A 72,089-nucleotide genomic window follows, 5' to 3' on the forward strand; every position below is an offset into this window, starting at 1 on the left:
TGAGCCATCATATATACTTTTCAGGATTGTCACTTTTTGCTCCTCCCTTTACACAAAGCCTGCAGCTTGAATGGTGCTAGAGATAAAATGCCAAGTGTTTTATGCTGCAATTTATCAACCTTCATGGGCACAACCACTGTAAGAAAAAACAACCTTTCAGGCTGACAGCCTGAAAACCAGCAATGTTTTTTTGATTGGGCAGAGTCTCATAAAGAGAAACAGTTTTACTATGATCAATAGACTGATCCCATTAGTATTTTAGGAGGAAGAAGGATCTTTAAAAATGCATTTACACAAAAATACAAAGAAAAAAGATAAAGAAGTTGTAAGATAAAGGAAAACTACAGTAATCTTCCTGTAAAACACAAAAGCTTCCTTTAATAGCGTAAGCTAGGACATTAACATATTGTTTTCCATCTACAGAAAATACAATCTATTTGCAAGGCTGGTTGAAAGTATCAAAAAACAGAACTGGGAAAGCAACTTTTCTGGCTCAAGATAAACAAATAGTAACCAAGACCACCTGGAGTAGGGCAAAAGAGGCAGTTTGCACCCGCCCCCCAAAATGACAAAGGGATCTCTAGGCTAAATTTGAGCCAGAGGCATTGCGACCTGGCGCACAGGGTCACAGATTGCAGCGCCATTCACGTTTGGCCCAGATCCCACCATTGCAACCACTGGCTTCATCACACCAGGTCCCGAGGCAATCTGCCAGGCCAAGAGCCTGGATGTGGAAGTAGAGTCAGCGATACTACTCCCACCAGCAGTGGAGCTGGAGCTCAAGGAAAGACAGGACCAAGAGCAGCCTCTGGCCACATACAAGGCAGAGACCCACCATTCCAGCAGGATGGGCAGCATCCCCACAGGCCTGGGTCCTCTCTGACCCGCCCTTACTCTCCTTGGCCCCCCATCCCAGCAGGGAGGGAAGCAACCCCACAGACCTGGGCCCACTCTGTGCCCCTCATTCTCCTCCCCTCTTCTTAAACTCTTTCATCTCCATGGTAACTTTTTTTTTTGAAGGGTGAGGGGCCCTCAGTTTCACATTTTGTCCCAGGTTCCCAAAACCTCTGTGTGGCTCTGATGATGACTCCAGTTAAGATCCATCATATTTTTTGCTATAAGAGACATGCTTGACTGGAGGGGTTGCGGGGAAATGTGCTTGTATATGTGACGGTTATGTCCAGGAATTAAATGCTCTGGGAAGGAAATTATTAGTGAGATTCATTTTATGACAAAATGCCAATTTTCTAGAGATCATAGGTGCCGACTCCATGGGTGCTCTGGGGCTGGAGCACCCACGGGGAAAAATTGGTGGGTGCTCTGTACCCACTGGCAGCTCCCCACCCTGCCCTAGCTCACCTCCGCCTCCGTTCTTCCTCCTCCCCTGAGCACCCCACAGCTCTGCTTCTCCCCCTAGCTCCCAGCACTTGCCGCCGCAAAACAGCTGTTTTGCGGCAGCAAGCACTGGGAGGGAGGTGGGAGGAGGGAGAACGTGGCATTCTCGGGGAAGAGGCGGGGCCAGAGTGGGGATTTGGGAAAGGAGTCCAATGGGGCTTGGAGGGGGCAGAGTTGGGGTGGGGACTTTGGGGGAAGGGTTGGACTGGGGGTGGGGCAGGGGCAAGAGGGGGCAGGGCAGAGATGGAGTTGGGGCTGGGGGTTGAGCACCCACCAGCGCTAGGAAAAGTTGGCGCCTATGCTAGAGATTCTCTGACCTGCTTATTTAATGCGCCAATAAAAACAATCTGCATTTTAAAGAGAACATTTTATTAATTATTTTTATTAGCAGCTGCTAAACTCTATTGCACATTATTGGATATGTGTGACCCACCCCCTCCTCCTAACATACCACAGTAAAATATGGACTGTCCTTGTAACAGAAAAGTTTTCACACCACTTACATACTCAAGAGATGCACCAAGGAGAGTATAGGTTTTGACAAACTCGGTCTCCCTTTCCATCATACTCAGAGGAAGAGGGTTCCTCAGTCAGCAAACCAAAATCTTTAGCCAGGTTCTTGGAACATTAACCTGAGCCTTCATAAGTAATGTTAACTTTTTATTGTAACTTTGCCCCAAGTTAAAAATAAATAAATAAATGGTCATGGCATACTGATAAAATTTACTTTTTGACCAGCCTCAGATAGATGCAAATTATACTGAAAAACTCACTAACGACACCAGTCAAAATGTGAGGGAAAGTGTAAAAAAGTAATATGACGCAAATGTTATCCACTTTCTTCTATATAGTCGGTGTTACTGACAGAATGTCTCCTCATTACCATACCACAAAATGCAATTCCCCCAAAATTTATCCTTGGAATACCAAAAACTTTACATTTATAAAATAAAATTATTAATACTTTACAATTAAAGAATGCATGAGTAAGTTCAAACCAAGGTGTTCAGTTTTGGACACCTAACTATGGAAAGCATTTATTTGGTCTTAATTCCCATTTTATATCAAGTTAAGGTGGAGATCCTTAAATATCACAAACACTCAGTAGTGATGTACTATGACTCTAAGCCTCACTGATCGATGCTTGCACTGTATAAGTATTTGTACATTTAATGAACTTTAAGACTAGAAGTCCAGCCTCCACTAGCCATAGAATTTTACCCCACAATTCCTGCATCCAGACCAACAATCCACTTTCGAAGTACAGCATGTTTTTTAGAAAGACACTCAGCCTTGATTTAAGGACTCAGAATGATGGAGAATTTACACGCCTCTAAGAAATCTGTTCTACTGGTTAATTACACTCACCCTTAAAAAAATATTATTTCCAGTTTTCAATTGCTGAATTCAAACAGTGAATTGACAAAGGCAGTTGTTGAAGCAGACTGAAGCAGGCGGAGCACATGATACAAAGAAGAGGGACAGCTGTAGGGGTATGCTGCTTGCTCCCAAGCTTTCAGCAGAGGGATGGCTACCCTAATTCCCCCCCTCTGCACACACCACACTGACTAACTCGCACATCTCAATCCCAGTCTGCACCAGGCTCACTTTTAAAATCTAGGCTCAATTCTCTGATCAGGGTCTTCAGTAGCTAGCCTAAAGTCCTTGTCCAGAGCACACAGGCACCACCCTGGGCCATCACTTGCACAGTGCCATGGTGAAGAGAGGACAAGGACCACAGTCCAGCAACCACCTTTTCACTCATGGCCACCACCAGGGCTAAGCGGGCTCAGCCAGATCAGGGAAGGGCACAAAGCCATTCCTGGAGTGTGGCACAGCCAACACCTACCTCCACAGCCTCCTCTGCCTGATCAGCACCACGGTCAAGGCCACTGAATGCGTCCCCAACCCAAGCGCAGTGCCTCACCCCATGCCCATAGCTCTGACCCTGCACTGGCCTACTCCCACCCTGTGCCAGCCCTGACCCCCTCCCCAGCCCCACTCTGAGCCCAGCCCAACCCCACCCCTGCCCTACTCCAGTCCCAGCCCCCTTCCCCAGCCAACCATCTCCCCTGCCCCATGCCATCCCCGCTCTAGCCATGGCCCATGGCCCTATCCCTGGCTAACCTTCTCATGACAGCCCCGCTTCAAACCAAACAACCCCTTTCCCCCAAGCCAGCACCACTCTGGCTTCCTCCCTGGCCAACATCCCCCGTGACAGCACCGCTCTAGCCCCCTCCACCCCCCTCACCAGCCCCACGACAGCCACGCTCCCACCCCCGCCAATGGCGCTGGAATAATTTGTACGGTGGTGATGCTTGAGCGCCATTGAACCAAACATTACACCTGCCACCTGAGCAACGTGTTCAAGCAGGGGCGCGGGAGCCGCACCCCCGCCCCTTAGTCCCAGCTCCGACCCGCGCGCCCTGCCCCCCCGCCCGTCCGACCCGGCGGCGGCACGCCCCCGCCAGCTCCGACCGCGCCCCGGACATCACGTGGACCACCAGGTGGCAGCACAGGTGCGGCGGAAGCAGCGCCGTGGCTGTGGGTGGCGCCAGAGCGAAGCGCCCGGCGCAGGGCGGAAGTTCTGGGTCTTCCCGCGCAGCTGCGGGCCAGCGCCTGAGCCTCGTCCCGCTTCTCGCTCTTCCCGGCCGCGCCCCGTCATGGCGCGCCGAGCCGGGGCTGAGCCGAGCCACCAACCGGGAGCGGTCCTCCCGCCACAGGGTAGCGAGCGCCGCGGCAGAGCCCGGCAGCCCGCCCGGCTCCGCCCGCGTCGCCCGCCGCGCAGGGCCCGGCCAGCAGGGCGCCTCCGCCCGCGCATGCGGGGTTGCGGCGGGCTGTTTTCGGCGCTCCGGAGCCCGTCCAGGGGCCGCAGGCGGCGGGACCGCGACCCTATCCGGGGGGCTCCAGCGCCCCCCGACCCCGATCGCAGCTGAGGAGCCTCTGATTCCCCGCCAAAGCGACCCTGCCTCCCACAACACGGCAGTTCCCCCACAGCTCTGCCTCCCCCGCGCCCCAGCATCTCCGCTGTCCCGCCCCACAGCTGGGCAGACTCTGCCTCCCCCCGCCACAGCGGCTTTGCCTCCCATGTACGCAGATGGGAGGGAGCCACTGCCCCCCCACACCTCCTATCAAGTCACTAATGTGTGTTAAGCTGAGAGCCGGGCGGCCAGGATGTACCCTGTGCGGGACTTGGATGATCCGGATCCCTTTGTCCCTCTGACAAGGATGCTCCATTGCTGAGTCAGGGGCGGTTTGCTATGTAACCTGCTGTTGAGTGGCCTATCCCTGGCCCCACGCACCCCCTGCCCCCCCACGCCTCCTTGTACAGCTGAACAGCATCCCCCGCCGCACACACTTCTGTGCCCCTCCCCACTGCAGAGACACTGCTCCTTCTGCACCCTAGCAGCCCCCTTTCCTCCTCCAGCAAATTCATAATCAGAATAATCTGCTGGGATGACAAGACATAGCAGTGCTGGCAACGTGTAGAAAAACCCAGGCAACTGAGGTCTCTGGCAGAGGTAATTCAGCATCTTCCCAGGGTAGATCATCACAGCAATCTTTGGGTTTTATTCCCTTGTAGCCATTTACCAGTAATATGTCTAATTTGATGGCAAATTATATGACACTATTTCTCCTCTCATCTTATTTCCCCTAGTATGAGAGCTTTTTTTCATTTGCTTCAGTGCCAAGTGTTATTTATTATTTTTATGTATTTATTTCTGGTAACTCAAGAAAATATCATTGGTATATTACTTCATATTGTGGACATTGGAGTAGAAAATATCTTTCCATTTCAGTTTCTTCTCTCATGGTGGTTGCACAGTCATTCCTCTTTGTGTTTGCATTGTGCTTTGTTGTTCCCAGTTTGTTGTCACTGATTCTGTATTTGGGAACAGTCCACCTCGTTTTCCTGATCTCACTGCAGTGAGTTGCTCGAGAGTTGTATGTAGAGATCTATTAAAAGGCCGTCCTGTTTCTCATCTGTTCGCCCCTTCCACGATTTGTATAGAGGTTTTGGGTTTTGTCTGATGTTTTCAATATTCAGTCTGGAGTGAGCTTGTTTCCCTACACCCCACTTCTCAGCGCTGTAGTGATGCTGATGCTTGGATATAGAAGCAGCATGTCTTCCCTTAGTTGTCATTTCTGGTTGTGAAGCACTTTTTTTACTAAAAACCCACAGATGACTCATGTCAGCTGAGTCTGGCTCATGGGGACCCTCCTTCTCCAACCCCCACTGTCCCAGAGCTCAGGCTGTAGCCCAAGGCCAAAGATCTACACTGCAATTAAACAGTCTCTTAGCCCACCAGTTCTCAACTGGGGGTCTGCAGCCCCCTGGGGGTCCATGAGCCCTTTCAGGAGGGCCGCAGAGCCTCTTGGCTGAAACCTGGTGCCCCAAGCACCAGCCCAAGCCAGCACCCCTCCTCCAAATTGGGAGCAGCATGGGGCTGAAGCCGGCGGTACCCTCCCAAGCTGGAAGTGGCTCAGGGCTGCAGCTGGCAAACCTTCCCCCCTCCACCCAAGGCAGGGGCAGCAGGGCACTGAAGCTGGGAGCCCCCGTGTTCCTTCCTGCTGAAGCTGAGAATCCCCCAACCCATACACAGCCCCTAACTACCCCATCTGCACTCTGAGCTACTCCCCTGCCCACACACAGCCCCTAGCTTCCCCCTGCCTCCACCCCTCTGTCCGCTCACAGCCCCAGCTACCCTCTGCCTGCACCCTGAGCTACCCCCTTCATTTCATTCAGCCCCTAGTTACTCTCTCCCTGCACCCTGAGTGGTTTTCAAACTTTTTGAACTGAGTATCCCTTTAAGTTATATTTTTTGGTTGCATCCCCCCACAGCCAGACAGGCTGAATGGCCTCCTGAGTGAGTCAGGGGATGGAGCTGGCGCTCCCTCCCTGGACTCTGCTATGCAGAGCTGGCTTGAGCCCCACCAGCCCTTACCCCCCCCCAAAATAGAAGTAAATCTATGCCTATGCCCAAGGCCCACCCCCACCCCCGGCCAGGCCCTGGCATTTTTATAGCATGCTGAGGGGGGGCGTCAGCAAGAAAAAGGTTGAGAACCCCTGCCTTAGCCCAAGCCCCATGAGCCCGGGTCAGCTGACATGGTCCAGCTGAGGGTATATATTGCAGTCTAGATGTATTATGGAAAGAGTATATTCTGCTTTAGTTCATATGGTACTGGAAATTGAATATGTGGTGCTGTTAATTAGGAAGGGGAATTGTCCTAGTTCTGCTCTTAACAGCCATTGCTGGGTGAGTTCTAGTTTGTAAACACATTTGTTTGCAGAGTGGTAGAGTTAGGGTTTCCATTGCCATTTTCTTCTGTTAAGCGCAAGTAGCTGTTAAGATCTGGCCCCAGACTTTGTACCTGAGTGGCAGAATTAGACTAGTGAATACTTTTATTTGTCTAGATTTTATTTTAAAATAGTTTAAGACCTCCTTGCCTTTCCTCTTCTAATGTTTTCATAGCTAGCTTGAAATTCTTTGTGATATTTATTATCAGGCTATGTAACACTTCAGCATGTATTCAGCATCTCTGCTTCCAAAATAACATTTTAATTTGGCCTGGGGTTTTCTTGTTTTGTTTTTCTAATTATGATTTCATTCTTTTGTAGGATGACCTCTAGAGCCTATGTCTTGCAGTGTGCTTCTGGTGGGAATAAACTCCTTTATAGACAGTGTTGCATTGGCAAGAGTATAGTCAAGTCATCAGCATATTTTTTAGTTGTTAGTCAGAATCCTGGGTCTGAGGACTGCTCTAGTAAAATGGACTATTGATAGAACTGATCAAACAGTTTATTTGGTCAATTTAGCCTTTTATTCTGTCCATGACTTCTCTGCAAACATAATTTTTATCAGATGTTCAAAATCATTTGATGAATAGCTTTCACTAATATATTTGAGTTTATAGATTGTTCAGATTGTCCCCAGCGAATATTCAGTTGATTATTAAATACCTAGACAAAAACTATTTTAACTCTATCTTAAGGCGAGAATACATATCAGTAACTTAAGGGCAGACATGTTACTGGGATACAGTAGTTTATCTCCGAATGAAGTATTGTAGACCCAGGAAACATAGAATTATGGTTACACTTAAAAGAAATACAAACATGTTAAGATCTGGGAATTGCACAGTTTGTGGCTCTTTCCTGTACCCTTTTCAATTTTTCAACATACTTTTTAAAATATGGACCCCAGAACTGGATGCAGTGTTCCCACATCAGTCTCACCAATGCTGTACACAGAGGTAAAATCACCTCCCTACTCCTACTCTTCTCTTTCATGGACTCCATTAGCACTTTTTGTCACAGCATTGCACTAGAAACTCAAATTGTTTAACCATTGTGACCTCTAGATCAGGGTTTCTCAAACATGGGTCACCACTTGTGTAGGGAAAGCCCCTGGTGGGCCGGGCTGGTATGTCCACAGGTCTGGTTGATCGCGGCTCCTACTGGCTGCAGATCGCTGCTCTGGGCCAATGGGAGCTGCTGGAAGTGGCGGCCAGTAAGTCCCTCGGCCCGCGCTGCTTCCTGCAGCTCCCATTGGCCCAGAGCAGCAATCTGCTTGTCGGTGGCAAGCGGCGTCATCCAGAGGCGTTGCTGCCGAAATGCCACTGAATTTTGGCAGATGCTCAACCGCCAGCCAGGACACAGACACATTTAGATACCCCCGTGGGTGCACCGTGTTGGGGACCCCTGGATTAAGACAAAGAGCAACCTAGCACACTACTTTCAACAGTTCCCCAAAAAGAAACTACCCCACAAAACTAACAACAATGCAGCCTGTCTTCAAAGACTGAACAAGGCTCCCATTCTAAGAGAAAAACTTGTAACCATCTGGTGACTAAAACTCAGTGGTGGATGGAGCCTCCCATTTCAATGGGTGCATTCCTGCTCTATGGGCACCATCTCCTCCTCTTCACCACTAAATGACCACAGCAGCACCTTCTGCCCCCACCCTAATCCTGACCTGCTGAGGATGGGAGGCCCTGTGGGGGAGGCTGGAAAGTGAGCTCACCCTGCAGCAGCGGCTCCAACCCCTGTGCCAGGTTGCATCACTCAGAGCAGGGACTGGGCCCAACCCTGTGAGACAGGAGCCCCTGCTGCAGGGTTTCTGTGGCTATAGCTACACCCATGAATTCCTGCTAAAGCTGCCCTTGCTCCCACCATACCATATTAACTGACATCACCACAAACTCACCCTAGCTGGTCAGATTTCTGTCAATATCTGGAAGAAAATATAAAATTATTGCAGATAAAGTTTTCAAGTGACATAAAAATTGGTAGCAAGTGATAAATAACAATCAAAACAGGTGAGAGTGATCTGGATTGCTTGGTAGTCTGTGCTCAACTAAACAACTTGCATTTTAAAAGGCAGGTCAGAATGTTGTGTATACTTATAGGATGAGGAATTGTATCCTGGAAAGCAGAGACTTTGTGGGAAAGTCTTAGGGGTTATTGTAGATTACTAACCAAACAAACTACCAAGAGATCTCAGATGTGGTGGATTCTCCATTAATGGAGTATTTAAATCAAAACTGGATGTCTCTCTAAAAGATACACTTGACAAGTACAAGGCTCCTTTTGGTGGGCTCAGTGCAAGAATTTTTCATGGCCTTGTTATGTAGAAGGTCAGACTAGAGGGTTAAATGGTCCTTTTGGGTCTGAACTGTCTCTCGTGCATCTGTACACACACGCTGAAATTGAGGGTGTGTGGATGGGGAAAAGGGGAGGGAAAGTGCAGAACCAGGAATGTGCCGGACACCTCTGCTCCTCGGGCACAATGGAGCTCTCTCTAGCAAGGCTAGAAATCTTCAGGAGAAGATTGCAGGGTATCTCCATGAATGTTTCATTGATAACTCTCAGGAGGATTCAAGGGACATCCCTGTGTACATAACACACTGCTCTGCATGGCCCTCTCTGCTTAACTCCAGAGGGGAATGAGAAGCAGATAGCAACTCTACTTCTCTTGATTGTACCACTACCTCTTCTAGCACAAGTAAATTAATGAAAAGTTGAAAGCTGTGTTCTGCTAATTTGGTGGTGCCATCCCTGTAATGGAAAATTTATTTACACACTTATCTGAGGATCCTTCTCCTACAGCAGGCTCACCTGTGCTCGACTACCAGCACTGACTGGACTGTGCTGGAGTCAAAAACAGGTCCTGGCTCACTGTCACCTGCCCCCCATACTCCTCCTCCTCACTGTTCAGAACAGCAGCTTGTGACTCAGACTCCTGGGAGATATCTACAGTGGTGTGCGGGCTGCTGGTGGTGTCTCCTCCAAGTCTGGCATGAAGCTCTTTGTAAAAGAGGCAGGTCTGCAGCTCTGCACTGGATTGACTGTTGGTCTTCCTGCTGCAGGTCCTTGGTGTAACCCTTCCGCTGTGTCCTCCAAGCAATCTGCTTGTAGATGTTAACATTTCTACAGCTGGTTCTAAGCTGTTCCTGGAGAGCCTCTTCTCCCCCAGGCTCAGGATATCCAGTTTCTCCTGTCTGCTCCAAGCAGGAGCGTGTCTGGAGCATGTAGCCAGCACTGTCAGCTGCGCACAACAATGGAGAGCAGATAGAAGTGTGCTCACCAAGCTGGACAACCAGGAAAAGGCATTTAAAAAATTAGTGGGGGTTTTAAATGTGGGGGGAGATGGGCTTTGGTCTATGTAACTCCTGGGCAGTAGCACTCACAGTTGTGACCAGAGCAGTCAGTATAAGGTATTGAGGGACAGCTGCTGGAGGACCGTTAGTGCAGAGATAATTAATGCAATATCTACACTTGTGCTACATCAACCTCTGTACATCAACCATGGCTCAACGCCACATGGAGAGGTGGTGTTACTATGGCTGCATAATGGGGCATTTACATTGGTGGAAGATAAATTTAAATGTAGACACATGCACAATTAGGTCAATACAAGGCGGCTTACATTGACCTAATTTTGTAATGTAGACCAGTCTTAAGAAACTCCACAAACCTCAGCACTTTCCATTTCAGGTGCAAGACACTCATCTTCAGCCTGCCTTTTGCTAGTACACAGGGCACACAAAGTAATTAAATTTAAAAAATCCTTACAGTCTTTCATCTGAGGACAAGAAAAAAGAACCACACATATGGCAGATGCTAGTTATGTCTCCCAATGCACTGCTGGTAGTGTTCAGACCAGAGGTCGGCAACCTTTGAGAAGTGGTACGCTAACTCTTCATTAATTTAAGGTTGCGTGTGCCAGTAAAAGGTTTCGTGTGCCAGACCAGCAGTGCAGGCAGCAGATGGAACTCCAGACCGGCAGCATGCTGAGCCACTCATCCCGCTGCCGATCTGGCACTCTGTCTGCTGGCCCCTGGCGGCCAGGGTTCCGGCCACTGCCCTCGATCAGTCTGGGTTCCATCCATCCAGGCTGGCAGCAGGCTGAGCAGGGCCAGTGGCTGGGACCCCAGCTAGCAAGAGGCCGGTAGCCAGAACCCAAGACTAGCAGCGGACTGAGCGGCTCATTCTTCTGCTGTTCTGAGGTTCCGTAATTCAGACTGGCAGTGGGCTGAGTGAGCCGGTGGCCAGGACCCTGGCTGGTAGCAGCGTTCCACTAAAAATCAGCCTGCATGCCCCCTTTGGCATATGTGCCACAGATTGCCGACCCCTGGTTCAGACCATGGAGATGTTTGTGGCATATAAACCCGAATAGAACAAAATGGGAGCTGCTGAGTACTCAGGACTTTTGAAAATGTCTTAGGAGTCATACCTTTACACTCCGATTTTGAAAATCTTGACTGTAGTTTCTTGACCAGGGCCAATGCTTGGGCTCTTCAGAAAAGGTTTGTACATTGGTACTATTGTGCTTGATTAGCCAAAACTAGAAGGTTGCACATTTGGTAGCTTGCGTAGGCTGAGCACGTTGCACGCACCAGGCACTTATTGCATCTCTCCATTCCTCCCACAAACTCTCTCCTATTTGTGCCAGCCCCTCCTATTTCAGGAACTCCCAGCAGCCTATTTCCTCATGCTAGGGGCTCTGTCACCCATTCCCACTTCCACTATGTGCTAGAGGTGCTGTTTCCTTTCCAGTCTCCCTCTCTTGCCAGGAGATCTGTATGTCCCCTATTTCTCCCCCCATTTTTTTTTCTTTCTTTGTAGGACAGGGGTTATCAAACCAGGGGTTGGGACCCCTCAGGGGGTCGCAAGCTGTCAACCTCCACCCCAAACCCTGCTTTGCCTCCAGCATTTATTATGGCGTTAAATATATAAAAAGTGTTCTTAATTTATAAGGGGGGGTCGCACTCAGAAGCTTGCTATGTGAAAGGGGTCACCAGTAAAGAAGTTTGAGAGCCACTGTGGTAGGAGATGTGTCATTCAGGATGTCAGTGTTTTAAAACTCTCTGCCCTCCCTCCCAATGGCTGACATGGGGTGCATTGTTATGCTGGAAGGTGTTGATGGCTACCATCAACTGGTTCTTTTATCTATAGACAATCACAGATGGCTGAAGCTGTTGGGTCTGCTAACCTGATGCCGGGGGCTCTGTGGGTGTCTACCCCTGGGAAACTGACCTGCAAGACCCTGATATCTGCTACCACTGGGCAAAAAAGTGACCAGTGTACACGTGGGGGAACAATGCAGCAACGCCTGATAATACAATGTAGGTGATGACAGAAAATGAAAATCAGCTTTATTAAAAATTAATGAAACAAAGCAGAGTCTGATTTCAGATATGGCTTTTGAAAAGCTGCTTTTTCTAAGAAGAGAATGTGTGTGTTCTGGAGCCCCCAGGCTCAACCGCCAGCGACTGGGAGCTGTGCTCTTTGCACAAGAGCAAGAGGAGTCCTTACCCCTCAGGGCCAAGTTCAGAAAAGCAAATATTTCTCTTCCTGTTTTATCTGCTGGAGTCTTCCCTCCCTGCCTGCAGCACCACTCCTATCTGCAGAGCTCTTGAGCCCATTTACTTTCCATGGTGCCCTTTGTACACCTGAAACACTGAAGTGCCACAAAAAGGCTTTTCTCCTGTCACTTATAGCGCACAAAGCCCTTCATGCCTTCTGCGCGGAGCAGCTGCCAGCAGTCAGGCTAGAAAAGCAGGTGAGGAGTTCTGGAAACACACACACACTCCGTCTTGGAGAGGAGGAACTTTTGTCTGGAGGAAGAGGTTGGACGGCAGGAAGGAGGGGAAAAGGATGTGGTCTTCCAGCCACTAGCTAATAAGCAGGTCATAGTCTTCTGTGACTGTGCTGTGTTTATTAGTGTTATTTTGGGGGTGGAGGTAGGTGCTGAGTGCTATCCCTTGATGCTAGCCCTGGATGCTCTGTTCACTGCATCACAATTTATTTCCAAAATGCACGGTTCCATTTTGTACCATTCTCCTCTCCCTCCAGCCAATCCAAAACCCCACAAACGTGCACTCCATGAAGAGACCATTACCTGGGACAGTCTAATCCGTTCCCTTTGGGAGGGGAAGGTCCATCGTGTAAATGAATCCTTAGTAAACTGGATGGTTCCCAGGTGGCTCTCCCACAGGGACTAGTTCCTACAGTTTGCCTTTGGTCACTAGAGGGTTCTGTGGCAGGAACAAGAGGAGATCTGTAGCTGCTGTGAGGCAGAGCTAGGTGAGGATACCTGTCTGCAGTGAATCTTCACTGGCTCTGTCTCCCTGAGCCAGGACCCCCGGCCTACCCTCTCACTTTCAACTGTCTCAAGAGCTGCCAGGAGTTGCTCCCTCCCTCACCAAGGGAATGATGAGAGGCAGGCAGTTAAGAACACCAGCTGTTAGGATCCAGCAGTCAGGTGAGTGCAGCTTGTCAGGAAACAGTCAGCCAGAAGGGGTCTCCTATCTGCAGCTTGAGGGCGTGTGTGGTGCACTAGTGAGACGGGAGGGATGGGTGCATTGTGAGCAGGGAAAGGAAAGGGACAGCAACTACCATTAGAGGGAGTAGTTACTCTGCTCAGCTGAGCCAGACATTATTCTTCAACCTGCTGTGCTTTGGGTTTGATTGGAACAGACATCACTGATTATGGCAGTGAGAGATACTTTTCACCGCTAGGCAAGTGGCTGAACGAGTAGAGCAGGCTGCAGGGACATCACAGCTTACTGCTCTGGTGTCCTGCATGGGACATCCACTCCTTCAAGGGTGGGTTTCCCAAGAACACCAATTTCTTCAGAAAAGCACTGGGTTGCATTCTGGGAATGTCAGGATGGGCCTCAGAATATTTCTGCAGTTTAGCCAGAATGCGAGGTAACCCGATGGTGGAAGCATAAAACATGGGGCCACCTCTGTGCTTTGGCCACCCATAGCCATAGATGTAGATTACATCAATATCTTCTGGGTCAGAAGCTATTCCATCATCTAAGATCTGGAAGCCCTCATTGATGAGGGTATACAGACAGCGCTCCAGGATTTCCTCCTCGTCTATGAAGCGTGCCTTAATATGATGGGCATCTCTATACCTAATCAGGAAATTGTGAAGCCATGGATCTGGATTAGCTATTCTAGCCCCAGGTTTCTCATATTGGTACCAGCCCCTGCCAGTCTTCTGGCCATACCTTCCATTCTCACACAGAAGATCAGGCAGTGGGCTGTATCTCCTCCTGCCACGCAGGCGAGCAGGAGTTCCTGGAGCCAGTTTGGGTCCAGTCAGGCCCTGCCCTTTCCGAGATCTCCAGCCCACATCAAGCCCAGCAAGATCTAACATTCGGAAGGGCCCCAAATTGAAACCAAATCCCTCTAGAGCTTGATCTACTTCTTTTGGTTTACATCCTTCTTCTAGCAGAAAAACTGCCTGTTCAGCATAAGGAGCCATCATTCTGTTCCCAACAAATCCAAAGCAATTCCCTACTACAACCCCTATTTTGCCTATAGTTTTGGCTAAACCCATGGCAGTGGCAATGGTGATGGGCGATGTGTGACGACCATGGATTATTTCTACCAGTTTCATTACATGGGCAGGTGAGAAGAAGTGAGTACCAATGACCTGGTGAGGGCGACTGGTGGCTGAAGCAATCTCATCAATATCCAGGGCGGAGGTGTTAGTGCACAAGAAGGACCCTGGCTTGCAGATTGCTGACAACTTATGGAAGATCTCCTTCTTCAGTGCCATGTCCTCAAACACAGCCTCAATAACTAGATCTGCATCCTGTAACACACTGAAGTCCAGAGTGAACTGGAGAAGGGCGGGATCACAGGCATCTGGGCGTTGGCCAATCCACGGCATTTTTGAAGCCTCACGTTCTAGAAGGGATGTCACAGCTCTTGCTCCTACCTCCAGCTGCTTCTGATCCTGCTCTAGAGCTACTACGGACATCTTGGCCTTCACCAGAGAAGTCACAATGCCTCGGCCCATTGTTCCCAGTCCTAGTGATAAAAGCAAGAGAGAAACAGAGACTGTAAATACCAGGAATTGTTAAGTACACCTCTGCAAATGGGCTCCTTTGGTACTTCCAGCATGTAAAGTAGGTCTCTGTGCAAATAAACAGGGGAGTGTAGATGGGAAAAAAGTAAATAGAAAATTGGGGGGAAAACATTTTAATTCTGTCTTTGAGTGCACTTAGAGTGCTAATTGGAGCACTGTTTGAAAAGTGAAGATGTAACAGCAAGCTAATGTCTATTCAAGGATGTAGAACCATTTTGCGGTGGTATCCAGAGCACATATATCCCTGTGTAATTTAAGTCGTTTCTCCAATTCATACATTATCATATGGGAGGTAGCTGGAGCAGGGCAGTAGAAATCAGGGAATCTGAATTCTATTTGCAGCTCTGCCACTGACTTCTAGTGTGACCCTTTGAAAGGCACTTTTGAGTACCCAAGTTCTCCAGCTGTAAATTAGGGCTATAGAACTTTCATCTATTTTTGGAACATGCATGCAGAAAACTGTCATAGGTAAGCAAGAGGAAACAAACTAGAGTTTAACCCTAGTGAAGTACAGAACTTGATCTTCCAGACCCTGTGCCACGTGGAATTTCAAACTCTAGAAATGGAATTTGGCATTTGATTTAAAATTAGAATATCAGCCAGGAAAATCATTAATTGTTACTGATACTCTTTTTAGAGTTTATGATATAACCAATGTAAGTGAAGGGGAAGATGTGGCACATGTAGATGTATTTAAAAATTGTTTCCTATATCCGAAAGAGTATGAGAAGAAATTGTACAAGCAACTAGACAGACTGAGAATTTACAAAAGATTATTACAGCTATTGAAAAATGATATAATAAAGTGATACTGAAGCCATATAATCAACTTATTAAAGACTTTTCAGTTATTCAAGGAATTCTGTTTAAAGGCAATAGGGTAGTAATTCCTTTACTGTTAACAGCAGAGATATTGAAACACATACATGAGGGACATTTAGCCATAGAAAAAAGTAAAGGTAGAGAAAGAGAGGTTCTGAATTGACCACAAATGAACCAAAACACAGAGGTTTACATAAAAGAGAGTGACATACATCAAAAGTGTAGAAATGCTCAGTCTAAACAGCCTATTACATTTATTCTAGAAAACAAGACTTTGGTCTAAAATAGGTTTCAATCTATTTGAATATAAAAGACATGCTTATGCTATAGTTCTTGATTATTTTTTGCATTTTCCTGAAATTGCTATACTAGAAAACACTTGTGCCAAACAATTCATTAATAAAATTAAATCAGTTTTTGCATGGCATTCTCAGTGTGGTAATGATTGATAATGGACTTCAATTTCACAGTCAAGGGATTAAGTTTTGCCATAGCATATGATTTCAAACATATTACATCAAGTTCAGGTTACCTACAATCTACTGGGCTAATTGAAAATGCTGTTAAAATAATACAAATATTACAGCAAAAGTTAAATTTGGGTAAGGGGAGGGATAGCTCAGTGGTTTGAGCATTGGCCTGCTAAACCCAGGGTTGTGAGTTCAATCCTTGAGGGGGCCATTTAGGGATTGGTCCTGCTTTGAGCAGGGGGTTGGGCTAGATGATCTCCTGAGGTCCCTTCTAGCCCTAATAATCTATGATCCTCCAAAGGACAAACTGAAGAAGCAACTAGATGGGTAGGAGGAGAACCAGGTGAAGACAGAGCCCTGAGAGCTAAGGAAGGATAAAATTTCAAGAAGAGCATGGTTGATTGTGTTGAAGGAGTCTGACACATCAAGGAGGAGAAGGATGGGGGTACTGGTTCTGGGCTTTGGCTAGGAAGAAGTCATTACAGACTTTGGTGACAGCAGTTTCAGTGGAGTCCAAGGGATGGAAGCCAGAGTGGAGAGGGTCTAGGACGGGGTGGGCAAACTATGCCCTATGGGATTGCTGTCAAGGCTTTGGATCCGGCCTGTGGGGATTGCCCGCAGCAGGGCTAAGACAGGCTCCCTACTTCCCTGGCCCTGCACCACTCCGGGAAGTGGGTAGCACCATGTCCCTGTAGCCCCTGGGGGAGGGGACTCTGTGTGCTGACCTTGCCTATGGCCAATGGGAGCTTTGGGGGAGGTACCCGCAGGGCAGTGCACAGAGCCCTCTGCTTCCCACTCCCTCAGAGGCTGCAGGGACATGGTGCCAGACACTTCTGGGAGTGGCGCAGGGCCAGGGCAGACAGGGAGCCTGCCTTAGCTGTGCTGCTGCCACCCCGGAGTTGCTCAAGGTAAGCAGGGCCAGCTCAAGGCACCAGCCGACCAAGCATGTGCTTGGGGCGGGATGGTGCTCGGGTTTTTTGTTTTTTGGTTTGGCGGGGCAGCACTGGAGGAGATTTTTTGTTTGTTTTTGTTTCCACTGGGCGGCGCTTGGAGGGGGGAGGCGTGTTTTGGCGGCGTGGCACTCTGGGGGGGCGGGGGCTTGGGCAGAGCAGCATTTGGGGGGGCTTTGGGCGGCGTGGTGTTCGGGGGGTGGGGCTTCAGGCAGTGCAGCACTCGGGGGGCAGGGGCTTCGGGCAGCACAACGCTTGGGGGGGCTTGGGTGGTGCTCGGGGAGCGGGGCTTGCGTGGCACTTGGGGGGTGGGGGTTTCAGCAGTGCTCACGGGAAGGGGGTGTTACGGCAGGGCGGCGCTCTATTTTTTGCTTGGGATGGCAAGAAAGTTAGAGCCGGCCGTGGGTGCCAAGCCGGAGCCCACACCCCAACCCTCTGCTGCACCCCTCCTGCACCCCAACCCCTTGCCTTGAGCCCCTTCCTGCAAACTGCACCCCCTCCCACACCCCGCACTCTCTCCCATACCCCAACCCCCTGCCCCAGCCCTACGTTCATGGCCCTGTATGCAATTTCCCCACCCCGTTGTAGCCCTTGGGCCAAAAAGTTTGCCCACCCCGGGTTTAGGACATAACTCCAGGAGAGGAAGTCCAAACAGTGACTGTGAACAGCACAATCCATGAGCCTAGAGATGAAAAAGAGCCAGGGGAAATAGGAGGAAAAAACCAAAAAGTGCCATAAACATGCTTTAGTCTCTCCTATCTTAAAAATCCTACCCTGGACCCCACTTGTTTATCCAACTACTGCCCCATCCCTCAACTCCTTTAGCTTGTCCTTTGGAGGATTCTCCTCATCCCCTCTCCAACTTTTTCTGGGGGTTCCACAGAGCTCTGTCTGCGGACCTCTCCTCTTCTCCCTCTGTACCTTATCTCATCCATAAACATAAATTAAACTATGCAGATGATTGCCAGGTCTCCTCTCCACTCCTGTCCAAACTAAAATCTTGGCCTGTCTCTTTGACATCTCCTTATGGATGTTTAGCCATGAGGTCAAAGAGAACGTGGCTAAAACAGAGTTCTTAAGTCTCCCTTCCAACCCTCTTTCTCAACCACTGTGGACAATACCACCATCCTGCCTGACCCTCAGGCCTGTAATCTGGCTGTCATCTTCAACTCATACTGTTCTCTACATCCTCACACCCAGGCTACATTTAAATCTTGCAGACTCTTTCTACATAACATTGTTCAGAAATGGTCTTTCCTATCCATCCTCAATTCTAAAACTCGGGTTCAGACTCTCATCTTGCACCTTGATAACTGCAACATCCTTTTCCCTGTTCTTGCCAAGTGCCATCTTGGCCTACTCACATCCATTCAGAACTCTGCTGGAAAGATAAGTTCCCTACCTTATTTCTTTGACTATGTCGCCCCCCCTTTTTGCATCCCTCCACTGGCTCCTGCTTCTCTAGCACATCAGACATACGTTACATGTCTTCATTTTCGAGACTGTTTATGGCCTAGCCCCACCCTACCATTCTCTTGTTTGCTTTTGAAACGTTGATTCTTGCCTTCAACTGGTCCATGATGCCAGCCTCCATTGCTCATTTGTCAAATTTTCAAACAAACACCCTTGTGCTTTTTCCCATGCTGCCCCTCATGCTTGGGAGGAGCTCCCTGTAAATATCTACAAAACTAACTCAATATCCTCCTTCAAATACTTCATCAAAACTCTTCTTTGCTGCGATGCCTACAAAAAACTTGACAATGATTGGGTTACTGGCCCACTGCCTATCACTCATATTGTCTCATTGTACTCCCCTGTCTTTGTCCATGTTTTGTCTCTTATATTTAGATTGTAAGCTCCTTGGGGAAGAGACAGTCTTGTTCTGGGTTTGTGCAGCACCTAGCACAATGACTAGGGCTTCTGCATGCTACAGTAATATAAATAAATCAAAAATAGTCTGAAAACCACATAAAAAGTAAAACGCCAGTGGAGTTTAAAGGTTTTTTTCATGTGCCATGCACTCCTATACAGCAAAGGGGAACTCTGAATGTGAGCACTGTTAACATCCAGAATAAAGCCACAACTAGACAAGGTCTGCAGTAATTCTATCAAAATGATTTTTTTAAATCCAAAATCCAGCTGACTGGGTTTTCCAATGAAAGTCTATCAGCCAAACAAAGAAACACAAACCAAGGGGATTAAAAAATTAATCTAAAGCTGCTTTATGAAGAATGAGCTTGTTTTACTGATGACATAATTTCAGCTAAGTCTCCATAATGCAGGTCAAACAAGGTGGAGTATTTTTTCCACAAGCAGCTGTCATCACTGATGTAGCTCTACCACGTGTTATACATACAAACATGTGCTACACAAAACATTTCTTATCTTGACAACAAGAACGAAGATTTTGAAAATGTGTTTTCAAAGACAGCCATTTTACTTCTGATGGGAAATATCAGCAGAACTCTTATTTATGCCTGTGTTGGGTCCAATGATGGAAAAATAAGATCTGTAACATCATAATCAAAGTTAACATACCACTAAAATTTCATTTACATAACCAACAAAGGTAAAGAAATTTAAAATGATTGTACATGTCCTTCTGTCCATTCCCATAAACTGAATGCATACAGAAAACAGATGTTAACACCAAAAACATGCTGCCAGCCTGCTGCCCCTCCTCCCACCTCCACCAGATCTTTCGTCAACACTGGGGGTTTGAAAGTGGATTCGGCATCAGGACCTCAGATCTTCCAACGGTGAGCCACAAAGAACTATTTTTTGTCCTAGGCAGTGAGACATCCTTGTGGTACTTCATCCTCTAGGACACAGACCTGAGCCCATGGACAAGACCTGAGCTTGCCAAGTTCATTTTTGGCCCAGAATAGTCAGTTACCAAGTTACTATCTGACTCTTCAATGGCCTGTATGAAAGGAGGTTTTCAGTAGCATGGTGGTAAGAGCAGTGGAAACATCTGGAGCCTTGTTACACTAGAATACCCAGGAGGGATAACACTTGTGGGTTTTTTTCTAAAATTGAGTGGTCAAGACAAGGGAAGACTTGGACATTCAGCAGGTTAAGAGGCACATCTGCTGATGACCCCATTAGATCCTCTTTGGTTGTAAGACTGGTGATCTTGAGGAAGAATGTACACCTCTGCTCCAATATAACGTGACCCAATATAACATGAATTCGGATATAATGCGGTAAAGCAGTGCTCCGGGGTGGGATGGGAGGGGTCTGCATGCTCCGGCAGGTCAAAGCAAGTTCGATATAATGCAGTTTCACCTGTAAAGCGGTAAGATTTTTTGGCTCCTGAGGACAGCATTCTGTCAGGATAGAGGTGTATATGTGATGGGGTGTACTCCCCACACTTGCCCTGAGAGGGTAAATTAGGCCAATTAATCTACTGTATAGGCAGCACCTGGAGGAAACCCAGGGAGTGCTAGCGCCTAATTGGTTGTTGAAGTCCAGCTGGGGGAGGAGCTGAGCTGGATTTATAAAACCAGGAAGCTGGCGAAAGGGCTGTAGGGAAGTAGGCTGCAGTCACTCCTTGAGAGAAGGGAGGTGTGTTAGCGGCTAGATAGTAGTGCATAGTTACTTCCTGGGAGAAGGGAATTGGAAGGCTGGTGAACCCAGAGAAGGGAGACATGGCACACACCAGGTAGAGGACAGTGGACTGCCTGAGACAGTTTGTCCTGGAAAGACTTGATTACACACACTCAGACACACACCAGGACGGGGAAACCACGTAATGACAGTCCTCCAGAGGAGGAGGCTGCAATTCCTGGAGCAAGAGGGGTCTGCAGGGTGAGAGGAAGACAGAAAAGACACCATCAAAAGAGGGTGCAAAGTCTGGCTGGAGCTAATCCTCAGAATGACCACGAGGAAGTGCCACCAGCAGTGAATGCACTCCGTCATGACAGTATGACAGAACAGAAAAATGGTAGAGAATCGTCAGGACTCTCTGGGGTGTGGAGGGACCCGGGGGAAAGAAGAAAAAAAGAAAGTAACTTCTGCTGAGATGGTCTAAAATGAGTGAATCGCACCTTGAACTATGCAGTCTCCAGCATCAGAAACCCAGGGATGTGACCAGGAAACACTCCACAAGTTGTATGGATTGGGGTGCTTCCTCAGAAGTGTGTGCTCAGGGATTCAGGGCTGTCTTCTCTCATTTCCTCTTAGCTATCTCAATAATAATAAACCCAGCTCTTATCAGAACTGTCCTAGCATATTTCACAGCCATTGCAATGCCAACAGCAGCAGGCTCATGTCTTCCTCAAAAATACAACCACCACATCAGATCTTCCCCCTTTCAGTTCTTTGCCATACAGCCAAAAACTACTCTTCTACCCACTTCACTATATAATAAATATGTACGTGACAAATCCACTTGTTGGGCAGATTGACCAAACCATGGTTTTCAGTTATTGATCAGTCATATAAGAAACAACTAATATAGAGTGACTCCATATATTACAGAAATAGGGACTAGATTCAAACTATATTAAATTGTAATCTGACTTTAAAAGTACAATTACATTAAAAATGCTACGTCAGGGAAATGCTTTGTGGCATGTTCAGAATATGCAAGTATTGTTCCAGCATTATGTTTAAAATCATGCAAAACAAATGCTGGCAGACTGATGTAAATTAAGGCTGCTCCATTTCAATGATTATTTGGGGTTATTATTTCTGGTTGAAATTATTAATGTGACATAGCAGGTGAACAGTAGTGGCAAACAGGGGACTTCTGTATAGAGTTCACAGGAAGGTGCATGAAAGGGTTCTCTTTCTAGGTACAGTTCTATGCTCAGTAGTGTGATGGCCAGCAACAGATCAGTGATTGCAACCTGCAACAGATGTGGAATGTTTTTTTTCCTGCCTGAAGCCAGAAGGGACTTTCTCGGTACAAAGTGTGAGCTGGTGATTGTGCTGGAAGGAAAGATTTCTTGTTTGGAATTACAAAGACTGACACTGCAGAGCATCAGAGAGGATGTAGAGTACTGGAACAACCAGATTCAGGAAGCATCGTCACCCCAGAATTAAGGAAGAAATTAACTGGTGGCCAAAGAATGAGAGAGTGTGGAAATCAGAGAGTTTGTAACCACCAGAGCAAGAGGTCGAGTTGGCATTCTACTCTGTCGGAGGCAATGAGGACAGGCAGGCTGTAACTACCAGAGAGGACCGGGAGGAATTCCACACAGCTAAAGGTATCCAATCAGCTTCTCAGCATGGAAACTGCAGAAAATGTCTCTGAAGAGACAGCTAGTCGAATGGAACAGGTGTATTGGACATTCCTGAGAATGGCTGCTCAGCTCAAGCTGGAAGACTATCAAGTGTACCTGTGAAGAGATCTCCAGCCATCCACAGAAGACAGATAGTGCCTAGATGGGGATGCTATGCAAAGGAGAATGGAAAGAACATTCTGTAAAGAACAGGCAGATAGCAGGATGGTGTGCTGCCTTACTGGAGCCAAGACATGAGACATCACTCTAAGATTGACTAGGCTTCTGAACTCAGCAGGCAAGGATCCATTGGCCTCAATGACACTGTTTCACAGGATACCTTGCAGACTATAGACAACTTTACAGAACTTAGCATGGGGCTGAAGAAAAATATTCAAGTGATCTCTGAGACCCTTCCTGTCTCATGAGCAAAGAAAGATGGAAGTCAGACATTCCAGAGCTGAACTGCTGCCAGGGAAGTAATGTAAGATAGAGAGTTTTGGTTTTGTGGAACATTAGTCTACCTTCTATGAGGAGAGAGAGCTGCATAGTCTGGATGGCCTCCATCTCAGCTGAAGGGGAACCAATCTCCTCAGGGACAAGCTCAATAATCAGAAGGGCATTAAACTAACATGGAGGGTGAAAAGGGGGAACAAATGAGCACTCATTTAGTACAAAATCAAGACGTCAAAGCAACAAGGGACAGGAAAAGAATACATTCTTTAGTTGCCTATACACCAAAGCTAGGAGCCTGAGCAATGAACAAGAAGAATTGGAATTGTTCATTTATTAACATAAATTTGATGTAGACAGTTGTCAGGGTTCCCTCCCCACTCTTAACTTTAAGGTACAGGTGTGGGGACCCACATGAAAGACCCGCTAAGCTTATTTCTACCAGCTTAGGTTAAAACTTCCCCAGGACACAAATTCTCCCTTGCACCTTGGATTAGGTAATGTTGCCACCACCAAGTGATTCAAACAAAGAATCAGGGAAAGGACTACTTGGAGTCCTATTTCCCCAAAATATCCCCCCAAACCCTACACCCCTTTTCCTGGGGGAGCTTGAGAATAAACAAGATGAGCAGAGACGAGCCTTGGGTTTTTAGGATACTAAAAAAACTGATCAGATTCTTAAAAAAAACAGAACTTTATCGGAAAGAAAAAAGGTGAAAAGAGTACCTCTGTAAGATTAGAATGGAAGATCATCTCACAGACAATCAGATTCAAAATACAGAGGGTTTCCCTCTAGACAAAACCTTAAAGTTACAAAAAGAAAAAACAGGGATACACATTCCCCCCAGCACAGAGAAATTCACAAGTCAAAACAAAAGATAATCTAATGCATTTCCTTGCTAAATACTTACTAACTCTATAGGAGTTGGATTGCTTGCTTCTTTGATCTGTCTCCGGCAAAAGCCACATGGAACAGACAGACAAAGAACAGACAAAACAAAGCCTCCTCCTCCCCTAAATTTGAAAGTATCTTGTCCCCTTATTGGTCCTTTTCGTCAGGTGTCAGCCATGTTACCTGAGCTTCTTAACCCTTTACAGGTAAAAGGATTTTTGTGCTTCTGTCTAGGAGAGATTTTATAGTACTGTATACAGGAAGGTTGTTACCCTTCCGTTTATATTTATGACAACAGTATTACTGAAACCAGGTGGGAAGATTTGCATGATTGGAATCCACCATTGATTAAACCATTAAAATCAATGGTTATAATTGGTTTAGGAAGGGTCTAGTGGGCAAAAGTGGAGAGGGAGAGTCACTCAGTCAAAAATAGTATTGCCTGTTTCCGAGTCTCTGACAACTAGGAAGTAAATTATCTTGAATGCTTGTTATAATATGTATCTATGGCTAAAACACAAGAGAGGTGTCTGTTACGGACACGAAATCACACTTGGAGATAGGATGACCAAAAAATAAGACCGATTGCCTACTGGGTCAGACCAATGGTCCATCTAGCCCAGTGACCTATCTTCCAACAGTGGCCAGTGCCAGATGCTTCAGAGGGAATGAACAGAACAGGGTAATTTATCAAGTGACAATCCCTGAGCACTAATCTATAACGTGCAGGGGGGAAAACCTGGGCTGTAATGAGGGTCTTCAATCTAAATGACACATACTGGAGGTTTCCTGCTGCCAATACTAAAAATGTCACTAGAATTTCTACGAGTTATAGATGACAATTTTCTAACTCAAATAGTATTGCATCCAATCCAGGGGGATTCTATATCAGACTTCACCTTGATAGATCTTGAGGAATTGATCATAGAACTAAAAGTTAGTGGTTGCTTACGTGCAAGTAATCAATAAACTTGGTGATTTTGAAAGGCCAGTTTCTAATGGAAACAATTATGAGCCGAATCAACTGCGAGAAAGAAGATATGTATATAAAAAGGAAAAAGGGGAAATTGTTAGCAATGAATATAAACTAGAAGCTAGAAACTATAGAAAATGGATAAGGGATGCAAAAAAACACTGTAACAGGGTGCACTCACCACTCTGGTGCCTCCTTGTGGGTAGCAATCAGCTCTTGTCTGGCCTACCACCCCTGCCACTGGTCATTTCATTGGTTGCCCGCCATAGCTGAGCTTCATCATCAATTAGCCTTATCAGTCAAGCCTAACTCTCTCCCCCAGTGTTAAGATTAACTGGCTTTTTCTGAGCCACCTTAACCCCTTCAGGGTTGGTATAAAGTGCATTTCCCATCACAAACAAAAAGAGAACTCTATAGCCAAAAGAGTTAAGGACAATAAGAAGAGTATTTTTTTAAAAGTTTATCAGGAGCAAAAGCAACCTTAACAATGTTATTGAAGATGGAAATGGTAGAACTGTCGATAATAATAATGCAGAAAAGGCAGAAGTGTTCAATAAATATTTCTGTTCTGTATTTGGGAAAAAAACCAGATGATATATTCATATCATATGATGATAGTGACTATCTTTCCATTCCACTGATATTTCAGGATGATGTTAAGCAGCAGCTACTAAAGTCAGACATTTTTAAATCAGCAGGTCCAGAAAACTTACATGCAAGAGTTTTAAGATCCCTAGCCATGGAGCTCTTGGGACCATTAATATTGGTTTTAATAAGTCTTGGAACACCAGGGAACTTCTAAGTGGACGGGAAGTAAGCTAATGTTATGCCAATATTTAAAAAGATAAAGGGGATGACCTGAGTAATTATAGGCCTGTCAGTATGACATTGAACTTGGGCAAAATTATGCTATGATATGATGATACAGCATTCAGTTAATAATGAATTAAAAAACAGAATAAATGACAATGAACAGGGACTTAGGGAAAACAGATCTTGTCAGACCACCTCGATATCATTATTTTATGCGACAAAAAGTTCGTTGATAAAGGTAACAGTGTTGATATTGTCACAGTTCAAGACAACTGCACGTGTATTCCACCGTTGTGATTCCTTGAGGGCATCCACTTTTAGACTCCTGACTCCTCAGCCATGGTTTCTCTTGAGCAGAGACCTATGCCTCACTCCCTCCCTGACCAGGCATTTTCCAGGCTGTACAGTTCTCTCCCTGCATTCTAATATTCCCAGCAAGCCAGAGTGCCTAAACAGATCAATGTGTGTGCTTTGCTTTCTAGCCGAAAGGTATGAAAAGCTGTAATTGCCAGCAATTACAACTTACCACACAACTCTTTCTAAGCACACACATTTATTCCTAAAGCATTACAGTGAAAACAGAGGTCACCTCAACTTCAGCCTTAGGCTCTAGCAGGTGTCAGTTCTTCCAATCCTTCCACAGGGACCGTTCCTTCCCCTTTGAACAGAAGATCCTGTCCATTTGCTAGATGAAAAATAAGGTCCTGAATGAGTTTAAACTCGAGCTATTTATCCAAAATTCCTTTCTTTGTTGGTCTCTGGAGAATCCAGTTTGAACTAGTATATGTGAGCCTCTCCAGGTGGTGGTACTTCTTTGGAGATGTCGCAATCTGAGTGAATTTGCCTAATGACCCTCATTTGTTCTTAGATCTTGGAGCTGTGATTACTGTCCCTCATGGAATTACATACAATCCCTCTGCCACAAAGATACATCAACTGAATTCAGTAAGATCTCCCAAAGATGTTGTAGGACATTGCCATTTCTGTCACAGTTGTAATATACTTAGACTCCTGTAAGGCATTTGATTTGGTACCTCACACATTTAGATTAAGAAACTACAATGATACAAAATCAATATTGCACATTTCAAATGAATTAGACTGGCTAACTGGCAGGTCTCAAAGTGTAATTGTAAATGAGGAAAGATCATCGAGCCAGTGAGTTTCTAGTGAGGACTTGCAGGTATCCAGTTTTGACCCTATACTGTGTAACATTTTTATCAATGACCTGGAAGAAAACATAAAATCATCACTGATAAAGTTTGAAGATGAAGATTTGAAGATTTGGGGAGTGATAAATAATGAACAGGACAAATCACTGATACAGATTGATTGGGATTGCTTGGTAAACTGGGTGCAAGCAAACAGTATGTATTTCAATACAGCCAAATGTGAGCACAAACATCTAGGACAGTGGTTCTCAAACTGCTGATCTGGACCCCAAAGTGGATCATGACTCCACTTTAATGGGGTCGCCAGGGCCATCATTAGACTTGCTGGGGCCCGGGGCTGAAGCTGAAGCTGCAGTCCCACCATCTATGGCCAAACCCCAAACCCAGGGCCAAAGCCTGGGTTTCTGGCCTGGGCAGTGGGGAGGTTACAAGCTCCTACACACGGGGCTGAAGCCCTTTGCTTTGCCCTCCTTCCCCCTCCCACCCACCCACCTGGGGCAGTGGGACTCAGGCTTTGTCCCCATTTCGGGGCAGTGAGACTTGGGTGGGCTCAGGCTTCAGTCCTCCCTCCTGGGGTTGTGTAGTAATTTTTGTTGTCAGAAGGGGGTCGCAATGCCATGAAGTTTGAGAACCCGTGATCTAAGAACAAAGAATATAGGCCATCATTCAGGATGGAGGACTCTGTCTTGGGAAGCAGTGACTCCGAAAAAGATTTTGGGGTCATGGTGGATAATCAGCTGAGCATGAGCTCCCAGCATGACACTGTGGCCAAAAGGCCTAATGTGATCCTTGGATGCATAAACCAGAATCTTGACCAGGAGTACAGAGGTTATTTTACCTCTGAATTTGGCACTGTGGTGACTGCTGCTGGAATAGTGCATGCAGTTCTGATGTCCACAATTTAAGAAGGATGTTAATAAATTAGAGAGGGGTCATGAGAATGATTAAAGGATTAGAAAACATGGCTTATAGTGAAAGACTCAAGGAGCTCAATCTGTTTAACAAAGATAAAGTTAAGCAGTGGCCCGATCACAGTCTGTAAGTACCTACATGAGGAACAGAAATTTGATAATGGGCTCTTCAATTGAGCAGACAAAGATCTAACATGATCCAGTGGCAGGAAGCTGAACCTCAACGAGTTCTGACTAGAACTAATGTGCAATTTTTAAAGTGAGGGTAATTAGGCATTGAACAATTTACCAAGGGATGTAGTGGATTCTCCATCACTGGAACTTTTAAATGGAAACTGGATGACTTTTTACTAGATGTGCTCTAGGTCAACCACAGTATTTAGACTTGAAGAAGGAGCCACAGTTCAGGGCAATCGCATCAGTATTTCCCCTCCGGAGTCCAGCATAGGTACCCAATCTCAGGCTTCTAGCTCCTCCGCTGTTGCCTTTCCTGGGTGGAGACAGATGTCCCCCTCTCTTCTGACTGGGGTATTCCCAGACTGTACAGTTGCCTGCCTTCACTGTATCATCTCCAGCACAGTCTGCCCAAACAGACTTGCTTGGTTTCTCTTCAGAGACAGTTGTTAGGTATCACATACCACTTCCCATGCAAGCCTGCTATGGTCGTAAGGTAACACGCCTTACAGAGAAAATATATTAAAAACAATAAAAAGAACCTATATGCATGCTAAAAAGCTTATCAGAGTTAACCTCACTCCTAAGACAGGCTCTGGCAAGAGAAGACCTTCAGTATCCCATCCAAGGGGGATTCCTTGTGGTTACAAGTTAATCACAGCTTCAGCTCAGAACAATCATCCAGCCCTTCCAACCCTACCCTAAGGATTGGGGCCCTGCATGGTCCTGGAGTCCTGTCCATTTGCTGGATCAGGGAGAAGCCCCTGAGCCACTTAAAAACCAGACTATGCATCCAACCCTTTCTTTGTCAGTTGGTCCCTGGAGAAACCAGTTTGAACTAGTATATGTATATCTCTACAGAGGGTAGCTTCAAATGGTTGCTAATGGAGGAAGTACATTAGCATCCCCTTCCCAACTGGAGAAGGTATATACAATGCCACAAGAACACATACACTATTATATTTTTGATATAATCTACCCTAAAGGCATTAACCCTCATTCAATAAGGTTGAATTTAACTCAGTAAAGTTTATCTTAATTCCTGAAGGTTTGTTCAGCATATTTCAGGACACCGTCAGTCTGTCACAGCAGGAATTAACTCAGAGAAGTCCAATGGCCTGTGCTATGCAGGGGGTCAGACTCCATTGATCACAGTGGCCCCTTCTGGCCATAAAAATCTATGAACCGATGAATTTCCATGAAGGAGTGAGGTTTTGCAAATGACTCTTATCTAAGTGGGATTTATCCCCCAAACAGCAGAGAATCTCAAGTCTAAGCTCTGCTTCTGTCATCTATTCCTTCTTACAAAAATGCAAAATGGGATAGGACAAATAATATTTACATGAATTCAATCATTTTGCTCAGCAATGAATAACAAGATAGACCCAGTAGTACTCCATGCTGCTTGCATAAATGCCATCCCACCAGTGAAGGACCTCATGACAATTTAATGAGAGCTTGTTGAGAGATTAATGTTTGCCAGATTTAAGTACAGTACTTAAAGTCCAAAGATTCATGTAGTAAATGACCATTCAATATATGACATTAATTAACTCAGCAAAACAAATGAGGAAAAGGGACAGTTCAAGAAACACCATCTGTAGCTTCTTCTGGCAGAGATGAGCTTCAAGAGGGCTCTGAGTGCACTGCAGAAAATGAAGATCCTGTATATGATAACCAGACCAGGAAAAGCAGTGGCAACCTGACTGGATATCTCTAAAATTGAAATGGACACTTTCCCGGTTTTCTATTCTTGTCTAGCCATTTTACACAGAGTGTAGCAATCAACATGCAGAGCAGAAAGGTTGGTGGGTTTTTTTTTATTTTAGATCTGTGCAGTGCATCAAAGGGTTTTATTTAAATTGCACTTATAAAAATTTAATGAAAGCATTATCTTCCCGGGGGTAGGGTGCAAAATGGCAAGGGTGGATCATGATGAGATGAAAGCTTCTTAAAATGCAGCTGTCAACAAAACATTTTTGTATTAATATATCTCTGACAAACACACACTCACTCTCTCTATACACACACACTCACAGATGACAAAACTGGACTAGAAGAAGAAGAATTTCATACAGATCTCTGTTGATAATATGGAATTAAGTAAGCTCTCAGGACAACACTATTTCAAAATGAAATCATCTATATATGAACTGAGTATGAATCTGTAGCTGAAGTGATATCAGGATAAATGGAGGTAGGAGCACACAGAAATGATCTGATACTATGGGATTAAGCCATTTAACCTCATCTCAGTCCTCACTAGCACAGGTTTATACTGTTCTAAGCAGTTAGTACTAACAGGTTTCCTTCCTAGAATATACCAATCTTGTGTGTTTTAACTTGGGAGGCTGGAGGAGCTCTACCTCCATGACAGCAGGTACCCCTGGAGGGTATATGCAGAGGCACTGATGCCTCCAGAGGACTCTTCTCAGGTCTTCCATCAAAGATAAGGTCTTACTGCAATGAGGCCTTTGGAAAGAATGGAGGGGAAGCTGGGCAGCTTCAGGACTCCAAAGCAGCTCCCAGAACCCCGCTGTAGGAAGTCATTCAAGTTTCCTGGGGCTGCCGTGGTCCTACAAGGTACCCAACATTATTCCATTGTTTCCTTTCCCAGCACTCCTGGGAAATGCCACACCTCTCCAGTTCATTTAGACTGGCATTTGCCATGCTGGCAAGCAGGGCCAGCTCTAGGCACCAGCAAAACAAGCAGGTGCTTGGGGCAGCACATTTGCAGGGGGCGGCATTCAGGCCATCTTCTTTTTTTTTTTCCAACTCACTTCCTCCCCTTTCACAACCCTCCAGAAGCGGAGCCACAGAGCAGCTGGGGATCCAGCATGAGAGCTGAGAACCCATGGGACCCTGGGAGCTATAGTTCCTTGCCTAGCTCCCTGACTATAGAGCCAGCCCTGGAGCGGGAAAAGAACTACATTTCCCAGCAATCCCTTGGCAGCTATCAACAGGCAAGGGAGGGGCAGGGAGTGAGGTAGCTGAGCCATGCTGCAGCTTGCTGTGAGTAGAAAGGGGTGGCACTGTGAATGGGGAACAAGTGTGCCCACGGAGTAGAAGGCTTCGCCCCAGGTATCTCCTTCAGAAGACTTTCCCAGACTGGATTAGGGATACTGGTGTGACCTCACCTTGCAGCCCCTAAAGAAGGAATTGGGTGGACTAAATGGACAGTGCCCATCTCTATCTGAAGCCTAGCAAGGGAGGTATATGGATCCCACTAGAATTTAAAATGAAAAGTAAGGGAGGGGAGGCTCTGGACCTGGGCAGCTTTAGATACAGTACCAGGCACGTAGGAGAATTTCCACTTCTGAGACATGGAAGCAGAAACTGACTTTTCCTTTCCAGACTTAGCTAATATTCAGAAAGGGAATCTAGCACCTGCCTTCCAGATTTGAACAACCTCAGAATTCAGGAATGCTTGAGCTCAATTCGGGCAGTTGTTACTTCATTTCTCCCAAATCAAATATACTGATCCATTGTAACTTGCTGTAGAAAAAGTAGGATAAAATTGAGCAAGAAATGCTCAATGGTTTTTAGAACTGGAATTGCTATTTTCAACAGCCATTCCCTTTTTTTGTTGTTTTTTTTAGTTTTATTTGTTTAAAAGGAAGACAGTGATATTGCATTGGCAAATTCCCCATAGAAAGAAAGAGTGAAACAAAAGAATTATAAAGGCACCTCGACTTTGCCTCATTTATGTAGGACAGTCTTATAATATGCATCCAGATGTCCTCCAATCACACAAGCTGAAAATTGTTCCACTTTACTGCAGTTCTGTAACCATATGGGAACCAGTCCTGTCTGTATTCTGTGCACATCCAAAATTCCTGCTGAATGACCCGCCCTGGGAGTAAGTTACCAGTGACCCAGGCCTGGGACAGCAGGATGGTGTAGGTTGGGGAGGAGAGCCCAGGACTGGGGCAGCAGGGAGGTGCGGGGAGGGCACTAGTGGGAGGAAAGGGGGAAGCTCAGCACTAGGGTGGTAAGGCGGGGGGGGGAGGAGAACCCAGGGCTGGGGCAGCAGGAGTGCAGGAGGGAGCTCAGGGCTGGGGTGGGGGGCAGCCAAAAATTTTTTTGCTTGGGGCAGCTAGAAACCTAGAGCTGGCCCTGCTGGCAAGCATATTGGATCTCACCAACTTACCTATCACAGCTACTTTTCGGATGGGCTGAGCTGAAGCAGTTTTCCAGGAAGCTCCAGAGGATGTTGTCCACTTCTGTGCTGCTCTCTGTGCGAAGAACACATACTGCAGTGCTTTGGCCTGGCCTGAGGACAACAGGAGGTTAAACAGCTCTCTCTCCTTCCGAATACCTTCTGTGAAGGGTAGCTGCACAGAGGCCTTGACTGCTTGGACACACATCTCTGGAGACAGACACCCCCGGGCCTGCTTTTTCACTTTCACAAGAGCCTCGCTGAGAATGGCATCCATGTTGGGCAGACTTTGAACCTGCTTCAGACTGAGTCTGCGAGAATTTAATGGCTGACCTGAGTGGGAGAGTTGAGAAATATAGTTACAGAACTGGCAAGCTTACTGTTTTCCTGGTAGACTACAGATTTTTTTCTCCTTTCTACATGGAAGTCAATGCCTTCTGCTGGTTCGGTTGATGCTTGGTGTGTAAAAATTTCATATGACACTGGAGAGTAATTTGTAAAACGTCTAAAACTCTTCTTCCATTTCCTGACTTCTCTCACAATTGTGATTCTCCAAATGCACAATCTCCAGATGTTCCAGCAAGGCAAAACTCCAAGCAAGCACTTCTTCTCAATTTCTGATGCTCACCGATTCAGGAGCATAAACCACCAAGCATGCTGTATTCTCTGTCTCCATCTCTCCATTTCCCATACCCCTTTGCTAACATCCATTTCCAGTGTTGTATTAGTAATTAGTTCACAATTTACTTTACTACTCAGACACATCCCAGTCAGGGGTCTGGTCCACAGGGTGTTCATGTGAAAGATTTGGGAATGTCATTTGTTTCTGTATTAATTCTGACCTAACAGCATGAATTTCCCATGACACTTTTGGGAACATTCAACAGGATTACAGCCTACCAGAGGGCAATAAATGAATAGCCAAGGGCAGTTTGTTTCTACACACCAGCAAGGGGCCAATCAGAGTCACACCAGTGCATAAGTTATTAAAAGACACTGGTTGCTATGGTGATGGCACAAAGGGATTTTAATTGACCAAAATAAGTTACATTTCAGGCACCCCCTCCAAAAATACAAACTCTTCAGGTCTTTATTTTATTTTCACTCACACAAACTCCCTGTGTTCTCAGGGGAAGTTTGCCTGATTAAAGATGGAGAGAAAAATAAAATAAGAACCTCAGGATCCATTCCATTCATGCTACTAAGGATTCACATGGTGCTTTACAGCATCACAGCATTGTACAGACCATTACGTAATTAGCACTTCCAGTACCCTGAGACGTAATGCTGGACATTGCCACACCAAACACAACAGAGCAGTTCACAGTGGGCTACCACTTATGATATCAGCTCAAAGACAGGAGCAGTTACAGACCCCGACACCTGGCAGTGATCTCCTTGCCTGGTGCCCAGAGAAGCATAATAGTTCTGTGGTCTTCCACTGGAGTTTCTTGGCCCCTGCAGCATCAGCCCAACCAGAGGAGAGTATTTGCTTCAACGATGGCAGATTACTAGAATCTGCCCACCCAGCTGTTCCACTCTCATGGCATCATCTTAGCTATGACAGAGCTTGTGCAGCTGCCTTTCTGGCCTGTCAGCCTGAAGAGACAGAAAAGCAGTAGAGTAGTGCTCACTCCATATTAGCTGCTGAAATGCAGAAACACTAGTGGAGCCATAATGGTAGCTGCCCATCTCAGCTCCAGTTCTTCTTTCAAGCCAATAGAGCATTTGAGAAAAGTACTAGGCACATGATAGATTGGTTTCCTGGGCATGAGATAAGTTAGACAGCCAGGAAACAAAGAGCTTTTTTTAAAAAAGTTCAAATTTATTTATTGAAAACTTGTGAAGAATCCAAAAAGAGAAGGAAAAATACCTCCTGTGCAAGCAGCTCAGCTTTTCTTTCAGAGTATATCTGAAGAAAGATTTCTGACTGAGATTGAACAGATTTTGGTTCAACCTTCCAAAACTGGATGGTTTCATTCTTCTCCAGCTTTATTCTTATTTATTCTCCTTTCCTGAATCTACAATTTTTACCTGCAAATCTGCAGTCCTCAATGTCAGGCCATATATACAGTGGGTTTTCATCTGCTACTCAAAACTGTACTTTGGGATTTGTGGGAGGATCTGATAACTGAAAACAACTGATACTGATGAGCTATACTAAGAGATTTTACATAAAATTTCTGTTGATTTGAGAAGGCCCATGGAAAGAGATGCTACCATATGCTATGGGAGACATTCAGCATAGCCCTAAGGTAGTGACTATCACTTGTAGTTAGGAATATTGAGACTAAAGACCGGACAAATAAAGTTCCTTGCACTGGTGACAAAACATAAGTATTTAACACCTTGACAGTGGTGCTGGAACAATTTGTATAGTGGGACTGCTGAGAACCATTGAACCAAACTGTAAACACTGTATATAATGGAAACCACTTCAAGCCAGGGGGTGCAGCAGCATCCCCAGCACCTTAGTTCTAGCACCTATGCAACCTGATCAGATTATCATAACAGAACTCCCTGCTTAGATTGTAAAATCTTTGGTGTAGGGACCATTTTTTGTTCCGAGGCTGTACAGAACCTAGCACAATGGGGCCTTGACTAGTCCTTGACTGGGGCTTGTAGTTACTATCACAATAAAAATAACTGAAAACGATCAGCACCAAATTACTAACACAATGAGAAATAACCCAAATCCAAACCTGTGAGGGAGAGGCCTGCCCAGGCCACTTCTGGCCTGGTAAGGAAAATAAGGGAAACAGGGACAAAGAGCAGCATTGTCAGCCACAGCTACCTGGACGGTACAAGAACCCTCAGCCAATGAAAGCTAAGAAAGATATACATTACCAGGAGCTATATTCTAGGTGGTACCAATTAGAAGCAAAGGATGTAAAATGTCCCGATCTGTAAAATTTGCAACAACAATAACTATCATGCCATTAAAGTAAGAGAAATAGGTGCCTAAATTCTTGAAAAATTATTCGGCTCCACATGCGAGACCCAACCCCACAGGCTGGTTCCAACACAATGAACTTCCAGACAAGGGACTGAAGACCAGCTGCTAAGATTGGTCCCCACTCCCCAGGCCAGCAGAGACAGGAAGCACATAAAAGGAAGGCAGTGCACCCAATCCATCAGAGGGACAAATGCCGTCCCTTGCTCTCAATTGCTCACCTCTGATCAAGCCAGGAACAACACCGATTGGCTCAAGAGGGCAGTATGTGCATCCCTCTTTGTCTAGAGCAGTAGGCAGCCACAATGGTGAGCCTCAGATTGGGACTGAAAAGAGGCAAGGTTACTGGGAATGTCCCCTGAGGATGGCTGAGAGATACAGTTGGTTTGTGCCTATCTCCAGTGGTCACCACTGAAGAGTCAGGATCTGCCCAGTTACCCTGCAATTGTATCAGTGATACCCATAGGCACCCTTCTACTCAGACAGGAGACACACATCACCACACCTGGCAAATGGGCACTCAGACTTCCTCTTTCCCACCTACAGCCTGATGCCAGGAGGTGCTGCTTTGACCCAAATCTGCCTCAGGTTCTGCTTGGCTCCCAGTGTGGCTGGTCTTTGAAGAATATGTGCTTTCCTGCACTGAGAGCAAGCGAATAGCCAAGTGACAGTTGAATGTCAATTTTCTGGTGCCATCCAGTGGCCACACTGTGTAATGCAGCGCTACATTAGCAGCCGGGACCATTATTTAAAAAAAAGCAAACCAAAACAAAAAAAACCTAGCCTCATGAAAGAACATTCCACTTATAAATTACAGCTTGCAACTCTTCAAGGAATTCACCTATATCTGTAGTTTTCAATGTAGTCTCTGTTCCCTTCTTATAATGGATATTTTCAGAAGTGAGTATATTTATTTTGGCTGAAAAAGCTAAGGCTTGAAGATTATGTTAATTTACCTGACCTGCAGCATATAGTCTTGATTTTCACTGAATAAGTAAATGTGGAGTATTACTTCTATAGATGGTATCTGTGTATTCTTATCCTTAAATACACAAAACTGTACCTGAGTAAGTGTCCTTCGCTAGGAACATTCCATAACAATCTGTGGATGAAGGATGTTCCTCCAACAGGTGAAGACTGTATAGACAATTCTGTTAAGCGCATATTATATTAAACCAAGGAAGCCTTGCACGGTACCAGCCTATCACTATGAAATCTGAAAGACTGAGCTTTAGCCATAAAATCTACAGCATGAGCAGACAGCAAAGCTTTGAAGGAAAATAATCTCCAAGTTGACTTTTTGAAACTGATCTTCCATTTACTTGGCTAAGTATCTGACCGAATATAGAAATTCTAGCAGTTCCACCACAAGTTATTTTACAGAAGCAATTATCCAGCTTACATGTGAAAAAAGGTTCTTCACCAGTCCTATCAGAAAGTGTGCCTAGTGTTATATGCAAGGATAATAAACTCAAATCTTGGTATTTCCTATGCAACTTGGTTGTTGGTTCCCATAAGATACAAGAGCCAACTGGGAAGCACTTACAGAAATTTGAGCTCATGAGTTCAGCCCAAGTAGCTGAGATGGCTGCATCTTTTTTTAAGGTGTTTGGCATGGATGCTGCTGGTTTGCCATAATATGACAGAGAAGTATACAAAGATCCATGTCATAAATCTATCCTATGATTTCTCTGTCAGCTCACTCTTTCATCTTGCTCAGGGATTATGCAGTTAAATAGTGTACTGACACATTTTCAGATTTCAGTCTTCTTCAACAAGGCTTGATGGCAAATCCTCAGAGTAGGTGGGAAATCAGGGCTGACTTTGAAAATGCTGTTTGGGAAAAATAGACAGCTGAAGCAGATACCATGAAAGCTGTAAAGAAAGAGTACATAGTTTAAAAAGCCCTGAGCTTCTTGCTATAATCCTTGTTTGTTACAGTATTCATGGAGTTAATTTTGTTAGTCATTGAGGATGAAATTGAAGTATAGAAATTTTCTAGTAATGACAGTAGATATGTAAATCCCAAAAGCAAATGTCATCAAAGAACAGAATGTTGGATGATTCATCCAGTCCTGAGGTTCTCCTCTGAGGTCATGCTGGCTTTCACCATTCTCAGTCACTGCACAATGCATAACTAACTTGTCACAGAGAAGAAAATAAGCATTCTAATGTCTGGGGGTTTTATCTGATTTCAAATAATATTAAGCCGAAAACCAGAGTATTTGCCATGTCTAGCAATGTGTCTACCATAATTACAGATCTCTGCTATAAACACTGGTATAGACCCTACACAGGGTCATCAACCTGGAGCGTACTTCAGAGTGAATCCATTGCTTCTTGGAAAGACATTGCTGAGAAGGGTGAGAACTTCTCTAAAAGACAGGGGAGGGACAAACATGGAACCTTCATCTAAAACAGGCAGGTGGGGTTGATGAGCAGAAGTTTCTTTGCCTTGCTTTGAACCAACAGCAAAGTATATTAACACATATCTCTAAGAGTTTTATATTTCCATAGAACTTGGTTGTCTGAACAAAAAAAGAGAGAGAAAGAAGGACTGCTTATGGAAATACTTGATTGTTGCTAAAGATAAAAATTGAAAAACTTAAAAATAACCTGAACACAGTGAGAGGGGAAAGTATCTATTGCAGGAGACCACTTCTGCTAGAGAGCTCTTGGACAAAATGTAGGTGAGAATCCTACAAAACACTGATCTTGAGCAAGAACCCATAAATTAAATAGTGTTAAAAAATGGTGCATACAGTCAGGGCCAGTGCAAGGAAGTTTCGCGTCCTAGGCCAAACTTCTACCTTGTCCCCCCCGCCCTCCCGCCAGCCCTGGGGCGCCCCTCACCACAACCTCTCCTGGGAGCCATGCAGTACCTCCCCACCCTAGCTCACCTCTGCTCCACCTCCCTCCCAAGCTCGCAGCCCCGGCTCTAATTCTCCTCTCAGGCTTGCGGCACCAAACAGCTGATTGGCACTGCAAGCCTGGGAGGCGGGAGAAGTGGAGCAGCGACCACATGCTCGGGGAGGAACGCTATAAAAAAAAAATTGGGGGCAACTCCCTAGTTCGCCTTAATGGTAGCACTGGCCCTGCATACAGTCATCTAGAATTCTAGATTCACCCTTTGGACTAAGCTAGCTTTTGTTGGCATAGCTCTTGGCACAAGGCCTGAAGGTCCACTAGGAAAGAGGCTGTAGCAGGGCAAAGCGTCTGCAACCTTCTTTGCGCTGGGAAGAGGTGGAAGTGGACAAACACAATTCCTGAAGAAGGTGGAGTGTTGACAGAAAAAGATATGTGGCCAGGACAGCCAAGGAGCGTGCTAACTCAGTGATTCCTGGCTTGGCTCTCATGTGGAAAGCTCCAGCGGAGTTCATAGAATCATAGGACTGGAAGGGACCGTGAAAGGTCATCTAGTCCAGTCCCCTGCACTCATGGCAGGACTAAGTATTATCTAAAACCATTCCTGACGGGTGTTTGTCTAACCTGCTCTTAAAAATCTCCAATGATGGAGATGTCACAACTTCCCTACGCAATTTATTCCAGTGCTTAGCAACCCTGACAGTTAGGAAGTTTTTCCTAATGTCCAACCTAAACCTCCTTTGCTGCAATTTAAGCCCATTGCTTCTTGTCGTATCCTCAGACGTTAAGAAAAACAATATTCTCCCTCCTCCTTGTAACAACCTTTTACATACTTGAAAACTGTTATCATGTCCCCTCTCAGTCTTCTCTTTTCCAGACTAAACAAACCCAATTTTTTCAATCTTCCCTCATAGGTTTTCTAGACCTTTCATCATTTTTGTTGCTCTTCTCTGGACTTTCTCCAATTTGTCCACATCCTTCCTGAAATGTGGTGCCCAGAACTGGACAATACTTCAGTTGAAGCCTAATCAGCGCGGAGTAGAGTAGAAGAATTACTTCTCATGTCTTGCTTACAACACTCCTGCTAATACATCCCAGAATGATGTTTGCTTTTTTTGCAACAGCATTACACTGTTGACTCATGTTTAGCTTGTGGTCCACTATGACCCCCAGATCCCTTTCTGCAGTACTCCTTCTTAGGGAGTCATTTCCCATTTTGTATGCGTGCAACTGATTGTTCCTTCCTAAATGGAGTAATTTGCATTTGTCCTTATTGAATTTCATCCTATTTAGTTCAGACTATTTCTCCAATTTGTCCAGATCATTTTGAATTTCAATCCTATCCTCCAAAGCACTTGCAACCCCGCCCAGCTTGGTATCATCCGCAAACTTTATAAGTGTACTCTCTCTGCCATTACTAAATCATTGACGAAGATATTGAACAGAACCGGACCCAGAACTGATCCCTGCAGGACCCCATTTGTTATGTCCTTCTAGCATGACTGTGAACCACTGATAACTACTCTTTGGGAATGTTTTTCCAACCAGTTTTGCACCCACCTTATAGTAGCTCCATCTAGGTTGCGTTTCTCTAGTTTGTTCTTTCCCTATTTTAGCCTCTTCTGACCCTATCTCATTTTCACTTCGATGCTCTCCTCAGAACAGGCACCAAAGCAGACCAGTGGTGAAAACATTTTCTGCTTCAGTGAATTTGGCCTAGTGACCTTTAGGTTCTAAATGACCTCTTTATAGGATTGCCATATCTGATGTATTTCCCTTCTCCACAGCTCAGCTTCTTCTCAGACAATGGCAAAGTAACAACAGCTTATGGCTAAAAAAATGAAGAAATGGGCATTTAGAGTCAGATTTATTGGGTCATTATGCCTGACTGGGGTTTTGCCATTACCAAGAGTTCTTTCAGTGCAGCCAGTATTGATTATGCAGCCGAGCTGTGCACAGCAACAAGAAGCCTGGCTGTCCAAGAATGTATTTTATATGGAAAGTGTGCTTCGTCCTCTTATCGACCCAGAAAACCACCTGGGGAGGAAGCAGTGCTGTCGCTCAGGGGTATGGAAGGGTGTATGTTTAGTATGCATGAGCCATAGGGAATATTTAACTGTATTTGGCCCCATCTCTCTGCCTCATCTGAATTTGTTGAGCGCTTTGACGCTCACCAGTATTTTTTAGTTTTTCAGACATACTTCAGGAAAAGAATTGCTCTCTATTTAAAGCTTGTTTTCTGTGGAATTCAAAACCCAGCAAAGAGGCAGGAGATCGAAACGGTGTTTGGAAAAGAGCAAGGGTGCTCTTTTCACAGCAGGCCTTCTTCCAGTTAGCACCAGCTGTTCTCCTTCTGGCCTGCTAACCTGACTAGGCTGAGCTGCTCCTCACCAATGGGCTCCTTGTCATTATTACACTTCCTCCCTTACCTGACACTTTGTTTGCCAAGTGGATTGCTGCATCAATTGTGTTTTCTTCCATGATTTCGTCAATGATGCCCAGCTTCAGCGCTTCAGCAGCCAGCACATGTTTCCCTGTAATGAAGAAATGAGGTGGCTTCAGCTCCCTGCTGTCAGAGATTTCATTTCATTCCATTTGATAAATCTTCAGTATTTGGCTGGCCTGAGATATGTTCCCAGTTGGGATGCATTAGTCACACCAGACAGGAACATGCACTGCTAACTAAATCATTAACTGGCTTTGCTCTGGAATGGCAAAAGCAGGTGTGCTGAGATAACACAGACTGGGAAAAAAACAAAGGGGAGCTAGCAGTAAAAACTGAAGGCTGGTTTTTCTGTCAGTTTTCTCCTGTTCTAATTAACTTTGAAGCTGATTATACACCTTATATTTCCCCAGGTGTGCTCTCTCAGCAAAGCAGGGTACTGGGGAGCAAAACTCCTTTTCATTTAAAAGTTCCAGTAATCTACTGTGTACAGACAAAATGGCAACTCCCTCTTACAAGAAAGAAAATGGTAATAAAATATCAAGATATATGTTACAAAGCCATTCCTTTTGTTCCCCAGTTAGACCACAGCTAATTCCATTCTGCAAGAGATGCATAGGTATGAGCGCATGTACACATGAATGTACCATATAGTGTCACACATAAGTATGCCTTGGGAGTGTTTGCAGATATCGTGTCTGTGCATTCACACATATATACAGTCTATTCTAACATTCTGGCTTTCTCTAAACCAGCATTTAAAGGTAAGACTGTGTTAGCTAGCTCAGGCTAACATCTTCAAAAACTCAAGTTAAGACAAGGCAAGTTGTTTTGACTCAACCAGATTAGCATGTGTTAAAATACAATTGCATTGTCTGACTGGAGTTTTTGAAGATGTTCAGTAGATTGAGCTAGTTAAAATGATCCCGTGTCACATCTTTCCATCCTATTCTAAACAAAGCCAAAGAAATTTACCTGTGGTGATTAGGTCAAGTGCGGCTGGGACCCCAATCAGTCTGGGGAGTCTCTGGGTTCCTCCAGCACCTGGAAGTAGCCCAAGGGTGACCTCTGGAAGACCTACCCAGGCCTAGAGCCAAGCGAAGGTAAACAGAGGGTCTAATTAAAGAAAATAATAATTATATACTATATACAAAAGATGCAAGCACACCAGAACCACAGTCACACTCCGTTCCTTCTAGCAAACTGCTCTGCGGAGCCCCAGAAAGGTACAAATTGTGTTTTTCAGCAGTTTATAACTCTGCTAAATCTGGATACATTTTAATGGGAAAAGTAAAATATACCCCCCCGACTCCACAAACATCACCTGCTAAGTTTCAGGTTCCAGTTTCAAAAGTAGGGACACATTAGAGCTCTTTCAAAGAAATTGTTAAAATAAAGTTCAACATTGGCAAAATTGCCTATTTCCCCCCAACCTAATTCCTGAGAACAGCTGGATTATTTTTGTTGAAACTTAAAAAAAACCAAACCATCATTCACATGATTAAAGTTTAGCAAATTATAAGCAACTGAAATTAGGTGATTATAATAGAAGTATTTGGTAATATTAACTAGGGCTGTGGCCACCTACTCTGCCTCTATTTGTAAACTTTCAAAAGAACTCTAATGCCACAACAAAGTAGTAGAAACTTGAAGTTTGGCAGGGATATAAACTTAGGTCACAGTTCTGCCTTCAGTAGTTTGGTGAACACCTGTGATGATTTGATGAATTATGCCGGGTTAAAGGTGCTGTTTTTTCTCTAGGCACTATTGGCACTCATACATTCATCAGCTGAATGGAAATTCAGGTTTTCAATATTCCATTGGTTTTCTACATGTGTGCATGAAAAATTTGAGTGACCTTTTGTTTTTAATGTGTAGGTACATGTAGAATATGATCTGTGAGATTGTGTATGGGAGGAGGCATGACTCCATCATGGGTAAGTACCCCAGTGTGCCACATGCCATCCTACAGTGCAGTGCCTTTTGGGAACTTCTTGCAATGTGTTGTGGGATAGAAATGACTCACCTAGAGATCTCTAGGAACTAGGAGTCAAGTTCCCAGCATGCACCTTTCTCCATCCCATAATGCCATCCATATCCTAAAATGATTGTGCTTTTTTTATTTCCATAAACCCACGTGGCCCTTTTCACTGTCTGCCATCTCTGACAGAAACCTGAAGCCTGCAGACCTCTGTGCTATTCTCATGAGCACTGCAAATACAGGACACACAATTTTCATGTATTTTCAAATCCACAGAAAGTACTGCAACAATGGGTGACATGAAGATTTCTTGGAGGACAGTTTGCTGAGGGACACAGTGAAATAATTCAAGGTTTTTGGTGGCATTCATGGAGCAGTTGCAGATGGTGGAGTGCTGCTTCTCGGCCTGAGAAACAAGCACTGGCTGGTGAGATTGTATCACAATGCAGGTTTGGGATGAGGAGAGGCTGCAGCACTTTCAATTGTGAAAGGCCAAATTTCTGGATTTGTGTGCTGAGCTCGCTGCAGCCCTTCAGTGCATGGACACCAGAATGAGAGCTGCACTGACAGTGGAGAAACGAGTGGCAATCACACTATGGAAGCTTACAATGCTGGATTGCTACTGGTCAGTGGGAAATCATTTTGGAGTTGGAAAATCTATAGCAGGGGCCATTGTCATGCAAGTGTGTAGGGCCATTAACCATCTCCTGCTATGCAGAACTGTGACTCTGGACAATGTGCGCAGGACATCGTGGATGGATTTGCAGTTTGGAGTTCCTGAACTGTGGTGGTATAACAGATGGAACACACATCGCTATTTTGGCACCAGCCCACCTTAATACAGAATATATCAACAGAAAGGGCTACTTTTCTATGGTTATGTAGCATTGGTGGATCACTGGGGATGCTTCACTGATATCTGTGTGGGCTGGTCAGAGAAGATGCATGATACTCGCATGGTTAAGCACACAGGATGGTTCTGAAAACTCCAAGCAGGAACATTCTTTCCTGACCAGCGAATTACCACTGGTGATGTTGAAATACCAATAGTGATTCTGGGAGACCCAGCCTACTTCTTGCTTCTCTAGCTCTTAAAACCAGATACCTGCTACTTCGACAGCACCAAAGAAAGATTCAACTACCAGCTCAGCGGGTACAGAACAATGGTTGCATGTGCTTTGGTAGACTGAAGGGATGCTGACAGGGTTTACTCACGTAGCGGCCTCTGATGTCCTGCATAATATTTGTGAGCCAAAAGGGGAAAAGCTGCTGCCAGGATGGAGGTGGAGCAGCTGTGAGCAGACTTTGAACAGTCAGACACAAGGGCCATTACAAGAGCTCAGTGTGGAGCTATACGGTTGAGGGAGGCTTTGAAAGAGCACTTTAATGATCACTCACAGTAGTGTTCTGTGCTTGTGCAATCTCTGGACCTGGAGCTGTGGATGCTACTAAGAAATGTCTAGTGCTTGCTGTGCATTTATAACTATTACTGTGTGTTTTACTGAAATCAGGAGTTCTGTGGTGCTGTACATTTACAAGTACTGTATACTTTGAGTACCATTTCACGTTCTCCAATATGTGTTGTGAACAGATAAAGATAGTTTTGCTTAAAAATATATAGAAATTTATTGAGTGGCAAAAACAGTGCAGAAAGACAATGAGCAAAACACAACCGGCAACGCAATACAAACTTTTAACACAGACTAACAGCATGGAACTTTAAAATTTGAAAAGCAACAAACATACCTGTCCATTTCAGTGCACAAATGTGGCTACACATATACCAGCTGTGGTTCTCACAGACCAGTGGATGTGAAGCTGTGGTTTTCCTGGCTGTCCCTAGATGAGAAGTGGAAGGGGCAGGGATGCAGGCTGTGATGCCACTTGGTATGTTGGGGGGCGTAGGGAGCTGCTAGCATCGAGTTCTCTAAGAACTGCAAAGGGTGGGAAGTCTGGGACTTTTGGACCTGTAGGTCAACTAGGGTCTGCAGCATTTGGGACGTGCAGCATGTCCTGCGTAGTCCTCTTCCTTCTCCTCCTCATCAAGGTCAGGCGTTCTCATGGTGTGGAGGGGGCAAAGGCTGCAATGGCAGCAGCTGCTGATAAAAACAGACATACGTGTCATTGGAATTACAGTCACAAGAGAAAGGGGAAGATAAGGACAGGGGGGTTGAAACTAATTCCCTTAAAAACTTTTAAAAAGACATACTTATTGACATGTCAGCTTTGGAACACATGTGCAAAGCACCGCTCTCCAGCCCCAGCCATAGTGGGTATACCCACCAGTGGTGAGGGGAGAGGGGTTGAAGGAATTTTGGTTTCATGAAACAATAAAATGTCGGTGCCTATTTCAATGGGTACAAGCACAGGGCAATGATACTGAGTATTAGAAGTATTTTTCACCAGTAGTGCTGGTTTTAGCTAATATATCTCTCCTAAGGGTCACAAAGGCACAGTGAGCACAGCTGCTACTTGTGTCTCAAAGCTGCCCGGATCTGGATGTCACTCGCCTATTTACTGCAGAGGTGCCAGCCAAACTCATCACAGAGTGGCATGGGAGAGTTTCCCACCACTGAGGAAGAAATAGGGCAGCCATCCCTAGAAACCTTCGGCAGAGGATCACAGAGTATCTCTATGAAAGTTTTATCACGATTTTCTAAGAGGATGCAGCGTACATAAACAAACTGCTCCGCATGATGCCCCCGCCTAACCCAACAGGGAAATGAAAGCAAATACCAACTCAACCTCTGTTTGTTGTACCTCTACCTCTTCTTGTACATGTAAAATTGAAAAGTTGATATTCGTGTCTTGTGAACTTGGATATGGCCTGGTGCCGTCTTTAGATTTAAACACTGTAAGAAATAATGCATGCACACACTTACCAGAGGTTCCTTCCCCTTCATTGGTCTTGTCTGTGCTCAGCTGGTGGGAATGGCTAGACTGCAGTGAAGTCCTGAACAGGTCCTGGCTCATGGCATGGCTGGATCCTTCCACTGCATCTCCCCACTTCCCCGCAACTCCTCTTCCTCCACCAGCTCCTCATTGTTCGGGCTCCTCCAAGGTATCCATGGTGGTCTGTGGGGTGCTGAGGGGATCTCTACCAAGTATGGCATGCAGCCAGTTGTAAGAGTAGCAGGTTTGCAGCACAGCACGAGATTGATAGTTGGTCTCCTTCTCTCTGTGATATGTCTGGTGCAATTCCTTTACTTTGACACTGCTGCTGATCCCTGTTGTACCCCTTTCCCTGCATCCCCAGTGCAAATATTTTTGCAGATGTCTACGATTCTACAGCTGCTCCATAGCTGTGCTTGCACAGTTCTTCTCCCCATAGTCCCAGGAGATCCAATATCTCCTGTCTGGCTTCTGGTCTTTGTGACACCTGGGCAGTGGTGTTTGCAGTTGTGACCAGAGCAGATACTGTTGCAAGGAATGGGGCATAATGGGACAGCTGCTGGAGGATTGTTAGGATGGACCCGTGTCATGCAGTGTCTACACTCGCACTGCATCCACCTCAGTAGGTTGACTATGGCTCTATGCCAGTCAGGGAGGTGGTTTTACTGTGTCATCGCAATGGGATGCTTATGTTGGCTGGAGACAAATTTGTGTGTAGACAGATGCACAAATCGGTTGACACAAGGTGACTTAAGTTGACTTACCTTTGTAGCGCAGAGCAGGTCTAAGTCCCACTCTTCCTATGCACCTGCTCCCGTACTCCCAAGGGCAGTGTAGAGAATGGGAGGAGGTGGGGATGACGCTGTTAAGTGGGATCCTCAGCAGGCAAATGAGGCATTTAGTTATGAGCTCTTCCCTCTAGCCTTTCTTCTGCTCCCAGGAAGGTCATGCCGCAGCACTCTTATTAATTCAGCCTCAGGTTCCCCTGGGCTCCCTGTCCAGATCCTCCCCTTTCCCCTTGCATTTAGAGCACCTCTAAGCATTTTACGCTGTGTAGGACCTTGTGTAGGAGGACATACCCTTCTAATACATTTGTTGCCCTTTCTTGGACTCTCGATGGTTAACAGCATGTTACCTGCGCATGTGCAACCCTGTAGTGACAGCCCAATGCCACCTCCAGTGCTCCTCCCAACGCCATGCCTTCAATGGCAGCCACCACCGGCTTTTCACTTCTCTCTATGAGATCAATTACTGATGCCAGACTGGGCCTGTCTCCTGCCTGAATGGAGGAAAATCCTCGAATGTCAGCACCTGAGGAAACACAGAGGAGCTTAACAAGACCATGAAACACTTGTCATTGCTTAGCACACCCTTCCTTCCAGACAATTAAGCATTAATACTGACAGACTGTGGGCTCCTATTCAATCCTGAACTTGAAGGACAGCAGCCACAATGAACAGATGTGTGGAGTAGGTTGGATGTGGTGAAGAAAGCAGTGAAGATAATCAAACCCACTCATGAGCACAGAGGACCCCTTGAGGAGAACCCTGATCTCAACCTTCTTTCTGGGCCTAGTCATAAAACCTTAGGGATAGATAAGCTACAACTAACTCCAAGGCTGGTGTAATAATCACCATCAATGTGGAGTTAGCACTGAAATTCCCAAAAATGTTTGGTTAAAGAAGAGGTCAGGGTGACAGTATGCAGTCCAGCTCACAGCTGAAGAGCAATATTACCCTCTCCATGAACATCCCACAGGTTACACGCTCTGGAAGTGAACATGTAAGGGAACCAGCCACTTAGTTCCCCACTGGATTCTCACTCCCCACAGGCCTCTGGCATGTGGGGTCTGCTCCTTCCCCACCTGTTGGGGAGACTCAGTGGTGGCTCAGCTGGGGAAAGATCCCTACTGCAGCAGCTGCCATCACAAGACACCTCTACCACAGCCTGAGAGTTTCGGGGGTAGTGACAGGTCTGTACGCAGACATAAAGCCATGTGGCATAAAATAACATGGCAGCCGTGCATCACGGAGAAGGTGAGGCTGTCCTTCGGCATACAGCAGCTCTCAGTTCTGGCCCTGGATCCGTCCTCAGCCCAACTCTTGGGACTACCAGAGGCTCTCAATGCCAGTGAAAGTCACAACTTCAACAGTCTTGATTTGCAACTCTGTAAAACAGCCCTTCCCATTTCAGGGAAAGAGGAAACACTATGATATGATGAGTCAATAGTTTCTCTTTGCAGATTACCTTGATGGGGCTACACGTAATTAGCTCCCTGCAGGGAGTGCCTCCCTGAGTTGATCTCAAATCATGATGAGAGTTACCCCCGCAATCACAGGCCACTGTCTGCCTCAGCAGAGCCTCCGCCTACGGGCAGTGTGTGAGATGTTCTCTAGGGGGCAGCAAGAGACTCTCTAGGCTAATTATACTCAGGCCTCAGTGGTTCAGAAGCCAAATTAGTGACCAACATTACCCAAAAGAGCCACAGTAATATGAGTTCATGGTTTCATTTACTATAGTACTGTATATTCACATTCAAACAGTATGACGGGGAAATATTTATATATTTCTCACAGCAAAACTACTGACCAAGTATTATTATTTTATCAACTGCAATTGGTTAATAACATAGTAAAAGCATCCCGATTGGTTAATCACTTAGATTGGTTAATAATTAAATCACACCACATTTTAATACTATGTGTTGCAAAGAGTTGCAGGAGATACATTAAAGAGACACTTGCGGCTCTCGAGCCTCAGTCTGAGTATCGCTGCTCCAGGCAAAGGGTGAAGGATCCCACCTGCCCTTCCCAATCCCCCTGACATCCAGTCCCACTCCACAGGACAGAAAATCCAGGCTGGGATGAAACTTCAGCAGGAAACTTCCCAACGCACATGGAAATTGAATATAAAACAGGAAACACCATGCTGGGAATTTTGAGTGCTGGGATTCAAGATTGGGGAAGCACCAAATGAGGAGAGTGAACTCTTAGTTTAGTTGGAAGCTGATCTAACCGGGTAGAAAGTACATGTAAAGATCTGAGTACCACCTAATGTCTGTAGAGCCCCAGTGGGATGAAAAGACTTTGGAGAAGATCTGAAGACTACGTAACTGTTGCAAGGTCCTGGTTCCTGGAGACACCTATCAATAAGTGCTGAAGAACTAAAGAGATTTTTTTTTTTTTGTATTTAAATGTTGTGTATTTTTCAGAGGTTGGAGTCAATGTTTCTGCTTTATATATAGCCTCTATTCCTTGCCCATGTTTGTAAACACTAATGTAAACAAATCCTATATTTAATGTTACACAGTGGGAGGGCTGACTACATGTGAAGATGTAAAAAGAATCCTCTGTAGTCTAATTTGGTCTATCTATTAAAAACACTACATTAAAGACACATCTGGTCATTGTTGACTGTTACTGCTAGAATAACGTAAGCATAGTGAGACTACAGATCATGCTTCTACTCTGAAGGATCACAGAATTGTTCACCACGATACTTTTAATTACTGTGAGAAAATTCCCATGGGAGGCTGGAATAATTATTGACTCAGCATGTGTGTATATACTAAATAAAGAGAGAATCTTACCTGCACTGAATGTCCCATTTGTCCCACAAATCACAACAGCTTTCACAGCAGGATCTACATCTGCTTTCTTCACTCCTTGCTCTAAAGCCCGAACAACTGCAGAGCTAAAATAAATCAGAGAACCATCAACTGATACTTACCCACACCGAAAATCTGAGGCATTCACATCTAGCCTCTTCCTCCTCTCCCCTTCTGTGTGAAGTCCGACAGAGCCCCTCTTCTCCTCCCCTCTTTCCAGGTGATCTCATTGACTCATGCTTACCACCTGTATGCTAATGACTCACAGATCTACCTCTCCACTCTTGAGCAGCCTCCTTCCATCCAGTTCCACACCTCAGCTTCCCTCTCTGGTCTCTTCATCAACTTAAACCAAGATGGAACTCCTGATCTTTCCTCCCAAGTCCTCCTCACTCTCTCTGCTCAGTCTGTACCATTGATCCGGTCAATCAGGACTGCAACCTGGGGGCCCTCTGGAAGTACATGTGCTATCTCTCCCCCCAACCACATAGGCTTGGGTAAAGAAACCGAGGGGAGAAGACCGCCAGAGACTGAAGCCAGCAAGACCAGCTTAAGCAGGGACCTGTAGACGCTGGTAATGACATCAATATTTTGGACAGTTTTGATGGGGCTCTCTCTCTCCTGTCCTGTTTGGCTGTTTGCTGCAAGCCCTCCTTCACAGTCTCCTCATCTCAGCCTCACTGCACACATGTCCCCTGACCTTCAATGTCTTCTCCCCTTCCTTGGTCTTTCCATTTAGACAATCTTTTCTCATCAAAAACCCCACCCGCAAAAAATAAAAAAAAATTGTGTAACTCTCATGACATCTGCAGCTATCACATTGCACATTCTGCCTGAAGTGTCTCTTTGGGGTGTCAGAGCTCTGGGGCAGGAAGTGTCTGCTACTATTTGTACAGTACCTAGCACACGTGGGCCCTGTTCTCAGTGTGTCCCAATGCACTACTGTGATAAACAAAATTAATAATAATCTCAACTCCAACCTGTCTCTCACCCATGTGGCTGGGATCCAAACTGAAGGGACACATATAAATGGAAAGTAGTCCAGGGCAGTGGATTTATACTGGGTGCTGGGAGGACCCTGCTGGTGTTAAGTATCGGCAGGGTAGCCGTGTTAGTCTGTATCCACAAAAACAACAAGGAGTCTGGTGGCACCTTAAAGACTAACAGATTTATTTGGGCATAAGCATTTGTGGGTAAAAAAAAAACACTTCTTCAGATGCATGGAGTGAAAATTACAGATACAGACATAAATATACTGGAGAATGAAGAGAAGGGAGTTACCTTACAAGTGAAGAACCAGTGTTGACAAGGCCAATTCAGTCAGGGTGGACGTGGTCCACTCCCAATAACTGATATAGGTGTTGCTTCTCACAGGGACGTGGAGTGGGAGGGCCTGGGACTTCCTACCAAACCCCCTTAAGTGACAAGGCCCAGGTTCAAGTGGAGAGCTGAAGATTCCTGGATTAGAGTCACCTCTACTACCCTAACAGAGAGCAAGGGTCTGGAAGTCAGATGTGCTAACTGCTCTACCACCTGGCCCTCCAAGTACCCAGCACATCGTCTAAGGCACTATATGTATGACAATCAGCAATTAACAAAGGGCTACATTGCTAATGGCTCTGCAAGCTGAAATCAGATAATAAAACCAATTTTGCCATGATGCAGGGAAACAGACTAGATGACTCACTAAAGGTTCTTTTCAAAGAATATAATTATATGTAGCTGGATATCAAACCTTTCTAATTCAGCCATTTCATCTTCTACAGGATGAATGCACAATAACAAGTTTTTGTATTAGCCCCTTTGTCATATCAGGTGCTGTGGTGAAAAACAAGACCTCAAGCTGTGTCCTGTGTTGCATTCCTACTCCCATGATATCAACTATGTCCCATTTATCTCCTCTATCAGCAGACTCTGGACACAGAAGCACCAAATTCAGCCACTGCTGGACAGATTAAATAGAAGAACATAATGAAACATAATTTGTAAGCAGGGGAAGGGGGAACAAAAACCCACACATATAGTACAAAATGTGATATTTTACGCCCATTCAGTTATCCTTCTGAACATACTGTATAGAATAAATGCACAGAAGCAGAAAGTGCCTCTGAGGAAGAGGCATTGAATGTGCTCTAAGCATTTCTGTGCCTGCGGTGTGCATATGATCAGCAGTTATAACATACTGAGTGTGCTCAGAAGTGTGGTAAACAAGGAGTTAATTTGCACTGGGGAGAGATTTGGGGGGTTTTATGCAAGAAAATGTTTGTCACAGGTTAATCCTTCTGCCAAGCCTAGGGAAACAGTCACCTGAGGCTGATACCAAGGGGCAATTTTACCCTCCATTCCCTGTCTTTCCTATCAAAGCCCAAAACAGAACTGATTTCCCCAGGGAATAACTGACACTCTGCTAGTACATAGTATTTCCTTTCCCCTCACACAGCGTGTAGCTTTCATAAATGGGATCATGCTTTTTTTTTTTTTTTAAAGAATTCTAGCAAGAAAAACAACTTTTACTGAAAGCAGGACAAAGGCCAAGAGCAACACCTAACTCTCCGATAGCCTCTCACTCTTGTCAGGTCCAGACAACACACTTGCTCCCATGACAGATGCAACAGGCCCAATGTACACAAAGTTAGCCACATGCACCCTTTATTAAAGTGTGTTTCCAAAAATACATTACTTACAATGAAGGTTCCTAAAATAAGTAATTATAATAATACACAAGAACATCAGAGTTGAAAAATGAGCATAAAAGGAATAGAAGTGGCCAGTTATATTTACACATGTATTTCATTCCCATGACACTATATCCATTCAGTTAACAATGATGTGAAAATTCACTGTACACATTCCTACAACTGTAACCCTTTCAATATATGCCTATCTAATATATGTATGTATTTGGGCAAAGTTTATATAATGAGAAATACGTTCAGAGAGTTCATAAAGGTGCATGTGGCTGACTGATTGTAGATATATTGAAATGTATATGGTGAATTTTCACTTCACTACTGTTAACTAAATGTATGGCCTGTAAGGTAAGAGAATACTTATGAAGATGACCTTAACTTGCTATTCCTATTTCTTTTATACATAGGGTTTTCTTAATTGTAATGATCTTGTCCTGTATTTTATAAACAGCTTTTATATTATTTCCAGCAGCAATTTCAACTAAGTTAGTTAAGCTTTTTGAGTGTGAACTTCATTCAATTTTTTAAAAAGATAACAGGCCCTGAAGGTTCACTAGACTGCCTCTTAAACAAAAAAAAAAAGGAGTGCCAAGAACAAAATTTTTCTCTGTCAAAACACGTAGTATTCACAAGATGGGCGCTCCTCTTCTCAGATGTTCACAGCAGAAGGGTTTCCCTTCTGCATACTACTTAACATACACAGAAAGGGAAGAATGGAAGGTGTGCAAAAGTTTAGCTGTCCTGTGAATCTACTAAGATGTACAACAACTTTGCTGCATGTCTTGCACGACTGTATATCTGAGGAGGTGCACTGGTGGATGCACAGATGCATAATTTAAGACCACAAAAGATTAGTATGCACTATGGTAATACAAATAAGAATAATCTAGCCTAGCTCCTGTATATCCCATTTCATGCTGTTACCCAACCAAGCCCAATGACTTGTGCTTTGCTAATGCTTATCTTCCCCAAAGACAACCAGACTTGATTTGAAGATATCAAGAGGTGGAGAATCCCCACTTTCTGGGGTAGTTTGTTCCAGTGGTTAATCATCCGCACTATTAAAAAAGTGTGCCTTATTTCCACTTTGAATTTGTCAGGCTTCAGCTTCCAGCCATTGGCTCTTGTTCCGCCTTTCTCTGCGAGATTAAAGAACCCTTTAGTACCTGTTATTTTCTCCCTGAGAAGGTACCTGTGACATTGCACTCCATATGTTTTAGGGAAATATGCTTATGAGTGTAAATATGATGTAACTGGAATATGCTTTATGCAAAAGGTCTCTTGTAAGGTATCGTTACAAGGGTTATAATCTACTGAATATATTCTTCCTGTTTGTACACATGTAACATTCTTGTATCTGAAGCTAGAAATATAAAGTATAACTCTGAGGTCTTATTGTAATTATGCAAAGTGTGGGCCATTAATGGTAGTTTAGAATCTTGATGGCTCTCATTTACTAGGACAATTGATTGTAGATGGTTTATCTACCTGCAACCTTCCTGGGTTCCTGCAAGCCAGCTCTGGAAGAATGGAGGGTGGGGGTCACACAGGACATGTGAACATGTCACCTGATACTGGAATCCATCTTAAACCTGGTGCTTACCCATTTAGAAGGAGGGGTGGGGACCCAGAGAGACAAAAGATTCCCACCTTGGGCCAAAGCTATAAAAAGGGGTGAAGCAGGACAGAGGGGGCTGCCAGTGACTTGATAACAGTGAAAACCCCTAGTTTCCACCTAAGATGTCTGCTAAAACTAACAAGGACTGTACCAGGTTAAAGGATTGGGCCCAGACTAGGAAGAAATCTAGCCTGTGAAATAAGATTATTGGAAAATCTCTGGGGGTGAGATACTATCTATAATCAGTTTCTTAATGTATTAGGCTTAGACATCTGTTTTTTTGTTTTATTTTGCTTGGTGATTTACTTCATTGTTATTACTTGGAACCACTTAAATCCTACTTTTTATACTTAATAAAATCATTTCTGTTTATTAATTAACCCAAAGTAAGTGATTAATACCTGGGGGAGCAAACAGCTGTGCATATCTCTCTATCAGTGTTAAAGAGGGCTGAACAATTTATGAGTTTACCCTGTATAAACTTTATACAGAGTAAAATGGATTTATTTGGGGTTTGAATCCCATTAGGAACTGGGAGTTGGGTGCTGGAGGTAGGTGACCTGCTAAGCAGTTTTTGGTTAAAGTCTGCAGCTTTGGAGGTGCGGACCAGACCTGGGTCTGTGTTGCAGCAGGCTAGCATGTCTGGCTCAACAAGGCAGGGTTCTGGAATTCCGAGCTGGCAGGAAAAATGGGCTCAGAGGTCATTCCAGCACGTCAGGTGACAGTCCCAAGGGGTCTCTGTAACTGAACCTGTCACAGTACCTGTCATAAACATACAGTAAACGGTAGCATAAAATCCCTCCTTTACCTGTAAGGGGTTAAGAAGCTCAAATAACCTGGTTGGCACCTGACCAAAAGAACCAATAAGGAAAGAAGATACTTTCAAATCTTGGCGGGAGGGGGAGGCTTTGTTTGTGCTTTTGTGTATGTGTGTTTCTTCTTGAGACAGAGAGAGAGATCAAGCAGGTAATCCAGCTCCTTCTAAAATGATACATCTAAAATTCCAAAAATTGTAAGTAATAGCAAGGAAATGAGTTAGATTATCTTTTGTTTTAGCTTGTTAACTTTCCCTATGCTAAGAGGGAGGTTTATGCCTGTTTTTTAACTTTAAAGTTAAGCCTAGAGGGGAATTCTCTGTGTTTTAAATCTTTTTATTACCCTGTAAAATTACCTTCCATCCTGATTTTACAGAGGTGCTTCTTTTACTTTTTTTTTTTATAATAAAGCTCTTCTTTTAAGAACCTGATTGGTTTTTAGTGTCCTAAAAACTCAAGGGTCTGGTCTGTGCTCACCTTGTTAACCTATTTGGTTGGTACATTATTCTCAAACCTCCCCAGGAAAGGGAGTGAAAGGGCTTGGGGGGGAGGATATTTTGAAGGGGACAGGGCTCCAAGTGGCCCCTCCCTGAATGTTTGTTTAAATCACTTGGTGGTGGCAGCAATACTGTCCAAGGACAAGGAAAGGAATTTGTGCCTTGGTGAAGTTTTTAACCTAAGCTTGTAGAATATAAGTTTAGGGGGTCTTTCATGAAGGTCCCCACATCTGTACCGCCAAGTTCAGAGTGGGGAGGGAACCCTGACAGTACCTATATACTGTTATCAAGTCACTGCTCAATCTTTTTTCTGATAAACCAAAGAGACTGAGCTCTTTCAGTCTCACTGTAAAGCATTTTCTCCAGTGCTCAAATCATTTCTGTAGCTCTTTTCTGCAGTGTCTCCATTTTATCAACATCCCTTTTCAAATGTGAACACGGTCTATGGAATCCCAGTATCAGTTGGAGAACTATTCTCTTGTGGACAAGAAGAGTTGGCTTCAATTTTTGTCAGGATGATATTCTGACAAAAAAAATACTCTTTTTGCAAAATGGATATTTTCCATTTTGCTGAATTTTTTTTCCATGGAGGTCAATTAAAATGAAAGCACCCTGCTGCAGACAGAAAATGAAATTGACAGATGGCTGCCAAGGCTCTGGGGCCAAAAAGGCACAAAGCCAGGGCACTCAGCCTCCCTGCCTAGCTCTACAAAGCTGGACAAGCACAGAGCTGGGGTGCTCAGCTCCTGTGGCTTCAGGGTTGGAAGGAAGCCGAGAGGATGAGCACGCCAGCTCTCAGGCAGTCAGGTAGGAAGGCTCTTGTCAATTAAGTAAAACTGACAAGAGTCTGATCCTGCCCCGAAGGGCTTAAAACAGCCCAGGAGAGGGCTGGACTGGGGCAAGAAGCCTGGGCTGATTGGGGAAAGTAGGCTCAGCTGTGGCCATGCCCCAGTCAGGCCTAGCTGTCCCCTATAAGAGGCTGTGAGCCAGAAGCCCAAACAGTCTCCCTCTGTCTGTAGAGGGAGAAGGGTCTGGCTGCAAGAAACTAGACACAGGGTACCTGAGTCAAGCAGGGTTGGGGAAAGGCTAGGGAGTGCCAGCCTAGAAAGCCCCAGGCTGTGGCCTAATATGGGGCTAAAAGGTACTGGGGGTTGCAGAGGGTAGCCCAGGGGTAGGCCAAGGCAGCAGGTGCAAACCCAACCTCGCCAGTGATGAGTAGGCTGATACTGTAGTCTGCCCCAGGGCTCAGGCGGCTGGCGATGATGGCTAGTAGCCATATACTAAGGCTAGGTGGGGGTTCCCTGGGGAGGGGAGACCCTAAGACTGAGGGGATTACTGCTAGGGAGCAGTACCCCATGTAAAAGGGCATTGGGTCCAGGGAGGGACATGGTGGCCAGAGGAGAGGTGGATCACTGGCCTGCAGAGGGTGCTCTAGAGCTGGAATTGAGCTAATTCCCAGAAGTCACCAGCAGGATGCGCTGCAGGGGTGAGTCCACACATCTACAGACATCAAAATTAGAACCTCAAAAAGTAGACCTTTTTAAATTCCTTCAACGTCCTAAACATATTTAATTTCCAGAATATTATGCATTCTAAAAGTAGGTAGTATTATTTTGGATATGAAACACATTTATTTTCATCTCTAACAAAGAAAGCTGAAACTTCACTTTGAAAATCTCAGAGAAAAATTTAGTTGATGATGATACTCAAGTTCTTGTGCTTCTTTAAGCCAGATTGGGCTGCCTCCTGCTTTACGCAGACTTCCAAAAATGTATGTGTGCCATAAGTGCTGGAACTAGGGTTGCGGGGTGTGTGTGTGTGTGCTGCAGCACCTCAGGACTTGAAGTGGTTTCCATCATATACAGGGTTGACAGTTTGTTTCAATGGCTCTCAGAGCCTTCACTATAAAAATTTGTTCCAGCACTCCGAGAGAGAGAGAGAGAGAGTGTGTGTGTGTGTGTTGCCCGAGAGAGAGAGTGAGAGTGTGTGTGTGTGTGTGTTGCCCCAGCTCTGTGCAGACAGACCTCAAAGGAATCACCCAATGACCACAAGATCCATTAAGGTACAAAGGCACCAGGCCAGGTTTATTGTCAATAAAGTATGGTAATAGCACCTGGCAGACTCTACAAGGATACTAAGACATCAAGGGAGGCGGGTATCATAGGCTGGAGGAGGCTGAGCCTATCCAAACAGTCACATGTGGCCTTGCCACGCTCCGCCCTGAGTTCCCCTCCTGCTTCCCATTCTGCTGGCAACTCTTCCTGTGTGCCATCGCTGCACTGCCTGCCCTCCTGGAGCTGCAGGACTGGGGAGACTTGGACCACGTTGCCATGCTGCCCGGCACTCCGGGGCTGGGGCTGGGCTGCAGGTCTGAGGGCACTAGCCTGGGGTGGGGGCCAGCCAGCAGTTGCAGTGGGGGGACTCTGGGCTCTGTCAGGGTACACACAAGGGGACGAGTCTTGGGCAGAAGGAGCAGGGTGGGATGGGAGCTAGCCTCCCTGAGCCAGCGGTTCACACGCTACCCATGTAAGACATATATGCCCGTGACAATGGACGCAACTCAGTGAGTGGCGACTCTTTCCATTCCCCCCTCGGCTGGACAAAGATAATCTCTCTGAGATACATCTTTATACCCTGATACAAACAAGTTACATACTGCCCCTGACATGGCTGGTTATCACCCACCACCTTGTACATGTTGGTTTAATTAAAACATCTTTATTGTGCCCAGTACTGTTCTCCTGACCTTATCTTTTAAAAGGGGTCAGTGTGTTCCTGTTATCCTTGACGAATGTTTTTGTACCATCCTTGATATCAGGATATGTTTGCATGAGTATGCTATGCTTAGTATTTCTTAGGACTGTGTATTTCTGCAATATCAGCCCTGTTTTGCCAGATTCTGTGAGCAGGTCTTGCCTCATACCAGGCCTCTGATACAAGGGCTTATGTCTCAGGCTCTCTTCCTACTACAATACCCACACAGGGAACTTTTTTATTTTAAGTAATTCAACTGATTTTTACTGCATTATAAGGTAAGCAGGTTTATCTTTAGACCAGGGGTTGGCAACCTATGGCACGCATGCCAAAGACGACAAGCAAGCTGATTTTTAATGGCATGCTCCTGCCTGCCGGGGTCCTGGCCACCAGCCTCACTCAGACCGCTGCTGAACCCAGGCAGGCAGCAGTGTGCCATTAAAAATCCTGCCCAGCATGCTCTTCTCCACCCCTCCCGCCAGCATTTGCACATGCTTTCCTGACCTCCACCACTTCTGGCGGGAGGTTGTGCTTCCGGATTAGCATGTCCATACCGCTACTTAGTGTCTGCGGAGTCTGAGTGGCCCCGGAAGCGGCCCCACCGGTAGGGGCAGGAAGAGGGACCTGGCCCCACAGGAATTGCAGCACCTGCAAGGCCTGTAAGTGGGGAAGGGTCCCGGATCCCAGCTGAACCATGCACCTGCCTGTCCCGAGCACAGCCAGCTCCGCTCCCTGGACTAAGGTGCTGGGATGAGCTCAGCTCTGTACTGGGGCAGGCCGTGTCCCACAACCCGAACCTGAGCCCAGGGACTGCAGCTCGCCGCCCGCTGGACCCTGGGAACAGCTGGGTCGTGCCTCTTTCCCCACCCCAGGTCACTGGACCCTGCTCCCCTCCAGCACTGAGGGCAGAACCCAGGAGTCCGGACCTCTAGTCTCCGTCTTCCCCTGCTACCTCCTCGAACAACTAGAGCCCAGCTGGAAACCTAGGAATGCAGAGTCCTCGCTCCCAGCACTCCTCCTCTGAGCGTCAGGCATCAGCCCCTTCCTGGATCCCAGGAGTCCTAACTCCCACCCTGCTCCCTGCCCTATCCCCATACACCTCCCAAGCCTGTGCCCTGATCCTTGCACCCTCCTCACACAGACACAGCCCCGACCCCTGCTCTCCCTATGACCCCAGCCCTGACTCTAGCACCCCCACACATACCAAGCCCCCCTACACCCCATGCCCTGACTCCTGTACCCCCCTCACATGCCCCAGCCCTCTGGCCTGACTCCGCACCCCTACACATCCCCAGCTCCCACACATCCCATGCCCTGATTCTTGCACTCCTCACATCCCCACCCCCCACCTTGAGCACCAAATAGGAGCTCCTGCACACCCCTCCCCCCCACCTGCACTCCTCACACCAAATGGGAGCTGCCCAGGTAAGCACTCCACACCCAAACCTTCTGCCCCAACCCTGGGCCCCCTCCCTCATTCTAGCTTCTGGTCAGACCCTGCACCCCAGCCCTGTGCTCAGTGCACGCCCACCCTCAGCTCAGTGCAGAGAGGAAGAGAATGGACTCGAACCAGGGAGAAGGTAGGTACCCACTGTATGTGGGCAGGGCCGGGACCCCAGGACCGGCAGTGGGCTGAGCTGCTCAGCCCACTGCCGGTCTGGGGTCCCAGCCTCCTCCCCCGCTCAGCCCACTGCCGGCCCGGATTCTGGCTGCCAGCCCCTTACCAGCTGGGGTCCTGGCCACCAGTCCCACTCAGCCTGCTGCTGGCCTCGGTGAACAGAACCCCAGGCCGGCAGCAGACTGAGTGGGCAGGCGGTGTAAAATCAGCATTTTAATTTAATTTTAAATGCATCTTCTTAAACATTTTGAAAACCTTGTTTACTTTACATAGGACAATAGTTTAGTTATATAACATAGACTTATAGAAAGAGACCTTCTAAAAACGTTAAAATGTATGACCGGCACGCGAAACCTTAAATTGGAGTGAATAAACAAAGACTTGGCACACCACTTCTGAAAGGTTGGGGACCCCTGGTTTAGATAAGCAACCAGCTGATTCTGCATCATTGCCAAATTCCTGGCCAGTGCCAGGGTTCTGTTAAGCCAGGGCCAGAGTACAGTGTCAGGGTATCTCTGCACGCCACGCGTGCATCCGGCTGTGCGTGTCCGAACGGGGCACACCCCGCACTGCGCTACTGGGGTTCGGTCGCCGAACCCCGGCCTGCCCCTGCTGCGGCCGGGAGCTGTGCGGCGGGAGGTGCTGGAGCCCAGCCCCAGGCGCGGTGCACGGGCGGGCGGACATGCCGGCTTTGGCCACCACCGCACAGGCGCAGCAGGGAACAAGGTGTGCCCCGCTGCCCTACCCGGCGCTGCAGCGCGCCTCTCACCCCCAGAAGCTGCTGCGGGGCTCCCCCACTGAGGGGGCAGTGAGCGCAGGCTCCCCGAGTGCGAAGGGCAGGGGGTGGGGAGTGCCGGAGCCCCCCCAGTGCGGGGCGGGGCGCGGGGGGCAGGAACTCCGGCTGTTACCTCAGCGCGTTGAGTGGGGGGTTGTTCAGGCGGATCACAGCCACTGCCCCGCGCGCGTACTGCTGCGCCATCCCTGCTGCGAGCGGCCTGGACTGTGCCCGGGGCCGGGCCCACCGGGGGTGGTGTTCCCGCCTTCCCTGGCAGCTGCTGCAAAGGCCCGGAGGGCGCCCGTGTGCTGCCAGCGACCCGCCGCAGGGCACGTCCCCCCCCTCCGGAGCACCGCGCCACAAGGTACAGCCCCCCCCGCACACCGCAGCAAGGCACATTCCGCCATCTCTGGAGCACCCCGCCGTAGGGTACAGTCCCCCCCGCCGTAAGGCACGTCCCCCCGCAGCACACAGCAGCACTACAGGGTACACGCCCCCTCTGCAGCTCACACTGCCACTGCTACACCCTCCTAGCATTGAGAGACAGTCACTCTTCTCAGAGCACACCTCCATTACATACCCGCCCCAACAGGTGCCATTGGATACAGTGCTCCCGCAGAGCACATAACTGCCCCACCCCAAAGCATACCAGCCCCCAGAGCGGACAAACCACCCGTCCCAGCACACTGCCATTGGCTATATCCACCTACATCCAGTCCAGAGCACATTGCTATCGGGTACAACCCCTCCCCAACCCAGGAGAGACGTGCGCCACTCCATCAAATCATGTATTCCTTGTGTCCCTAGACCTGTGCTGGTAGAGTAGGAGGCTGGCTCCTGTGGGGGAAAGGATTTTCTTTGTAGAGTTTTCTGCTGCAGGATCTTGAAAGGGCCAAGGAATCAAAAGTCCAGCATGCAAGCAGGTCTTTCCCTGCAGAGCTGCTCTGTAGAGAACCATACCTACACTGTCCCACTGAGTAGGTGGGGCCTTGGTGGTGGTGCTGGTCTACATTCCATTTATAGTCTGCTCTTGCTTTTTCCAGGTATCCCATCACTTCTTCCCAGTCCCAGTGCATCTGTTGTATCACGTCTCAGGAGGCCAGGTTGGGAGAGGAAGTGGGTAATTGCAGGTGGAATTGGGTGTGATACCCATAGTCCTATGGGCTGAGTTGTTGTAGGCACATTTTGCATAAGGGAGAAGCAAAGACCAATCATATTGGTGGTGACTGATGTAGTACCACAGATACTGCTCAAGAATTCTGTTGGCTCTTTCTGTTTGGCCTTTAGACTGTGGATGGTATGCAGAGGAAAGACAAGTGCGGACTCCTAGCAGGCACAGCACCTTGCACCAGAACCATGTCATGAATTGTGATCTCCACTCAGAAGTGATGTGTTCCAGAAGACCAGGCAGAATACATGGCTAATCTATAGCTGGGCTGTCTCTTCAGCAGAGGGGAAGCCTGTGCAAGGGATGAAGTTTGCCATTTTGGAAAAGTGGTCCACTACTGTCAAAACTGTTGTGAAATTTTTGGATTCTGGTAATTCTACAATGAAGCCTATGGTGCTGACCAGGGTTGAGTGGGGTGTCCAAGGGCTGGAGACCATAGGGCTTGTGGCTTGGTGTCTTGGCGCAAGCACAGACATCACAGAAGGCAATTGTTGGGCGTATCTGGGGCCACCAAAAGGAGTGAACTATTAGTCATTGGATATTGAAGCACCCCAATTGTCCTGCTAAGGGGAAAATGTGGCATAATTGCAGGACTGCAATTCTTGCAGGTCCAGGGGGAACATAGATACAGTCCTTTACATATGTGATCCCTTCCTGGAAGTCATGCTTTGCTTGCTTGTGGATAATAGCCTGTTCATCAGGCAGAATTTCCGAGGCAAAGGCAGAGTATATCGATCTGAGTATATCCTGCTGATGAGCTGCACTAAAAAAGTTCAGCGATTTGAGAATGAGGGTGGGACCTCATGGGCTAGAATCATATCTTTTGGACAGGGTGTTTGCCTTGCAATTTTTGGATTTGGGGCAACAGGTGATAATGAAATTGAATTGTGAGAAAACCAGCGCCCATTCAAGGTGTGACAGGTTTAAGGGTTTGGCCCTACGTGTATATTCCAGGTTCTTATGGTCAGTGAATACCTGGACTGGGTGGCAGGCTCCTTCCAGGTAGTGCTGCCATTCTGCAAAGGCAGTTTTTATCACCAGGAGTTCCTTATCAAGTATTTTGTAGTTTAGCTCTGTGAGGGCGAGTTTCCTTGAGTAACAAGCACATGCTGTACCCATTGTTTGGGACTAAGTCCCTGGGAGAGGACTGCCCTGATCACTGTACTGGAGGCATCAGCTTCTACAGTGAAGGCTTGTGTGACATTGGGATGAGCCAATACACGTGTGTAGTAAAGGTTTCAGTTGATTGAATGTATGCTGGGCCTCAGGAGACCAATGAAATTGGGCATTTTTCTGGAGGAGAATGGTGAAGGGCTCAATGTGTTCTGAAAGTTCAGGATAAATCGATAAAAACCGGCAAACCCAAGGAAGCGCTACGAGTTGCATACTGTGGGTGGAGTCAGCCAATCTTGGATGGCTTGGACCTTGTGTGGATCCATCAGGTTCCCTTCTGAGGATAAGATGAAGCCCAAGAACTCCGTGGAGGCCTGATTAAAGGCATACTTCTTGAGGTTGGTAAACAGACCACACTGCTGTAAGCATTCCAGGACCATTTGGATGTGAGCAGTATGCTGTTCAAGGTAGCCAGAAAAAAGAAAACTGGAAAAAAAAAATAAAGATTTAAAATCATGTAGCATCATACAAACACCCACATGGGTCATCAGCAGGGTTGGTACCTTTAGAACCCACCACACAGATCTGTGCCACTTTGGCTAATGGAGTAACTGATAGCAGAAATAGGTTGTCATCCTGTACAGCACTAGAGGGGATGGTACACTTTGCCAGTGGGTTTCACAGATATTTGGTAACAGCAGAGGAATGGTGCGACTTGGTAATCTTGGATTCCATTCCAGGCTCTAGTGGGCACAGACTCTTCTGCCCATTCCCCTCAAGTGTGAACTCTGCTCCCCATACCCCTCAACCTGTCCTGTCCCAATCTCATTTTCTTTACCTAGCCAGTTGCAGTGTGTACTCCTCTGATTTCTCATCCCAGTCCCAAACTCCTAGCCCAGCAAGTCCTAGAGTAACCCCTTTGGTCATCTCCCTATCGTCCCGTCTTCTCCCCACTCCCAGTTGCCTTGATAAGCAGTCCCAGTTCCATCCTCCCAGTTCCTTGTTCCCCCACTGGTCTACAGTTGCAGAAACATCAGCTATGCCCATTCTACTAACACCATGGCCAAGAAAGTCAAGTGTGGTGTATCAAGACAGAAAAAGGGACACCGCAGCTGAGAGAGCCTGGTTAGAAAGTGTTTGGAGCAGGAGGCTGGGTGTTCTCTTTGGAAGGCCCTCCATTATGGAAGTCACAGCCAATGGAGATCAGGATGAGCCTGAATCTTGCTACCCTGAGGACAGAAAGTAAGAATCATCTGTTTGTGCAAGCCTTCTTTCATACTAGGGCAGCAGAATGACTAGCAATAGCTCTGTTGCAGAAAAATAAACTAAAGCAAACCTACTTGGGAAGAACGAGGGGTACTTATGGCACCTTAGAGACTAACATTTATGTGGGCATAAGCTTTCGTGGCCTTCTTTTCCATGAGTCCAGATGATGAAGACGTCATCAATGGAGTGCAAGTAGAGTAGGGGCGTTAGGGGACGAGAGCCGAGGAAACGTTGTTCTAACTCAGCCATAAAAATGTTGGCATACTGTGGGGCCATGCGAGTACCCATAGCAGTGTCGCTGACTTGAAGATATACATTGTCCCCAAATGTGAAATAGTTGTGGGTGAGGACAAAGTTACAAAGTTCAGTTAGCAAGTTTGCCGTGACATTATTGGGCATACTGTTCCTGAGGGCTTGTAGTCCATCTTTGTGTGGAATGTTGGTGTAGAGGGCTTCTACATCCATAGTGGCCAGGATGGACCTTGTTCTTTTTCCTAAATTCAGTATCAGGCAAATTGGTTGAAACTATGGTGAAGAACAGAAATATCAGACACATAGATGATTATTTGTTGGGGAAGAATCAACATGACTTTTGTAAAGGGAAATCATGTCATCAATCTATTAAAATTCTTGGAGGGGTGTGACGCTGGTAGATCAGGTGACAGCTCATGCCAAGGTTCCTAGGCCTCAGCTGAACACTATCAAATGCATAGCTGGAAAACAATCTGACTCACCTGTGTGTTAGTATTGCTAAATTAGGTATTAGACTAGATTTTTAACGTGTTTAGACTTTATGTCATGCTTGTAAGTTGCTGCATATATTAATCTCACATATAATATCTGTAACCCATGCTATAAGCTAATACTTAAGTGTTTGTTCTGTAACTGTAAAAATGTTTGCTGTGAAACTGCAAATCCAGTGAGGAAAGAATCATTACCAAGTGTGAAATACTGGTTTGCACCTATGATCTATTACTCACAAGTGGTAAGCTCATCAGGATGATCCCATCACAGTTGTCTCCAGCACCAGACAACACAGTTTCAACCTCCCTTTCTTATACAAACTTATTTATAACTTTTTAAAGCAACAAAGAGACTTGTGGCACCTATGTGTAAGAAAAGATAACAAAAAGTTACAAGTATCAGAGGGGTAGCCATGTTAGTCTGGATCTGTAAAAAGTGGCAAAGAGTCCTATGGCACCTTATAGACTAACAGACATTTTGGAGCATAAGCTTTCATGGGTGAATACTCACTTCGTCAGATGCATCTGACTTTGTCGTGCATCTGACTAAGTGAGTATTCACCCACAAAAGCTTATGCTCCAAAACGTCTGTTAGTCTATAAGGTGCCATAGGACTCTTTGCCACTTTTTACAGATCCAGACTAACATGGCTACCCCTCTGATACTTGTAACTTTTTGTTATCTTTTCTTACACATATGTATTACTTTCTCATTTCCATGTTAAATCTCCTCAACATCAGTTCAAACCAGTCTTTTCTAGCTTTTTAGTTACTTTGTCTTTTCTTTTTCTCACAAACATGATTACTCTGCAATTTCTTACACAGGCACAACACTAAACATGATTACTGTGCAGTTTCTTGTATATATGCAGTTCTGCTTATCCTTACGCTGTTAAATGTTACCAGAATGTAAGAACAGCCGTATTGAATCAGACCAATGATCCATTTAGTCCAGTAACATGTCTTCTGACAGTGGCCAATGCCTGATGCTTCAGAAGCAATGAACATAACAGCAATTATCACATGGTCCATCCTGTCGTCCAGTCCCAGCATCTGGCAGTCAGAGGTTTAGGGACACCCAGGACATCCATAGCCATTGATGGACCTATCCTCTATGAACTTAATTTTTTTTAACCCAGTTATACTTTATGCCTTCACAACATCCCCTAGCAATGAGTTCCACAGGTAGTACTTCCTTTTGTTTGTTTTAAACCCTATGCCTATTAATTTCATTGGGTGACCCCTGGTTCTTGTGTTATGTGAAGGGGTAAATAACATGTCCCTATTCACTTTCTCCACACCACTCATGATTTTATAAACCTGTCTCATATCCCCCTTTAGCTGTCTCTTTTCCAAGCTGCATAGTCCCAGTTTCTTTAATCTCTCATATGGAAACTGTTGTCGTCCCCCCCCAATCATTTTTGTTGCCCTTCTCTGTACCTTTTCCATTTCTCATATATCTTTTTTGAGATAGGGTGACCAGAATTGCATGCAGTATTCAATGTGTGAGTGTACCATGGATTTATATGGTGGCATTATGATATTTACTGTCTTATCTATAACTTTCCTAATGGTTCTTACCATTCTGTTAGCTTTTTTGATTGCCACTACTGCATATTGAGCAGATGTTTTCAGAAAACTATCCACAATGACCCCAAGTCCTCTTTCTTGAGTGCTAATAGCTAATTTAGACCCATCATTGGTATATATAGTTGGGATTATGTTTTCCAATATGCATTATTTTGCATTTATCAACATTGAATTTCATCTTCCTTTTTCCTTTTTCTTGCCCAGTTTTGTGAGATCCCTCTGTAATTCTTCACAGTCTGATAAAGATTTAACTATCTTGAGTAATTTTGTATCATCTGCCAACTTTGCCACCTCACTGTTGATCCCTTCTTCCAGATTATTTATGGATATGTTGAACAGCACTGGTCCAAATACAGATGCCTGGAGGACCCCACTATTTACCTCTCTCTGACCATATGCTCCTACCTTTTGTTTAATGTGTTTTAACAGGTACTGATCCATGAGAGGACCTTCCCTTTTATCCCATGACTGGTTTCTTTGCTGAAGAGCCTTCGGTGAGGAACCTTGTCAAAGTTTTTCTGAAAGTCCAGGTACACTATATCCACTGGATCACCCTTGTCCACATTTGTTGACCCCCTTGTCACACAGTTTGGAGTGGCTAATGAGCAAGAATACTAACTTCAGGCAGACTGTTAAGAAACAGGGCACAAACCCCAAACTGGTTGCGAGTTCTATACTTAGATCTCAGCAACCACGTAACAAGTGTAAACTCAGGCACCATAAAGCCTTAACATGGAGTCACAGACATTTCCTTGGACATTCTGATCTCTCTTGCCCCCATAGGCAAGCTTGCCTCTGGTTGATGGTCATTTTACACCAAATATCACAAAATATTCAGGTTACTCCCAGTCCCAATGCATCAGTCACTTACACCAGGTCAATTTACACTTTAGATTTCACACCGAACAGTTGTAGCCAATCCTGTAGTAAACTAAGGATTTATTAACAAAGGAAAAGAAGTAACAGTTATTTACAAGTTTAAAACAGGTAAACAGATGCACACAAATGAGTTGCAGTCTTAGGTTTCAGAGAGTGATAGAGCTGCTGAAATATGCCATCTCTATAAGTCTTTTAGGGCTAAGACAGGTTAATCCTAGAAATCTCTTGCTTATGTTTAGGAATTTTTGTCCCTTACAGTCCAAACAGCATAAAAATACCCTAATTCCTTCTTGTCAAGGATTTTTATCTCCATCTCCCTAGAGTTCAAGCTGATACGACAAGTGCTTCTGCACCCCATTCTTCAAAGGTGTGCTGGGAGCAATCAACAAAGTCCTTGTTCTTTGATGGCTTACAGTGGTCCATTTGGATTCAATAGGCCTCCCTGATGGGCTGGAGATAATCATTCCTCACCACTTGCTAAGTAAGTGCTTTGCCTTAATAAAGATTTATTAGACCCATCTGCTAAGTACATTATTCTCAAACCAACATTCTGACGAGCGAGGCAGTTTGCTGATTGGACTAACACCCGATATACCAGAGACTGTGTTGTAAGGATATTGAGGGGTTTAAGGCATTTTTAAGGGACAATGGAGTCACTGGGGAGATATGTAGATAAGTATCTGACTGAACATGGTGGAGGTTCCCTTAAGGAGATGAACATCTATCTTCACAAGACAAATCAGCTTGAAGCAGTGGTTAAACTTCTGGAAGGCAACTTCTTTAGCAATAAAAGATTGCTATAAGAGAAAAAGGTAGAAACTGCAGTTGTTCGGGATTTGATAGTGACAGCCAGAGCTTTTATGAAACAAAATGGAGCATTGAAACTGGAATGTAGAAAATATAAAACTGAAGTTAAATGCAGGCAGGTGAGATTCAAGAATTGAGAGACAATGTCACTGAGCTATGGGCACAATATGTTACAAGTTCTGAGGCTTTGACTGAGAAAGCTCAAGAATGTGAGTCTCATAAGGAGCAGAACAATGCTCTGCAAGCACAGCTAGAAGTAGTGCAATTGGAGAATACAGAACCAACAGTGAAACTTTTGGAAGGAGAAAGCATTGATATGGATAGTATTGTCTGAGGAGGCTCCACTGCCTTATAATCCACTTTTTCTTTCCTTGAGCAATCTGGACTCTAAAAATGCCCCTAAGATGCCTGTCCCTTTGAAGCCTGGAATCACATCCACAGTCCAAAATAATCAGGGTGAAGGTACACGTACAGAGGTGAAGGTTAAACACCTTTCACTAGTGGGGGTATCAGCCATAATGAAAGAAATAGGTCCTTGTCCCAGAAGCAGGGGCACAGAAGAAGTGGATTAGGAAAACTAGTGAGCGGGTTGAATTTTGTGATCTGTCTAGAGGAGATTGGGGGAGAATTTTGCAAAAGGGAATCGGTTCTGAGGTTTGGTTGCATATTCCACGGGGTTATAGAGGTCTGTGCCAGTTCCTGTGTTCAGAGATTATCTGAGTTTTATTTGGATCTGATGCAGCAATCACCATTGTCAGTGCTTGCTAAACTGAAACCTAACAAGCCCCCTGCAGAATATGAGTAATTTATGTGTGTTCTTATTCACTGGTTATGAATAATCCATTTTGTGATGATCCAGACTACCCACAACTTGTTATAGATTAACATCTTGAAGTAGCCAAAGTAGTAGTTAAAATGGTGTTTGATAGGGAGTGGTACTAACGTTTAGACTTTAGTTGAAAAAGCAGAATGTGCTTTTTGCCATGTGCTGTAGAGTAAGAATAAGGACCCAGTGGATGACACTAAAGTACGCAGGGTTGAAAGTGCCCAGGAACCCAGGCTAAGGGTAGTATAGGATATTGTAGAAGGTGTGGCTGAGAGACAGGAGGCAGCCATGAGTGCCCATGGATTTCCTCTTATGAGGTACAGAGGTGTAATGAGGTACTGAAGGAGGAGGTGCAGGGGCTTCAGGAGCTGACCTTGGGGATGGGGAGCGGTCTACCAATTGGAACCATTTTCGCCATTCCCCAATAGGGATACCAAGCCTCCTCCCACTCATCCAGGATTCTTACCTGTATTGTATGAGCAGGGATGTCCCCAGGTGTTATCAGTTATAGGAAGCATTTGTAAACAAGCTTTGCTTGATCCTGGGGGTCTGTCTCTTTTTTTTTTGTTACATAACTGCACTCAAAAACAAAACAATGTAAAACTTTAAAGCCTACAAGTCCACTCAGTCCTACATTTTGTCCAGCCAATCACTAAGACAAACAAGTTTGTTTACATTTAGAGGAGATAATGCTGCCCTCTTCTTATGTACAGTGTCACTAGAAAGTGAGAACAGGCATTTGCATAGCACTTTTGTAGCTGACATTGCAAGGTATTTACATGCCAGATATGCTAAACATTCATATACTCCTTCATGCTTCCATGCTGATGACGCTTGTTAAAAAAAGAACGTATTAAATTTGTGACTGAACTCCTTGGGGGAGAATTGTATGTCTCCTGGTCTGTTTTACCCGCATTCTGCCATACATTTCAAGTTATAGCAGTCTTAGATGATAACCCAGCACATGTTGTTCATTTTAAGAACACTTTCACTGCAAATTTGACAAAATGCAAAGGTACCAATATGAGATTTCTAAAGATAGTTACAGCACTCAACCCAAGGTCTAAGAATCTGAGAGGGACGAGGTGTGGAGTATGCTTTCAGAAGTCTTAAAAGAGCCACATTCCGATGTGGAAACTATAGAACAGGAACCACCAAAAAAGAAAATCAACCTTCTGCTGGTGGCATCTGACTCACGATGATAAAAATGAACATGTGTTGATCCGTACTGCTTTGGATTGTTATCGAGTAGAATCCATCCTCTGCATGGATACATGTTCCCTGGAATGATGGTTGAAGCCTGAAGGGACATATGGATTTTTAATTCATCTGGCACATAAATATCTTGTGATGCCAGCTACAACAGTGCCATGAGAATGCCTGTTCTCATTTTCAAGTGATATTATAAACAAGTCGCAGCATTATCTCCTGCAAATATAAACAAACTTGTTTGTCTGAACGATTGGTTGAACAAGAAGTAGGACTGAGTGGACTTTCAGGCTCTAAAATTTTACGTTGTTTTGTTTTTGAATGCAGTTTTTTTGGTACATAATTTTACATTTGTAAGTTCAACTTTCATGATAAAGAGATTTCACTATAGTACTGTACTTGTATTAGGTGAATTGAAAAATACTAGGACTTTCATCATTTACACTTCACTTCTCAATTTCTTCTGCATTGAGATGATCACTACTGCCTAAAGCCCAGTCTGTGTTGTTCTGTTTCAGATATTTTTCCAATCAGATTTGCTCCTTGTTGCAAACTAGGTTGCAATTGAGCTTTTCGCTTCCTATACTGAACTCCTGAAGGCTTCTTTGGGGGCATCTTTTATTTTCTATGGGGAAAACAGACACCATTAGAGAGAGCAAATGTCTATGTTTCTCTGTCTTAGAAAGTCATTAAACATAAACATGGCAAAAGAAGTAACAACATTTCTTTTAGATTGATAGGGGTTCGATAGATATCTGGCATCTCATTAAATATGTTTATTAGTCACTACTTACACTTCTCAAGTCTTGAAACACAAGTACAATTACACAATAAAACTAGGTTCACAGTATCACAGCGGGGCTCTCGCTTCATTCTTATATAAAGGCATGGTGGACAACATTCTGGGAGGTTCAAGGAAAATGTAGTTTCTCAGAAAATCTGGAAAGTTCCATGAGATTCTGCAAAGGTCCAGAACATTCTAGGAAGTTAGTGAAAAATGAATCCACATAGGAAATGCCCTGAGGCATTTTACTTCAAACATTCTATTTTCCCTTTTGTCGCTAACAACAAAAACAGCACTAAGAGCCTGGTGCGCCCCCCCCCCGCCGCCAACCCTCCAAGCTGGGCACCCCAGGCGGTCACCTGCCCCTAAGTGTGGCCCTGGGCAGAGTAAGGGGCAGAGTGGAGCCAAGACTGGGCTGGAGTCAGAATGGGGCTGCGGCTGGGGCCAAAGCTGGGCTTAGTGAAGCTCCCTCTCCACCTCCCCAGACATTCCTCCACATCCCCTGGGAGGAATGCCCCACAGTTTGGGGACCACTGTGGCAGACAAACTGCAGAGTCCAGAGGGTAGCAACAAACATGATAAAAGGTTTAGAAAACCTGACCTGTGAGAAAAGGAGGAAAGAAGTGGCCATGTTTAATGTAGAGACAGCTGAGGACACACCAAGTCTTCAAGTCCATTAAGGGCTATTAGGAAGAGGATGGTGACTCACTGTTCTCCTAGGGTTGCCAGCTTTCTAATCACACAAAACTGAACACCCTTGCCCTGCCCCTTCCGTGGCCCTGGCCCTACCCACTCCATCTCCCACCCTCACTCACTTTCACTGGGCTGGGGCAAGGGGTTGAGGTGTGGGAGGGGGTGAGGGCTCTGGCTGGGGGTCCAGACTCTGGGGTGAGGCTGGGAATGAGGGGTTTGAGGTGCAGTGGGGGTTCCGGTCTGGGGCCGAGGGGTTGGAGTGCTTCAGAGAGCTCTGGGCTAGGACAGAGGGATGGGGTGCAGGAGGGTGTGTGGGCTCTGGGATAGGGCTGGGGATAAGAGTTTTGGGGTGCAGGAGGGAGGTCAGGTTTGTCGCAGGGGGTTGGGGTGCAGGCTCCAGGAGAGAGTTTGGTTGCAGGAGGAGGTTCCAACCTGGGGCAGGAGGTTAGGGTGTGGGAGGGAGTTCAGGATGCGGGCTCTGCCTGGGTGGCACTTACCTTAGGCAGCTCCCCATTGGCAGTGCAGCAGGGCTAAGGAAGGCTCCTTGCCTGCCCTGGCTTTGTGCAGCTCCCGGAAGTAGCCAGCATGTTCAACTCCTAGGCCGAGGAGCCAGAGGGCTCTGTGTGCTGCCCGCAGGCACCGTCCCTGCAGCTCCAATTGACCTCGGTTCCTGGCATAGGCACCGACTTCCCCTCTGCCCAATGGGTGCTCGACCCCCACACCCCACTCCTCACCATGTCCCTGAACTGCTGTCATCCCATTCCTGGCCAATGGGAGCTGCAGAGTCGGGGAGGGGGAGCTGGGAGTGGGGACAATGCATGGAGCCCCTGTGGCCACCTCTGTGCCTAGAATAGGGTTACCATACATCCGTATTTTCCTGGACACGTCCAGCTTTTTGCTTCTTAAATCGCTGTCTGGGAGGAATTTTTTAGTACCTAAAAACACCTGGAATTTTGCCACATTGGTCGGGACACTCTTTGTCCCAATATCGGGGACCACTCACCTCACTGTGTGTATCAAAGTCCTGGGGATGACAGCACATCCTGGGGCAGCTCCTGGTGCCTGCCCACTGGCAGGAGCCTGCAGTGTGGGCGGCCCCTAGGCACAGAGGTGGAGGGGGTTTCTGCGTGCTACACCAGCTCCCTCCTGCCCAGTTAGAACTGCGGAGGCAGGTCTTGCAGGCGCTGGCAGCAGGCAGAAAGCCCTCCACCCCCCCAGCCTGACCCGACCCGACCCGACTCTAGGACCCTGAGAGACCTGCTGGATGCTTCCTGGGAGCCACCCCAGGTAAGCACTGCTGGGACTCCCTACCTCGCCTCCTGGCAGGTCCCTCTGGCTCATTGGGTTGGGTGGGGGCGGAGGGCTCTCTGCGCGCTGTCGGTGCCTGCAAGCCCCGCTCTGGGGCTCCGGCAGCTCCTATTGGCACTTTTCCTGGCCAGTGGGAGCCATGGAGCTCACGATTGTGGCGGGTGCAGCTCGTGAAGACCTCTCAGCTGCCGCTGATCCTAGGAGCCAGAGGGACCTGCGGCAGAGAGAGCGAGCAGGTGAGCGGTGCAGGGTGAAGAGGCGAGCGATGAGCCAGCAGCGGGTGGGCAGGTGAATAGGCAAGCGGGGGCTGAGGTGGTGAAGAGGCGAGCAGCAAGGAAGCCAGTGGCTGGCTGGCTGGCAGGTAGGTGAGGAGGGTGAAGAAGTGAGTGGCGA

At 46.0% G+C, this 72,089-nt stretch overlaps 1 protein-coding gene across 2 annotated transcripts; it reads right to left on the reverse strand.

Moving 5' to 3' along the window:
* Positions 1-12,032: 12,032 nt before the first annotated feature.
* Positions 12,033-59,542, reverse strand: EHHADH (enoyl-CoA hydratase and 3-hydroxyacyl CoA dehydrogenase). Of its 2 annotated transcripts, XM_032763597.2 has the most exons (7): positions 59,445-59,542; positions 48,527-48,630; positions 46,073-46,248; positions 41,040-41,151; positions 40,051-40,155; positions 31,795-32,136; positions 12,033-14,728 (listed from the first exon to the last, which is right to left on the reverse strand). In XM_032763597.2, exons 1-7 carry the CDS (start codon positions 59,513-59,515, stop codon positions 13,458-13,460), a joined length of 2,181 nt encoding a protein of 726 aa, XP_032619488.1. In that variant the 5' UTR covers positions 59,516-59,542; the 3' UTR covers positions 12,033-13,457. The 2 variants fall into 2 exon arrangements, with proteins under 2 accessions (XP_032619488.1, XP_032619489.1); XM_032763598.2 differs by lacking the exons at positions 46,073-46,248; positions 59,445-59,542 and having other exon boundaries at positions 48,527-48,626.
* Between the last annotated feature and the right edge of the window lie 12,547 nt (positions 59,543-72,089).

The sequence above is a fragment of the Chelonoidis abingdonii genome, chromosome 8 (genome assembly GCF_003597395.2).
Source record: "Chelonoidis abingdonii isolate Lonesome George chromosome 8, CheloAbing_2.0, whole genome shotgun sequence".
NCBI lineage: Eukaryota > Metazoa > Chordata > Testudines > Testudinidae > Chelonoidis > Chelonoidis abingdonii.

What these genes read in the sequence shown, in the direction of transcription:
- EHHADH (XM_032763597.2), bottom strand. Translation starts at nt 59,515, where the DNA reads ATGGCGCAGCAGTACGCGCGCGGGGCAGTGGCTGTGATCCGCCTGAAC. An exon ending in CTTGGCAAACAAAGTGTCAG is followed by an intron (nt 32,137 to 40,050) that starts GTAAGGGAGGAA and finishes TCTCCCACTCAG; the next exon opens with GTCAGCCATTAAATTCTCGC. An exon ending in CCGAAAAGTAGCTGTGATAG is followed by an intron (nt 14,729 to 31,794) that starts GTAAGTTGGTGA and finishes TTTTATCACTAG; the next exon opens with GACTGGGAACAATGGGCCGA.